Source organism: Dreissena polymorpha, chromosome 15, assembly GCF_020536995.1.
Source record: "Dreissena polymorpha isolate Duluth1 chromosome 15, UMN_Dpol_1.0, whole genome shotgun sequence".
In the NCBI taxonomy this organism is placed as follows: Eukaryota; Metazoa; Mollusca; class Bivalvia; order Myida; family Dreissenidae; genus Dreissena; species Dreissena polymorpha.
Genome location: NC_068369.1, coordinates 50,063,849 through 50,135,937, shown reverse-complemented (window position 1 = coordinate 50,135,937; position 72,089 = coordinate 50,063,849). Strand labels below are relative to the sequence as shown.

The 72,089-nt window shown below is 35.1% G+C and overlaps 1 protein-coding gene and 3 long non-coding RNA genes across 4 annotated transcripts in view; 2 read left to right on the top strand and 2 right to left on the bottom strand.

The window, feature by feature from the left end:
• Positions 1-11,300, top strand: part of LOC127859527 (D-ribitol-5-phosphate cytidylyltransferase-like) — a 23,858-nt gene extending 12,558 nt beyond the window's left edge. The window contains exons 10-13 of the mRNA XM_052397039.1: positions 1-444; positions 590-1,077; positions 1,208-1,405; positions 1,864-11,300. The exon at positions 1-444 is cut by the window's left edge and continues 175 nt beyond it. The gene's annotated coding sequence lies outside the window, so the exon portion shown is untranslated. The remainder of the gene's footprint in view (positions 445-589; positions 1,078-1,207; positions 1,406-1,863) is intronic.
• A 10,336-nt stretch (positions 11,301-21,636) lies between these two features.
• Positions 21,637-23,695, bottom strand: LOC127859538 (uncharacterized). The gene is made up of 3 exons (XR_008039424.1): positions 23,534-23,695; positions 22,804-22,951; positions 21,637-21,870 (listed from the first exon to the last, which is right to left on the bottom strand). It is a non-coding gene; the product is annotated as an uncharacterized LOC127859538 (long non-coding RNA).
• Positions 23,696-24,124: 429 nt separating this feature from the next.
• LOC127859555 (uncharacterized) lies at positions 24,125-34,063 on the bottom strand. Its single transcript, XR_008039447.1, has 3 exons — positions 33,898-34,063; positions 25,422-25,588; positions 24,125-25,199 (listed from the first exon to the last, which is right to left on the bottom strand). It is a non-coding gene; the product is annotated as an uncharacterized LOC127859555 (long non-coding RNA).
• Positions 34,064-34,801: 738 nt separating this feature from the next.
• On the top strand, positions 34,802-68,784 carry LOC127859553 (uncharacterized). Its single transcript, XR_008039445.1, has 2 exons — positions 34,802-34,868; positions 65,765-68,784. It is a non-coding gene; the product is annotated as an uncharacterized LOC127859553 (long non-coding RNA).
• The last annotated feature ends 3,305 nt before the right edge of the window (positions 68,785-72,089 follow it).

The window sequence follows — 72,089 nt, the reverse complement described above, 5'->3', positions numbered from 1 at the left end:
CGTGTGAAATCGAAAGTTAAGAACATGGGTATTGTTTTCTTATGGATCTTGCAACACATTGAGCCTCTATCTGGAAAATCTGGGATTAATGCATGTTTGTGAAGTGTCGTCCCAGATAAGCCTGTGCATGCAGTCAGCACAGTTTGATCAGTGACAACTATGACTATTTTTATGCCCCCCTTCGAAGATGAGGGGGTATATTGTTTTGCACATGTCCGTCGGTCGGTCTGTCGGTCCACCAGATGGTTTCCGGATGATAACTCAAGAACGCTTAGGCCTAGGATCATGAAACCTTATAGGTACATTGATCATGACTGGCAGATGACCCTTATTGATTTTCAGGTCACTAGGTCAAAGGTCAAGGTCACAGTGACTGGAAATAGTAAAATGGTTTCCGGATGATAACTCAAGAATGCTTAGGCCTAGGATCATGAAACTTCATAGGTACATTGATCATGACTTGCAGATGACCCTTATTGATTTTCAGGTCACTAGGTCAAAGGTCAAGGTCACAGTGACTGGAAATAGTAAAATGGTTTCCGGATGATAACTAAAGAATGCTTAGGCCTAGGATCATGAAACTTCATAGGTACATTGATCATGACTGGCAGATGACCCTTACTGATTTTCAGGTCACTAGTTTTTTAAGTTTTCACAGTACAGAGGTATCCTCCTCCAGTTAATCCTAAAAAAAGTAATTCGGAAGATACAACAAAAATGGTTTCAATTATTGAACTAACATACAGTTACCAAAGGTATGGGGGCCTTGTAAGTATTAATCTATGAAAATTATGATACTTTGACTTTAAATTTGTTTAATGATGTTTATTGAGACAAGTCAATGGATGACAATCTATTCCAGCAACTAGATGGAAAAAAGTTTCAGAGGCTATCTGCAGCAAACCAGTAGGTGTTCAATTTAAATCAGTTTTTGTTCAGGCTCGTCGTTGGCAATCTTTTCTGGGATGAGATGGAACTAAATTCTGAGGCTGTCTTCAATCAACCAGTAGGTGTTCCATTGACCACTGGGTCTTACTGCTTGTCTAAGGTGTAAGGTAGAGTAAAAAGATATGTAAGGTAGAGTAAATAGATATGTAGGTAGAGTAAATAGATATGTAAATAAGAGTAATAGATATGCAAGGTAGAGTAAGTAGATATGTAAGGTAGAGTAAATAGATATGTAAGGTAGAGTAAATTGATATGTAAGGTAGAGTAAATAGATATGTAAGGTAGAGTAAATAGATATGTAAGGTAGAGTAAGTAGATATGTAAGGTAGATTGAGTAGATATGTAAGGTAGAGTAAATAGATATGTAAGGTAGAGTAAGTAGATATGTAAGGTAGAGTAAGTAGATATGTAAGGTAGACTATGTAGATATGTAAGGTAGAGTAAGTAGATATGTAAGGTAGAATAAGTAGCTATGTAAGGTAGAGTAAGTAGCTATATAAGGTAGTAAGTAGATATGTCCGGTAGAGTAAGTCGATATGTAAGGTAGAGTAAGTAGCTCTGTAAGTAGATTAAGTAGATATGTCCGGTAGAGTAAGTAGATATGTAAGGTAGACTAAGTCGATCTGTAAGGTAGCGTAAGTTGCTCTGTAAGGTCGCGTAAATCGCTCTGTCCGGTCGCGTAGTCGCTCTGTAAGGTCGCGTCCGTCGCTCTGTAAGGTCGAGTAAGTCGCTATGTCCGGTAGCGTCCGTCGCTCTGTCCGGTCGAGTCCCTCGCTCTGTAAGTTAGCGTCCGTCGCTCTGTAAGGTAGAGTCCGTAGCTCTGTCCGGTAGCCTCCGTCGCTCTGTAAGGTAGCGTCCGTTGCTCTGTCCGGTAGAGTCCGTCGCTCTATAAGGTAGAGTAAGTAGATATGTAAGGTAGAGTAAGTAGATATATAAGGTAGAGTAAGTAGATATGTAAGGTAGAGTTAGTGTTTTTTCCAGGCCGTTTTAGCGTGGCGAATCGCCATGCCCCTTTTTTGTAGCGCCACGCTGCCCCTTTCAAAGCCATTTAGCGCCACGCTGCCCTTTCCAAAGACCGCCGCCATGCCCTTTCATGAGTACCCGCTGTTTTCTGTCCATATTGATAACCTCTTGACTTAAGTTCTAAGCCGACTAGTATCAGATTATGGCCTCCGAGGCAGCGCATTTGTGAATAAGTCATGCGTGAATAACCCCATGTCAGTATCAATTGATATGTTATACCACTAATCGGTCGGTAATGTGTATTCCTCCACGATAAAATCATGGACTGTTACTTCGGAGACTTTTGATGAAAAGCTCGATGTTATCCTCGTGGCATTTCATACATAATTCAGTTATATCAAAACATATATTTTTCGGCGTAAGCTGCATAAGCCAGCTTGTCACCTTAGCCTGACCTTTGAAAGTGTCCAATAAAATTCCAATAAAATTTCCCGCGGCTAGGTACGAATGAATACACTTCATTTATTCCATTGGCTGATTTGAGTATACCACCAGAACATTGGAAACATATCCGCGTCTTTGTAACACTGTTTTACTGTATGAAACAATTTTATCTCGAATGAAAAGGCTTAATAGATAGAACAGTTTTACACTCAATTCTCGACATCAATACAGTTTGTGCGTACACCTTTTATTTTCAGAGTATTACCAGCGCAAGAGCGTTTATACTTAAAAGGCTATGTTCTCATATTTAGTACTTACTTCCTTATTCCTGTCAACATGTTAACATGTAAAAGTATAAAGAGCAATGGAAGCGAGGCCTCACTTTAAAGCATTGCATTTCAACCCGCGAGGTATATTGGGTCAATTCGCGGACATTCAGAGTTTATATACAGGTCATCACCGGAGTTGGCGGCCAGTAAAATAATCGTTATATAATAAAGACGCTATCCGTGAACTAGGTGACCTGGAATTTTCTTTAGACCACAAAATTTGTTAAATGAAGATATTCAGCAATATAATTATGGTATGTAAATAATAGATTCTTAATGTGTTTTCAACAATACAATGATAAATATTATTGTTGATAAATTTAACAATAATTATTCGTCCATATTGCCTAATGTACTAAAGTGATATTATGAGCATGTAACAGTTTATAGGTGTCTATCGCAACCGTTGATTATTTTTGATGTTTCTACTTCATATACACTTATATTAATTAATGCAGCATCATCATACTAAAACAATATACCAGAAAGAGAAAAATAATGCATTTGAATATCAACCGTACTTTCGTTTGACAACTGATCATGCGTTTACGAGTTGAACCTAAATTTAGTTTTAGTGCAGATTTGTTAATACGACACAAAGACACGAAATTGTTTTACGGATCATTTCAGCTTACAGGACTGGGTGGGTCACGTAAGAATATCGAATATAAAATATATTTTTATAAACAACTGGTAGCAAGGTGAGTTGCAGATAATTAATCAGTAACCACATTTTAACTAACTATTTTGACCTGTTAATTCTTTTCAGCTCAATTCAACAGTGCAAAATGCCCATAATATCACTTTAAGCATTAGCACGATGATAATTGATACTGTTAATAATCGAATCAAATAGCAATGCCCGACAAACCACTAAAACAGGTTTGTTCGAAGAACGCGCCTATAAATACGGATACTTCTCGTGTGGCCGGTTGACTCATATGTTTAAATTTCACTTCCATTCTTCTTTTGGTTTTCTGTTTTGTATCAATAGGTTTATGACCAGCAATATGTTATAATGTAAAATAAGCCGCGAAAACTCCCCGTAACATCCCGTACTGCGTGTGATGCAGCTAAGAACTGCACAGAAAAAGACATTCGCTATACTTGATCTCATTCATTAAACTATTTACGCCGTATATCTTTTTTAAAGATATTTCTTGTTACCCATAATTACATTTAAAAACACAAACAAATTAATTATTTATCGATATCGTCTTAAAGATAATTAATTATTGAATTAATTACTGAGACGTATACTAATTAAACAAAGTGAGAATCGCGTATTAGGCGGACGTATTAGACGATTTTACGTTGCTATGCGCACCTGTCGCTTACATCATTTGACATTTTGACAACATGGCGGACATACAGAATTAAATTGTGACTCGGCAAACATGGCAAATAACGTCGTAAACGATCGAATTAACGATGGAGATTATACATTCAGAAGGAATTTCTGTGATAATCAACGATGCATAAACATGTTTTGATAGCAACAACATACTTATTTGTAATCTACTCAGATTACATGGGCCCACATGGGCCACGCCCACCTAAAATTGCCTTTTACTATAATTTCTTCATTTCTACACCGATTCACTTCAAATTGATACTGAACCTCTCTTATGACAATACAGTTAATCTCAACTATGCATGGCCCCATTACCAACCCTGGGGCGCCCCGCCCACATAGGCCACGCCCACCCAAAATTGCCTTTTACTATAATTTCTTCATTTCTACACCGATTCACTTCAAATTGATACTGAACCTCTTTTATGACAATACAGTCAATCTCAACTATACATGGCCTCATATCCAACCCTGGGTCGTCCTGGCCACTTAGGCCACGCCCACCCAAAATTGCCTTTTACTATAATTTCTTCATTTCTACACCGATTTACTTCAAAGTGATACTGAACATCTCTTATGACAATACGGTCAATCTCAACTATGTATAGCCCCATTACCAACCCTGGGGCGCCCCGCCCATAATAGGCCACACCCACCCAAAATTGTCTTTCTCCCCACGCTTTTTGAAATGCGTGGGGATATTGTGGTTATCTCCGTCTGTCCGTCCGTCCTGGCCACTATCTCGTCCTACACTATTAGCACTAGAACCTTGAAACTTACACACATGGCAGCTGTGAGCATAAGAGCGACCCTGCACTTTTTGGAATTTTGATCTTACCCATCAGGGGTGGCGAAATCTCAAAAAACTATACTGGTCCACGGACAACAATTTATGAAATTTAACTTGTCCGTTGCTGAACTACTGTTGCCGTTAAATTATAAACGCATTTATTGTTATACCTACACATGTACCATTCTAATCAGATAAAATAGTGGCCAGTTTCTTAGAAAACTGATGATGGCAACGGTGTAATCCTCGTGGAAATTGTGCATTTCATGCGTAATATTGTCAAAACATTTTTTCATCACGTTAAGCGTTTTAACAAAGACTCGTTGAATTAATTACACACAACTGTAAACGTTTTGTTTTATTCTCAAATGAGCATAAGTAAATGTGTAATCCGACAAACACTTCTGAATATAATGACAGCCATTTCCATATGCAACGGAACTATCCGGCAATGCTCGAATTTGTATGAAATAACATGAGAAAAAAATGATGCTAGAATTTAGCCAACATTTGGTATGGGAAGGTATAAAACCCGGAAATGTCCGGAAAACCCTGAATTCGTTTAGGTAAAACCCAGAAAAGGTAAAAATGGTTATAAATGCATTATTATATGTATTATAATGGTACTGTTGGAAAGAAGAGCCTCCAAAGCTTCTAACGATGTAAACATATTGTATGGCAGGGTCGGGGTCGGTCTGTAAATTGCGGTCAAAGTCCGTCTACTTTTAGTGTTTTTTTTTCGCACACAAAAAATGCCTAATGGAAAACCCGGAAAAGGTAAAAGTGATTTAGAGTAAACAGTTTTATTTATTCGATATTAATTATAATGGTACCTTTGTAAAGAGGATCCTGATAAGTGCCTACGAATGATTTTGATATATATCTTATATTGAGGGTAAATAGTATATATGATGGCATTTGTTGTCGTGAGAGCAATAAGGAAAAGACAGCGGGAGGTTTGACTATTTTCCCTCATGATCTTATTTCTGGAGTTAACTTATTATTTTATTAAAAACATGCGACGTTGTTTTTGTTTCATTTCATTGTGCCTTAGAAAGTTACAGTTATGTTGCTCTGGTGAACATACAACCATTGCGTAGCTGAATAGTTTAATCAAATTAAGCGTATTCTCTTTTATTGTAGTTTGATTGAAATTGTCATGCAATTAGCTTAATTAGTGTTTTGCTTTTGAAGTTTTGTTTTTCTTTTGGCAAAGTGTAATGTTTCGGCGCCCTTAAACCGGGTCTAAACCTCAGGCTATCCGTTGCTTTGCATTGGCCATGTTAATGCGGTGACCCCAGTGTGTGTCGTGTTTTTTGTCATGTGTCTAATTAAATTGCAATTGGCCACATGCCTCAAATGACCGGCCTTGTTTTGACGATACAATAATTTCCTGCAGATGCAACTTGATATTAACGTTATTTATAATTGATATTGGACTCGAATCTGTTAGTTCATCCATAATACACAATTATTAAACAGCGTACATTCATCAACATAATTCGCTAAACGTGATATGAAGCGATGTATCTTATTAGAATTTTCAAAACCCTATTGTGAGTGTTTCCAAAATAATCGTACATTATGATAGTATGACGACATTTTGTACAATCGTGACAGACGCGTTAACCAATTATATTTGCGTAAATTTCTTGTATTGCCCTCTTTTTGTTATTATTGATGAAAACACGAAGCTTCATATCACGTTCGGTTATCTCTAGCGCCACCTCTGTTTGGAGTTGTATTATTTATTGAGTCAACTATACTTCCAAGATGGTACTTGTAACCGAAAGTAAAAATGAAGATAAGTATGTTTATATGTCTTCGACGATATCACAAGTCCCCTAAATGTAACATGTGGAAAACAGCAATTAAGATTAAAGAAACCTCAGCTAATGTAGGTTACGTCATGCACAACACGTGTAAAACATTGCCCAATTACCGGGGTCTTTGTGCCGATGTCGTTTGAACCGATAACGAACACAACAACCTGTAATGATGGTTTAATGTACAATGAACATGATTTGATGTGAATAAAAGATAATATATCCCTTTTCCGTATATACAAGAGAAATTGAGAAAAATAAGTTTCAGTCTCGTGAAAATGTGACATTTTATGTCGTGGGGACAAAGCAGGATGAAGATCCTTATCGCGCATGCATACCACCGCTTTAGTTTTACATGAAATTGGTGGGGTTATCAAAGGGGAGGGGCGGAGACGGGCACAAATCTTGACCAAAGCGTGACCAAACGATCGTTATATGGGCATTCATAACGTTGAATATAAGTGACACGAGTGTGGTGCTTTATACAAATTTCGGTTTGGGGGGCTCATAAAATGTATTTGAAAATCTTAACAAGTATTATCAAAGTACAGAATCCGGATAGTGCCATTAATAATCTCGTCCTCCTTTCATTACGGGCGATAGAACAAGTAATATCAAGAAACATGATGGTTATAATGACGTTTCTATGGTGCTTTTTTTCAATAACAAATATGTGTCACTATGAGTTGTGTATTGGCTGCAGCGAATCTACCGTGTATCTCATTTCTGGAGAAGACCCTATCAGCAGCTAGGCCAGTGTTGACCAATTCACAATGAATTAACTAATAAGGATCTTGTGTATTCATTTTTGATACAGTGTATTCATGGCTCAAATCTCATTATTACTGGTATGACACACCGTAAATTGTACGACTAAACAATGCAAATGAAAATAAATCCAGAAACAGAAACTTAAGTGAAATGGCGAGTTGATACGGATTAAACTGTATATAGTTCAATATAAGTATTTACAAATATACACAATCGATCTTTAAAAAATAACAGAATTGAGTTTTACACTCAATTCTCGACATCAATACAGTTTGTGCGTACACCTTTTATTTTCAGAGTATTACCAGCGCAAGAGCGTTTATACTTAAAAGGCTATGTTCTCATATTTAGTACTTACTTCCTTATTCCTGTCAACATGTTAACATGTAAAAGTATAAAGAGCAATGGAAGCGAGGCCTCACTTTAAAGCATTGCATTTCAACCCGCGAGGTATATTGGGTCAATTCGCGGACATTCAGAGTTTATATACAGGTCATCACCGGAGTTGGCGGCCAGTAAAATAATCGTTATATAATAAAGACGCTATCCGTGAACTAGGTGACCTGGAATTTTCTTTAGACCACAAAATTTGTTAAATGAAGATATTCAGCAATATAATTATGGTATGTAAATAATAGATTCTTAATGTGTTTTCAACAATACAATGATAAATATTATTGTTGATAAATTTAACAATAATTATTCGTCCATATTGCCTAATGTACTAAAGTGATATTATGAGCATGTAACAGTTTATAGGTGTCTATCGCAACCGTTGATTATTTTTGATGTTTCTACTTCATATACACTTATATTAATTAATGCAGCATCATCATACTAAAACAATATACCAGAAAGAGAAAAATAATGCATTTGAATATCAACCGTACTTTCGTTTGACAACTGATCATGCGTTTACGAGTTGAACCTAAATTTAGTTTTAGTGCAGATTTGTTAATACGACACAAAGACACGAAATTGTTTTACGGATCATTTCAGCTTACAGGACTGGGTGGGTCACGTAAGAATATCGAATATAAAATATATTTTTATAAACAACTGGTAGCAAGGTGAGTTGCAGATAATTAATCAGTAACCACATTTTAACTAACTATTTTGACCTGTTAATTCTTTTCAGCTCAATTCAACAGTGCAAAATGCCCATAATATCACTTTAAGCATTAGCACGATGATAATTGATACTGTTAATAATCGAATCAAATAGCAATGCCCGACAAACCACTAAAACAGGTTTGTTCGAAGAACGCGCCTATAAATACGGATACTTCTCGTGTGGCCGGTTGACTCATATGTTTAAATTTCACTTCCATTCTTCTTTTGGTTTTCTGTTTTGTATCAATAGGTTTATGACCAGCAATATGTTATAATGTAAAATAAGCCGCGAAAACTCCCCGTAACATCCCGTACTGCGTGTGATGCAGCTAAGAACTGCACAGAAAAAGACATTCGCTATACTTGATCTCATTCATTAAACTATTTACGCCGTATATCTTTTTTAAAGATATTTCTTGTTACCCATAATTACATTTAAAAACACAAACAAATTAATTATTTATCGATATCGTCTTAAAGATAATTAATTATTGAATTAATTACTGAGACGTATACTAATTAAACAAAGTGAGAATCGCGTATTAGGCGGACGTATTAGACGATTTTACGTTGCTATGCGCACCTGTCGCTTACATCATTTGACATTTTGACAACATGGCGGACATACAGAATTAAATTGTGACTCGGCAAACATGGCAAATAACGTCGTAAACGATCGAATTAACGATGGAGATTATACATTCAGAAGGAATTTCTGTGATAATCAACGATGCATAAACATGTTTTGATAGCAACAACATACTTATTTGTAATCTACTCAGATTACATGGGCCCACATGGGCCACGCCCACCTAAAATTGCCTTTTACTATAATTTCTTCATTTCTACACCGATTCACTTCAAATTGATACTGAACCTCTCTTATGACAATACAGTTAATCTCAACTATGCATGGCCCCATTACCAACCCTGGGGCGCCCCGCCCACATAGGCCACGCCCACCCAAAATTGCCTTTTACTATAATTTCTTCATTTCTACACCGATTCACTTCAAATTGATACTGAACCTCTTTTATGACAATACAGTCAATCTCAACTATACATGGCCTCATATCCAACCCTGGGTCGTCCTGGCCACTTAGGCCACGCCCACCCAAAATTGCCTTTTACTATAATTTCTTCATTTCTACACCGATTTACTTCAAAGTGATACTGAACATCTCTTATGACAATACGGTCAATCTCAACTATGTATAGCCCCATTACCAACCCTGGGGCGCCCCGCCCATAATAGGCCACACCCACCCAAAATTGTCTTTCTCCCCACGCTTTTTGAAATGCGTGGGGATATTGTGGTTATCTCCGTCTGTCCGTCCGTCCTGGCCACTATCTCGTCCTACACTATTAGCACTAGAACCTTGAAACTTACACACATGGCAGCTGTGAGCATAAGAGCGACCCTGCACTTTTTGGAATTTTGATCTTACCCATCAGGGGTGGCGAAATCTCAAAAAACTATACTGGTCCACGGACAACAATTTATGAAATTTAACTTGTCCGTTGCTGAACTACTGTTGCCGTTAAATTATAAACGCATTTATTGTTATACCTACACATGTACCATTCTAATCAGATAAAATAGTGGCCAGTTTCTTAGAAAACTGATGATGGCAACGGTGTAATCCTCGTGGAAATTGTGCATTTCATGCGTAATATTGTCAAAACATTTTTTCATCACGTTAAGCGTTTTAACAAAGACTCGTTGAATTAATTACACACAACTGTAAACGTTTTGTTTTATTCTCAAATGAGCATAAGTAAATGTGTAATCCGACAAACACTTCTGAATATAATGACAGCCATTTCCATATGCAACGGAACTATCCGGCAATGCTCGAATTTGTATGAAATAACATGAGAAAAAAATGATGCTAGAATTTAGCCAACATTTGGTATGGGAAGGTATAAAACCCGGAAATGTCCGGAAAACCCTGAATTCGTTTAGGTAAAACCCAGAAAAGGTAAAAATGGTTATAAATGCATTATTATATGTATTATAATGGTACTGTTGGAAAGAAGAGCCTCCAAAGCTTCTAACGATGTAAACATATTGTATGGCAGGGTCGGGGTCGGTCTGTAAATTGCGGTCAAAGTCCGTCTACTTTTAGTGTTTTTTTTCGCACACAAAAAATGCCTAATGGAAAACCCGGAAAAGGTAAAAGTGATTTAGAGTAAACAGTTTTATTTATTCGATATTAATTATAATGGTACCTTTGTAAAGAGGATCCTGATAAGTGCCTACGAATGATTTTGATATATATCTTATATTGAGGGTAAATAGTATATATGATGGCATTTGTTGTCGTGAGAGCAATAAGGAAAAGACAGCGGGAGGTTTGACTATTTTCCCTCATGATCTTATTTCTGGAGTTAACTTATTATTTTATTAAAAACATGCGACGTTGTTTTTGTTTCATTTCATTGTGCCTTAGAAAGTTACAGTTATGTTGCTCTGGTGAACATACAACCATTGCGTAGCTGAATAGTTTAATCAAATTAAGCGTATTCTCTTTTATTGTAGTTTGATTGAAATTGTCATGCAATTAGCTTAATTAGTGTTTTGCTTTTGAAGTTTTGTTTTTCTTTTGGCAAAGTGTAATGTTTCGGCGCCCTTAAACCGGGTCTAAACCTCAGGCTATCCGTTGCTTTGCATTGGCCATGTTAATGCGGTGACCCCAGTGTGTGTCGTGTTTTTTGTCATGTGTCTAATTAAATTGCAATTGGCCACATGCCTCAAATGACCGGCCTTGTTTTGACGATACAATAATTTCCTGCAGATGCAACTTGATATTAACGTTATTTATAATTGATATTGGACTCGAATCTGTTAGTTCATCCATAATACACAATTATTAAACAGCGTACATTCATCAACATAATTCGCTAAACGTGATATGAAGCGATGTATCTTATTAGAATTTTCAAAACCCTATTGTGAGTGTTTCCAAAATAATCGTACATTATGATAGTATGACGACATTTTGTACAATCGTGACAGACGCGTTAACCAATTATATTTGCGTAAATTTCTTGTATTGCCCTCTTTTTGTTATTATTGATGAAAACACGAAGCTTCATATCACGTTCGGTTATCTCTAGCGCCACCTCTGTTTGGAGTTGTATTATTTATTGAGTCAACTATACTTCCAAGATGGTACTTGTAACCGAAAGTAAAAATGAAGATAAGTATGTTTATATGTCTTCGACGATATCACAAGTCCCCTAAATGTAACATGTGGAAAACAGCAATTAAGATTAAAGAAACCTCAGCTAATGTAGGTTACGTCATGCACAACACGTGTAAAACATTGCCCAATTACCGGGGTCTTTGTGCCGATGTCGTTTGAACCGATAACGAACACAACAACCTGTAATGATGGTTTAATGTACAATGAACATGATTTGATGTGAATAAAAGATAATATATCCCTTTTCCGTATATACAAGAGAAATTGAGAAAAATAAGTTTCAGTCTCGTGAAAATGTGACATTTTATGTCGTGGGGACAAAGCAGGATGAAGATCCTTATCGCGCATGCATACCACCGCTTTAGTTTTACATGAAATTGGTGGGGTTATCAAAGGGGAGGGGCGGAGACGGGCACAAATCTTGACCAAAGCGTGACCAAACGATCGTTATATGGGCATTCATAACGTTGAATATAAGTGACACGAGTGTGGTGCTTTATACAAATTTCGGTTTGGGGGGCTCATAAAATGTATTTGAAAATCTTAACAAGTATTATCAAAGTACAGAATCCGGATAGTGCCATTAATAATCTCGTCCTCCTTTCATTACGGGCGATAGAACAAGTAATATCAAGAAACATGATGGTTATAATGACGTTTCTATGGTGCTTTTTTTCAATAACAAATATGTGTCACTATGAGTTGTGTATTGGCTGCAGCGAATCTACCGTGTATCTCATTTCTGGAGAAGACCCTATCAGCAGCTAGGCCAGTGTTGACCAATTCACAATGAATTAACTAATAAGGATCTTGTGTATTCATTTTTGATACAGTGTATTCATGGCTCAAATCTCATTATTACTGGTATGACACACCGTAAATTGTACGACTAAACAATGCAAATGAAAATAAATCCAGAAACAGAAACTTAAGTGAAATGGCGAGTTGATACGGATTAAACTGTATATAGTTCAATATAAGTATTTACAAATATACACAATCGATCTTTAAAAAATAACATGTTTTTTTAAATTCCGTAGTATTGTTCTGATATTCTAGATGTGTTTAGAAGATCATCATATTTGCCAAACATTTACAGGGATATTTTTATGATAATAACATTATCACTTACAAGCCTCTCAACCTTATTCAACATATAAATTATTGTGTTCTTTATTAATTAGGAAACATACATGCATTCCGAAATGAAAACTTTATTTTTAATATACATTCTGTTTTTGACGGTAATAGCCGTTTTACTGCGACAGTGAATTGTTTGCATGAATTAGCTTTACACATAAGTATATATCCTCTGTATGGGGGAATTAGGTAGAGTCCGACATATTCTTGTACAACTGAGGTTAATAGAGGCAAATATTACAAGGGCCAGAACTTCCTAAATAATAGGCAATATATAACGTCCGGCATTAACGTACAACTGCAAGTCGCCCTGAAGAATGTCCATGAGTATAAATGAAAATCCATTGAAATAATAAGAGGAGATGCGTTCACAAGAAATTATTCTTATACTAAGTATATTGAAAAAATAATCCAAGGGTCATTATTTCAGTTTAACGGTAAGCGATATTTAAATTTCCGAATAAAAGACGGGAGAGCTTATGTCCGCCCCTATGAAATTGACGGGAGGGTTTTTATCCGGATGCCTTATATCCCTATTATATGCATGTAAAGTGATAATGTCGAAAGAAAAGCGTGTTGCACGAAAATCGACTTGAAATACTCAAAACTAAATTTTAGGGTCGGCAAGAAAAGAAAACGTAGGGTCGGGTTACCGGAAACAATTTTACGCTTTAAAACTGTATCTTTAAAACAGAAAATGTCATAATTTGGTAGGGAAATCAAACAACTTATACCAACCTACAGCGCACATCTGATATTGAAAAAATACTTTTGCATATTTTAGGAACGTCATAACTTTTCCTTCACAACGATATTATTTTAATTCAAGTCGGTAGAAAATATTGCTTTTATAATTACTTTTATCTTTTCCGAATTTTACGCAAAACATAATTAGGCATTAGAAATCATAAAACTTTACCAACTTTGGACGCTAAAAAGAGTGCTAATTTGATATTGTAAAACATTATTGTTGCATGTTTTACAAACCTTAGAGGGCCTCTCTACTAGGTTACCATTATAATTAATATGGAAAAAAATAATATAGCTTTTATAATCACTTAAACATAGGTTTTCCTTAAATGTCGGTATCTCTGTTTTTGTATTATATATTGTGAAATGCGCATTTTTCAGCTGATTCGTTTGATAAAATTATCATGACGCTATGTTCTGGATGGACGGACTTTTTGACGTTACGTCATAGCATATTTTGATAATAACATAAATATAATATTGACACATCATTTAAATGTCATTAACTTATACAATTACAACTATTAATGTAACACTTGATCAATATCAAATTTCGTATTTTGCATGATTTGTTTTTTAATACACGTTTAAAAACAACAAATAAAATAAGTTGTAAATAAAATTAGTTTAACACAAGACAAACACATACCATATCGCCAGGTTAATTTCAAAACTGTGTTGACTGCCATTACTACGAAAGTACAAGTTTTTAAATGAAATAACGAAATAAATCCTGAACTACTTCCATTTAGCTTTTGTTTTGACATTTTTATTATCTTATACTAGTATTTATTCAAACCAAGTTATACATGAACAGCACATTCGTCTGTAAATACTACTTGTATGTATACGCTGCCCTGTATCTTTTTGAGCAACAGTATTTAAAAGTATTTTATTAAAATAATAGACTTGCAAAACCAGCATAGTTGTTGATAACCTGTCATCAGGCTAACGGAGTTCACATTTTGCAAATGCATTTTGTGCTTTGACCTTTTTGGTCAGTCATCCTGGTTATTCACAATATCATGAGGCGTTTATGTCACAAAGGTTGCATTATATCAAATCATTCAGAACAGTAGTATTATGTTATAACGTATTGGGTTGTTGGTTACATGGTTAACACGTACTACAGTATTTTTAAAATGGTATCAACGCCATTGATAAGAAATGAAGCATTAGGAAGACTAGCAACAAAGTATAAAAATGAAGTGTATTGAAACATTACACGTGTACACAACCGGATTTATAAGCGGGATAGTGTGAGTAAAACGCCGAAATATATTGCTGACATAATTATTTTGTTTACCAAATATCTCCGCTCAATATTTACGCCATTGCTTTCGGATTGGCCAAACGCGTCCAATTGTGTCGTATCATATGATCAATTGTTCAAGTTATCTTCTTTGTGAGGGAAAACTATTGTTTTCCTGTTTACGTGTTATTTGGTGTTTTATCTCAACAAAATCTTCCGGTCTTTACATCCATGTCAGTTGGATTTGATTGAAGTTTCTTCCTGTCCAATTGTGTCGTATCATATGATCAATTGTTCAAGTTTTCTTCTTTGTCAGGGAAAACTTTTTTCCTGTTTACGTGTTATTTGGTGTTTTATCTCGACATAATATTCCGGTCTTTACATCCATGTCAGTTGAATTTGAATGAATTTTCTTCCTGTCTTTTTTAGTTTCGGGTTTGAATTATAAAATTGGAAAACCAATCAAGCACACGCGAGTAATTTGTACTTCAGGAAGTAGTGTGATTTTGCTTTAAATGTATAATATTGCTTCATAAGCTCACCTGAAAATACGTCATGATGTTATAAGTCAGTCGTAATTGTATGTAGTGAGTTCTACCATTCAACTCGGTTAAAACCACAGCGGTGTTTTAAAACAGTATTTCAATATATAACTTTCATTTTTGCAGATGAAATAAGCCAGGAAATGTAATGTTCAAATTATAAATTATATATATGTTTTTTTTTATACATAATGACTATTTTACCGTCTTTGTTCAACTTTAATATAAATTGTAGTTGATTCAAACGGAACACTTCACCCAATCAACGGACCTGTACGTAATCCAACTCGGCTTTCGGCTTATCACGTCCCAACGTCCCGACGTTTGTGAGTCTAGAAATTTAGTTAGGTAGGAGCGATGTGACACACTCTGGGGTTTCCGAACATTTCCGGGTTTTATACATCCCCTTTTTTTGGTATTAATAATGCATTTTAAAATTTAAGACCAACGTTCAACATTTAGGTACGGAATGAACGAGCAAACCAGTCTGTACACTGCCTATTAAACAGACGGGCCGAATGTTGAAATTGCGGCATGCTAGCCTCCTGGTCTCTTATCATGCTTATAGAATAAGCGAGACCACTGTGCAGGAGAGTGCCCATATTTTAGCTGGATTGCTCCGCAAATAGCACTGACGATGTTATCGGGTGCCAACATCCGCTTTTGTAAAACTTAATAACGGCTTAAATACAATATATTTTTTTGTATTTCTCAACCCGGCTGGTTGTCCACGGACAACTTAATTGAACAAAACCAGCTGCCCAGACAAACAAATGTACGACTCGGGCAACTCGGACATTTGATTTCGCCACCCCTGTCCCTGGGTCAAAAGTTATGGGGGTTGGGGTGGGGCCGTGTCAGAGATTTGTACTCATTTTTTAAGGTTATTTTACTTTAATTTCTTCATTTCTACACCGATTGTCTTCAAATTGATACTGAGCTCTCTTATGACAATATGGTCAATCTCAACTATGCATGGCCCCATTAACAACCCTGGGGTAACCCGCCCACATAGGCCACGCCCACCCAAAATTGCTTTTTACTATAATTTCTTCATTTCTACACCGATTCACTTCAAATTGTTACTGAACCTCTCTAATGACAATATGGTCAATCTCAGCTATGCATGGCCCCATTACCAACCCTGAGGCGCTCCGCCCACATAGGCCACGCCCACCCAAAATTGCCTTTTACTATAAGTTCTTCATTTCTACACCGATTCACTTCAAATTGATACTGAACCTCTCTTATGACAATACGGTTAATCTAAACTATGCATGGCCCCATTACACACCCGTGGGCGCCCCGCTCACATAGGCCACGCCAACTCAAAATTGCATTTTACTATAATTTCCTTATTACTACACCGATTCACTTCAAATTGATACTGAACCTCTCTTATTACAATACAGTCAATCTCAATTATGCATGGCCCCATTACCAACCCTGGGGCGCTCCGCCCACATAGGCCACGCCCACCCAAAATTGCCTTTTACTATAAGTTCTTCATTTCTACACCGATTCACTTCAAATTGATACTGAACCTCTCTTATGACAATACGGTTAATCTAAACTATGCATGGCCCCATTACACACCCGTGGGCGCCCCGCTCACATAGGCCACGCCAACTCAAAATTGCATTTTACTATAATTTCCTTATTACTACACCGATTCACTTCAAATTGATACTGAACCTCTCTTATTACAATACAGTCAATCTCAATTATGCATGGCCCCATTACCAACCCTGGGGCGCTCCGCCCACATAGGCCACGCCCACCCAAAATTGCCTTTTACTATAATTTCTTCATTTCTACACCGATTTACTTCTAATTGATACTGAACTTCTCTTATGACAATACGGTCAATCTCAACTATGCATGGCCCCATTACCAACCCTGGGGCGCCCCTGGGTCAAACATGTGGCGTGGGGATACGCGTCGGCCTCTGACGCGCCATTTCTAGTAATTTCTTTGTTTTCCAGTGTAGTTATACTTATATAAAACTGGTAAAATTCTGCAGTTTTATAAGTTTATTACTTAAACGACATTGTTCGCAAATGCACAAATCTCTGAACAAATCTCTTTAGGCAAATTACGCAATTTGCAGATTTGCTATACAGTATACCTCACACCTGTTAAATAAATTAATTAGGGTTCTTGTAATTTAATTGACAACAATAATAACATTGTACGCGAACACAATTATTGCCTTAATCAAATTACAAATTTTATTAACACAAAGTGTTTGTATTACAACACATTTAAAAACGCGTATGGTACTCATTGTGTTGAATATATGCATATGCTTTTAGAAACCGTCACCAACTGTTTCAATGTGTAATATTTTGAAAACATGATTTTTATCTGGGTTTTTTTTGCGGATTTTAGAAATTTGATTGTTATAAATTCATTAAAAGCAATATAAGTGCACATAACATATTATTTATTAATTAACTTTGGTAAAAGAATATACAAATACGACATGTGAGCAGATATTGCTGATCTCTACGAGATATTGCTGATCTCTACGGTAATCATGATAGTTTCCCGATATCACATACATATATCTAGATATGAATTCTGGAAGCTGTTAAGATCCTTTCTTGTAAAACGGCTTCAGCTCAATTACTCAGTTGAATGAAGCAAAAAGAGCTAATTTATTAAAAAGTGATCATAGAATGTGAAACTTTATATCATGGTTTATAAATTATAATGACTTGATAATGGTTTGATGGCTGGATTCAAGGTCTATATAATAAGTGTAATGAATAATACACAACTGGTTTTGGCCCAATAAATTGAGATTTATTTATGCTATTATAATGGCACTTTGCATTGCACATGGTGTTTGTTTTGCAATTCAAAATAACTGCAGTTAAAATATTGTTTCCGCTCAATAGCTTAACACATGAAATTATATTGTCTATCTTAACTGTCAATGCATTATTGGTTCAAAATATTATCTATTGTTTAAGAAGTATAGCTTTACATATTCATTGAAGGTACCGGTTTGTCACTTTAAATGACTTTGTAGTTTGAAATTCAAATTAAAAAGAAATTTCAGCATACAAAAGGCAGCCATAAGCGTATAAGCACATTGTTCTTCAATAGGTTTATCATAAAAACAATCAGTGTTTCTTTGTTCCTGTCATTGATAAAACAAAGAAATGAACTTGGTGAGGGTTGATACGCCTCAAATAGACTAAGCATGATATCCCACCCCAGTGAATTCCGTTCAGCTTAATCGTCATGCAAGCTCAAAAGAAGATATGTTATACCTATTGAAATGTTACTAAAATAGAAATAACTTAAATGTTACATATCATTTTGTTTAGTTTAAAATTAAAAATTTATTCTGTGTACGTATGCTAACCATGATATCTATTTTCTGCACTACTGTTAACTGGTATTGCAATAGGTTTTGAAAACAATGAATACATTTTGATAAAAAACAACATGAAAAACTAGAACACTTAAAGTTCTTGAGCATATACAAGTTGTTTTCCACCCGCCCCTTTTTAGTAATGCATTATTTGTCGTAAAAACTGAATTGCTACATGTATTCTTGTAAAATTGCAAATTTTAAGGTAGCGCACCCAAAATGATTTCCCGCGATTCTTCGAAGATTGAAGAGACAGTGTAAAGTTACCGTGGCCGAATAATTAAGGCGATAGACTTGAAATCTTTTGGGATTTTCCCGCGCATGTTCGAAGCCTGCCGACAACGCATACTTTTTGCGATGCGTTTTATTTATTTTCTAACGTTATTTGATTTAATATAGCATATAAGCTATGTTTATTATCCCCACGTTTTTCGGAGAAAAAGTGGGGATATTGTGGTATGTGCGTCTGTCCGTCCGTCCGTCCGTCCTGACCACCTGCTCCTCCTACACTATTAGCACTAGAACCTTGAAACTTACATACATGGTAGCTATGAGCATATGTGCGACGGTGACAGTGACGTAATTTTTATCTGACCCTTGGGTCAAAAGTTATGGGGGTTGGGGCGGGGCCGGGTCAGAGATTTTCACTCATTTTTTATGTTATTTTACAATAACTTCTTCATTTCTATTCAAATTGATACTGAGCCTCTCTTATGACAATACGGTCAATCTCAATTATGCATGGCCCCATTACCAACCCTGGGGCGCCCCGGTCTCATAGGCCACGCCCACCCAAATTTTCCTTTTACTATAATTTCTTCGTTTCTACACCGATTCACTTGTAATTGATACTGAACTTCTCTTATGACAATACGGTCAATCTCAACTATGCATGGCCCCATTACCAACCCTGGGGCGCCCCTGGGTCAAACATGCGGTGTGGGGATACGCGTCGGCCTCTGCCGCGCCATTTCTAGTTATGTTTGTCGTGCTGTACAGTGTACTGAAACAGCTTGGAACTTAAATGTACATTGCAAGGTAAATATTACTGAACATCTCTCAAGACACTACGATCAATCTCAACTATGTATAGCCCCATTACCAACCATGGGGGGCCCCGCCCATAATAGTCCACACCCACCCAAAGTTGCCTTTTTCCCCACGCTTTTTGAAATGCGTGTGGATATTGTGGTTATCTCCGCCGTCCGTCCGTCTGTCCGTTCGTCCTGGCCACTATCTCCACCTACACTATTAGCACTAGAACCTTGAAACTTACACACATGGAAGCTATGAGCATATGAGCGACCCTGCACTATTTGGAATTTTGATCTGACCCTGGGGTCAAAAGTTATGGGGGTTGGAGTGGGGCCGGGTCAGAGATTTTTACTCATTTTTTAAGGTTATTTTACTATAATTTCTTCATTTCTACACCGATTGTCTTCAAATTGATACTGAACCTCTCTTATGACAATGCGGTCAATCTCAACTATGCATGGCCCCATTACCAACCCTGGGGCGCCCCGCCCACATAGGCCACGCTCACCCAAAATTGCCTTTTACTATCATTTCTTCATTTCTACACCGATTCACTTCAATTTGATACTGAACCTCTCTTATTACAATACAGTCAATCTCAACTATGCATTACCAACCCTAGGGCGCCCCGCCCACATAGGCCACGCCCACCCAAAGTTGCCTTTTACTATACTTTCTTCATTTCTACACCGATTCACTTCTAATTGATACTGAACTTCTCTTATGACAATACGGTCAATCTCAACTATGCATGGCCCCATTACCAACCCTGGGGCGCCCCTGGGTCAAACATGCGGTGTGGGGATACGCGTCGGCCTCTGCCGCGCCATTTCTAGTTATGTTTATAGTGCTGTACAGTGTACTGAAACAGCTTGGAACTTAAATGTACATTGCAAGGTAAATATATTAATATTAATCATAGTAGGTTAAATACATCAATTACTATATACTATTAAATGTGCTTGTTCATATTTAATGTTTTTCCACAACTGCCTCTGATGCGATTACATGTTTCTCCCTCATTCAGGTATTCACGGAACGTTTTTGCCCTTTTTTGCCTAAACTGCGCGCTAAAATGCCGTTTTTGAAAGTAATGCGCCATGCCCCTTTGCCCTCCTGGGAAAAACACTAGGTAGAGTAAGTAGATATGTAAGGTAGAGTAAGTAGATATGTAAGGTAGATTAGAAAGATTGAATTATATATCAATTTCTATGATTTATCACTGCAATTTACACCTCCATGTATAGGTGTTAAAAGGACATTTACAGTTGTGTTGCAGAGGACTGACTTTATCACCAGAAAATGAGGGAACATTTTCCTGAGATAAACTGTCATAATGTTATTTTATAATGTTATTAAAACTTTATGTATTTCATGTCAAATACATTCTGGTAGTATTATTGTTACAGTATTTAAATGATGTATTAATGCATACATTTACACTTCTTTCTTTACATTTTTCTGCCAAATATATTACAATAATTGCATGCCTACAGGAGAAACATGGTTTAGATAAACTTGTATAGCTATATAATTTATAGAATTCTAATGTAAAATGTATGGAAGGGCACATAATTGTTGCTATTGTTAGGTAAAATCGGTAGGTGTCACTCGACTGCATTTGTTCAATTTATGCCACGTAGTCGAACGAGGCCACAAACCAGGTCCAAAATTATTATACCTCTCGGGGTTCTCATTTGTTTCAAGTCGAGTTTCAATTTCAAACATAATACTACATGTTTAATAATTTCTTAATAAAATGCAGCTTAACAGAACACAACTAGCTTTTTATATGCATATACATTTATTAAAAAACTGATGACAACAACAATACTTTGAAACTAATCTGTTTACATGTTAAATATACATTACACAAATACCATGTCAACTTTGTTATATAAAAACTACTGCATGTTGGTTGTTATCATGATAACAACAAGACAGACTATCACGTGACAAAGTTTTGATGACTCGGTTTCTGTGGATGATAGTTGTCGTCATCGGTTGCTAGGGTAAACCCTGGAAAACAAAAGAGTACTGTGAATTTTTAATATAACATGGCGTCATTGATATACCTATTTATAAAGAAACAATGAAATGTTGAACGACTCATTAACAATGCAACGGGTGCTCCGAAGAGGAGCACAACGTAATTAAAGTGAGATGTCACTTAAATGACGGTAAAAATGATTTTTTTTATTAACATAATCTTTTTAAATACGTTGTAATTAACCTATCTATGCATAGCGTCTAGAAAAAAGGCCTTGGCAAACAGCGTAGACCCAGATGAGACGCCTCATTATGCGGCGTCTCATCATGGTCTACGCTGTTTGCTTAAAGGAATTTCTGTAAGTCATATTCTAAATATAAAAATAAATATACAAGACATCCCTAATTTTGGAAATAAATTGATCCAGTTTAGAAGGATGGGAGAGTCCACTCGGCATAACTCGGCATAAATGGGTTAATGGTTGATGGACTAGAATATTTCGTTAATGCACAGTAGGAAAAGGTTCTCTCCAGGACAGTTTTAGAATGAGCGGAAAATTCAGTGCCTGTAGAAGTTGAACTGCTACACATGAAACATACATACAGTATCGTTCTACGCATGCGCATTATCAGAAAAATTTCTAACGAAATTGGCCCTTTGTTTCAATCCCAGTTGAGTGGCGTATCGACGAAAAACATTCATTTTTGTTTCTTTAAGTTATATTTATAAAGCATTTATATTAGATACATATCTGTGTGTAAGGAGATGACATGCATTTTTATTCATTAATTCTGGAAGAAATACCGTCAATATGCGCTCCTAATTGCAAAGCTATTAATGAAATCATAGAATTTAAGAAATGCGAGTAAATGATAATTCCGGCTTATGTTTACAAAATGGTGAGCAATTTAAAGGCTAACATCCGTTTCACATGCAACGATAAAAAGAAAGTATTTTCGTACCTAGTGTAATCCAGTCTGGCTCCCTAACTCCAACAGACGCCACCGAAGTGACGTAACAGGAAGTGAATAGGAACTCTGCTGGTCCCCTGACCACGCCGCTCTGCCATCGCCGCCGCTACTGCCTTTTCGCCGTTGCACATGTTTAATTCTAAGGTATTATTCAGAAATATTATTAACAAGTTATTATAAATATATCCAAAGCAAAACGTCTGTTAGAAAATAGAAACTAAAAAATTCCCTGTTATAAGAATAATTTTTTAATCGACAACCATCACGTTTCGGGGGCAGGGATTTAATCCGAGCTTTACTCCGAGCCTGTCTATACGCTTCCTTAATCAATAGTTGAACAAATCCAACGTACAAATATCGTTTTACTCCAAATACACACTATTGAATAGACAGTCTTGCGAAAATGCGGTTGAATATTATAGCGTGATAAAATGCGAACGCGCAATGCACCGTCTTTTCTTCCCATGGCAGCAATTAAAGTATTGCACATTTTATTCCAGAAACTTGTCGGAAGGTTCCTTTTTAGAATCTTAAGGATTAAGAAAATCCTTTAACTTGTGCGTGCTCAATTTCGCAGCCTACATCAAAATATAATTCCTGTCATGCACCATTAACCCATTTGAAAGCATTTTCAACGAAATAACGGGGGGGGGGGGGGGACACCTGACAAATGTTACAAACCAGCAAACTAACAAATATAATCAGCAAAGAACGAACTTACCGTCAGTTGCTTTCTGTGTATATGAATATGAATTATCACTATGGATCTGCACGTTTGATGAATAATGTGTACTGAGCTGTTTATATAGCGCTGAAAAAATCTGGCATTACGTCATGGGTTTCCCCAACACGGTTTCCAAAAACCATCACGTAAGATATACTTAAAGGGGCCTTTTCACGTTTTGGTAAAATTGAGAAAATTTTTAAGTTGTTTCAGATTCGAAAATTTTCGTTTTGGTTATGATATTTGTGAGGAAATAGTAACATTAACCATGCTCTTAAATATATTATATGCATTTTTGACCATGCTCTAAAATATATTATATGCATTTTTTGACGATTGGAAACCTTTAAATTATAAAGCGTTGCAACGCGAAACGATCTATTGAATAATATGGAAAGTTCTGTTGTCGTCGTTATATTTTATGATACTGCGAGGATTGCTTATATATAAGTAAAAAAATGCATCTTCTGATAGCATAAGCACGGATGGTCGAGTGATCTAAGCAGGAGAATTTTTATTCCAGGACTCCAGGGGTAAGTGGTTCAAACCCAGTTGAGAGTTACTTTTTTTTCTTTTTTTAATTGTATTCTTGTTGTTGTTTTTTACTGGAGATTTTTAGGTCCAATGTTTAAATTTATCATGTAAAGCATTTAATGACAAGCTTCAATACATGCCAAAATCTGTGAAAAGGCCCCTTTAATATGACAATTTTCAGAAAATGGCACAAATCCCACTGACTACGTGCGTGATCAAGATAAACAGCCACGATCGAACCATGGTCCATATTGAACTGCGATTAGCGCTTTCAAAAAATTGGCATGTGTTATGTGTGTGGGAATGTAGATAAAGTAAATATGTCAAAAGTTCGTTCAGCACGGATTGAATGTTTTAAATATAGAATATCATTACAAAGCACAATATCCTACCGACACGATTTATTGATAAAGTAAACGCTTGTCAGATCAAGTTTATACCAAAACAATGCGTTTATCAGAGTTTGATAGGTGTAGATAATGAAAACTCAATAACGGCCATTGTCAATTGTTTTATTTATTATGAATATATTAACGTCAAGGTTATGTTAGGACACTTACATTTGGTCTCTTTGGGCGGCGTCCAAAAAGACCAAAGTCCCGTGAGGTTTGTACAGACATGTATTTTTGTAGAGTGTGCTATTACATACAAATCCTGTTTTTTTTTAAACAACTATTTATGTTACCTACAAACACCTCTGATATCGCTGTATACGTGTTAAGTGGACTATTACCAGTAGAAGCGCAAATCCATAAAAAAGCATTAGTACTCTTTAATAATGTATGTCACCAAAATAAAAATGCAGTAGAACGAAGGTTGGCAGAGAGACAATTGACAGTTTGCCCTGGGTCCGTTCGCCCTAAATTTTATTATCAAAGCAGGGAAGCAATAAATATAACGAAATTTGTTATCTTTTAAACATGTTAATATATAAATGACAACTTAAGCTACAAACTTGCCAACATGTGTGAAAAATCAAGACGGCGCTCTTTAACGTGTAAGCGTGTTTGTAACAAAGCCGTCAAGGACCAGTAATTTTCTCTAATTGTTTATTATATTAATTAACGAAAACTTTATGTCACACCTTTATTGCCCGGGCATGAGGCTGTTCCTTGATACGCTGTTTGACCTATAACAAAACATAAATACGATAATGCTTTACTGGGAATTATGCATGTGCGTAAAGTGTCGTCCCAGATTAGCCTGTGCAGTTCGCACGGGCTAATCAGGGACTACACTTTCCGCCTTAACTGGAGACATCATTTAAACGAAAAATTTCATAAAAGCTGAAATTGTCGTCCCATGTTTTAATGAATAATTGTAATATGTTAAAACATTACGTTTCCTTTACAATGGTGAAAGACTTCGATCAGAGAGGAAGCTTCGGGTCAGCTGGGTGCACGTGCTCATTGGAGCATAGACGGAAGTCACTGCCTTTCTGTAGGACCGTCGCGTGACAACGCATTTTTTTTTACTTCGCACGCTACACCGCCAGAATGTGGAACTCTTGTTAGCATTCTGGAAATATGTGTATTATCTTACATGGCAATCGAGTATAATATAGTTCAGCACATTTTGTGACATTCATAAAAATTAATGAAGCGTTCTCGTAAATTGATTTGCCCATCGATTGTTGGTCAGTGTTGGTGAGTGCTCTTTCATCTTCATCCGCATCGGTGTCGATGATTTCTGGCCAGTTTCTTTCCTCACACTGTTTGCATATGAAATGCAAACCATCATTCCGTTGGGCCTGATGATAGGTTTCATTGCGGAAGAGAAACCTATCACCGAAGACGTCATTTATCATATATATCGGTCTTTTTGGTTTGCTTATACAATAAATGGTATTTTTAATTGAAAAGGCGGACGAAATCGACTAAGGTTATAATATAAATTGACATTTTATCTCTCCGTTTGGAGACCGTTTACATAATGGGCTTGAAGTTGCGCTACTTACCATTTTAATATTTATATAATTAATAATAATAATCTTATACCTTAATGTATTTATTATAATTGAACATTTTCTTTGAGGCCAATTTCTACACAATTTAAAATATACCGCTCTGTTTCATTTACATAATTTATGTTTATTTACTTAATCATACGCTAATAATCATATTAAAGATAATTTGTAAAAACAATAATAATAACAGTTCTGTTTTATAAACATGATTTATGCATGCATCAATATTTAGTATACTCTTTAGGATAATAGTTTCAACTTAATAATCATATTCTACATAACTAATTTTTATATGATTTAGTAATTGTTCTCAATGTTAACTAAATTAGGTTAAAACGACACTCAATCAATCAATTAACACAGACCATTATCTCTTTAATCTCTTAATTAATCGACAACGATTAATAAAGGCCAGTTGCTACTTCACACAGCGCAATACACGCGAGAATTATTGGAAATTGATCAGTTTAGTAAATTGAATATTGATGATGTTTTTATTGAGATTTAATGATGTTTATAAGAATTTTAAATTTATTTGCCTATGCAGGGATCGACAAGATCACAAGAATATAGATAATCCGACAGACGGTGGTTATATATTGCTGAATGAAAGAACCATAAACAACGCAAGAAGTTACACTCAAACTCTCATAATCTTAATGATTATAATACACATATTAATGTACAAATAATTTATAAATTTAATATATACAGCTTATATATAAAATAATAAATGATGCACTTTATATTGTGTACATTGTGTTCATACCCCGATATGGAAATGATAATATAGGGCGAACGAACCCAGGGCGAACGGACCCAGGGCGAACGTGTAACTAGGGCGAACGGACCCGATACCAATGAACATTAATGGATGTAAACACACCGGTATGTGTTGCTTTTCTTCAAATAACTAATTAATTACAAAAATGTTAAGAATTACAACTGGTGCATAAGTTACAGTTTTTATGCTGCTTATGGCAATGTGTTCAACATCAGAACTACTTTAGTAAAGGAGCTTTTAGTTCTTGGCCTAAAATTAAATGTGTAACGCATTCATATTCACGATAAACTGCACGCAACGTAACATATATGCACCGATTTCAGACGTATTCAGTAATGTATTCTTAAACCTTAAGGTATCTGCATAAAATGAAAGACAACTGTCTTTTATGCACGAAAGATTTTTTTGCAAACGTTTTCAACAACTTGAGATATTTGGTGTGTTTACATTTTGTCAAGCCCGTGTGTAAACATACCCGTAGCCAGGGGGGAAGGTGCGTTGGGTGAGTTTGCACCCAATCTTTTTTGACGAGTAAAAAAAATTGTACTATAAGTTGCACCCAACTTTATTTGACGCAAAAACGGTTATTTATTTTTCCAGGAACCCAGTGAGTCTTCGTATTTAAGCGTTAAAATAGTGTATTAAATATGCAACCGACAGGTCACCATATAATTCATATCTCGATTAAGTCATTTCCTAGATAGCGCATTTTTATTTTCAATTTTTAACCGTACAATTGTTGAAATCAACAGACTCCTCAGATTAACAGTATCCAGATTAAGTTTGCAAATCCAGATTATTTGCAAACTTGTTTTTTTTATTTATTGAACAATTGTTATGAAATTTTGCATATTTGTAGGGGGCATTGAGTACTTACATATAATTGAAAAAAAAGAGTTAAAATGTTTTTGGAAAGTAGAGTTATTTGATGATAAAGTTGCCATCCCCCGTTGGATTCCAACGGGATTTTGGCTCCCCCGTTAAGAATTGCAATTCTCCAATGGGAGTTTTTTCCAGACTGGAGAATTTTACCTATATTTTACAAAAAATGTAATTTTAATATTATGCTTTGTTTTCTGTTTCAATGTTTACAAATAGACATGTTTAAGTTATAATTGTAAGAAATATGTACTTTAATAAGAAAATACAGTGTTTGTAGATTTTCTTCCCCCGTGGGGTTTTGACGGGGGATCCCGTCAATCTCCTATATCCATTAAACTCCAATGGGGTTTTCACGGGGGACCCCGTCAATCCACCATTTAAATTAAACCCCAATGGGAGTTTGACGGGAGATCCCCGTTTAACTCCAATTTATAAAGAACTCCAATGGGAGTTTGACCAGAGAAGGGAGGGGGAGGATCAGACTTCAATAAACAGTTTATACCCATTGCAATATATTCCATTGTATAAAGAGTAAAAGACACCAAACTTTATTAAATAATTGATGTTTTCTTTTTAAGGTGTCAAAATCAATTTATAATTTTTGAATTTTCTTAACTCGGTACGTTACGTTGAATAAAATTCTTTTTGAAAGAGATTAGACCCACATATTGCTATTTCTGGAAAGATGAATTTAAAACGTTCCATAATTTTGAAAGACTGTATAAATAATATAGTGACTTATCTCGAAAATATATTACATTTACCTTTTGATAATCCAAACGTTGCTTTATCCATTTCTGTGATGATAAATACAATCCAGAAAGACAATAACATTGGAAACATACTTATTGTCATTCGGAATTGTATTATTGTGTTGTTTATTCCCGTTTAACAGTTTTTGAAGTTTTTTGCTCGAAATTTTGGGTCCGTCTATAATGCGTATATGACTCATTTTCGCGAATATGAACGAAACGAACGAATATGATCGAATATCTGCAATATTGATGCTTTTTCTGCAATGTTTTTATCAACAAATTACAGTTTAATGTAAAATATAATTAAGACTGTTAACATAAATAGAGCAATTCTCTAGCCATTATCATGTTTCGAACTCTAAAGTCATGTTCGCGAATATGAACATTGTTTTTAGGCTACATACAACCAACAATAACCACGACGACTCCACAATACAAGGTTTACAGTCAACTCGTACCTAAGTCAACTCGCACGGTAGTCAACTCGCACATTGTTTGGTCAACTCGCACGGAAGTCAACTCGTACCTAAAAGTCAACTCGCACGGTAGTGAAACTATTGATGTGTTGATGGGTTCTGAATGAGTTATTTATGCATAAACACAAATGAGAAATACTTTCAGAGTTTAGTTCAATACTTTTTATTGCAATATTTTCACAAAATAACACATTTTTTTATCATGTACACAAGTAGACATTCATCTATATACTTGTATTTTAATATTTATTTCAATATTTACATACAGTATCAAAGCTGTACAATATGTACACAAGTAGACATACATCTATATACTTTTATTTTAATATTTATTTCAATATTTACACACATTATCAAAGATTTACAATATGTACACTAATATTGTAATTTAATGAATAGGACATAAAGACTGATAGAACTATGAATTATTAATGAATTATTAAGAATTTAATATTTGTCATAAAGCTATTAATGAAGATCCCGTTACCTATGGAAAACTTATTGCGCACACAATTATAAGTAAAAAACGTATAACAATAATGTTAACGTAAGTACAAATACGTATAGCTTAGTATCATATAAACCGAGTATATATGATTATCATACCTACATGTATTGAAACATTTTTGTACGCAAAGATTATTAATTTTACAATAATAATCAGTCATAATACAATTTTACAGAATCAAATGTGTATTTAATTAATAATTTAATAAATTGCCCAGCATTATTAAAATTTGAACATGAGTTACAGTTCTACATTAATTAATTAAATATTAAATTGTAAAGCATGACAAATTAAAATATTTATTTAAGTATTCCATACTACAGCCTTATTTCTAGGCAACCCCTATCAGTAATAGCCTTATCTACCCCTCGATTATCAGTACCCTCATCAGCTCTGAATGACTGACAGATTATCTGTTTATTGTAATTTTAGGGGTGGGAAATAGGATATGGTGTTTTCAGGTATTGTTACTTTCTTGACTGATTAGGTGACATATGGTTTATTATTACAATTCCAAAATAACAATTAAAGTGATATTATGGGCATGTTTCACTGTTGAATTGAGCTGAACATAATTAACAGGTCAAAAGAGTTTGTTTAAATGTGGTTACTGACGAATTATCTGCAACTCATCTTGCTGCCAGTTGTTTATTCACGATTTCGACATTGTTAAATCACGCGTAACGAGACTGCCGAGATAACGCGAGATTAAGGGTTCGGGGGGGTTCTGCCAGTATTTGCTCTACACACCTTACGGCTTACCTGTCCGCTATATTGACTTTATAAATTAAATAAAAGCAATAAATTGCCGATGTATAACTAATAAAAACATTCTTTAGTTTTATTATAACGTTCAATGACCATCTGCTCGATAATATTTCATTACCATTGTAAATTACGGCGCCGTAAATTAACTACTGACAAACATAATAAGATCATAACTCTGTACTGTGTGCAGAAACCTTTCAGAAATTTAAACAACCCCAGACTTTTATAATTTTTGAGTGCAAGTTAATTTAAACCCACCCACTTATTAAAAATATACATTTTTTTTATTATATCAGCTCATTTTTGCTAAATTTTCAGAAATACCGGTAATAACCATTTGGTATTTGCACATTTCAGTAAATATAAGACTACTTAATTTATTGTTAAATATGTTTGATTTGTAAATTGTATAATAATCTATATATTTTTATAAGTTCTATTGCAAGCCTAACAAGCCTAAAATACATAATAAAAGCCTAAAATACATAAAATAATATTGTTGACAACTATAATATTATTTAAGATCATTATTAAGCAAAAGTAAGTCCCCAATTCCAAGCTTACCCCGGCCAGCTAAACCGGTATAGAGTGCTGATCTCTGACTCACTCATGGGTTGGTAAGTTAAAGCCTCAACTCGGGTTCATCTTCTAGAAATAATTACACCTTAGGCTACCCTGTCTGTAACCCAAATTGCTGTTGAGGGTCGCCGGCATACATGTATCAAAACAATGTATATGCTTATGCTAACATTTCCTGAAGATTCAACCACTGAGCAGGATAATTAAGTTAACCCCATTTTATTAATGAAATAAAAATTAAATATACTATTAGATGTTTCAAAAAGACAAACCAACCAGTACCTACTAGTACTATCATAAGGAACATCATCCTATACTTCCAGGTCTTTTGGCTCTGCTACATCAACAGGAATTAGCGTTCGGTTTATGTTTTCTGTGTTAATCATAGGTATTACAATTTTTAGCTCATCTATTTTTTGAAAAAAAATTATGAGCTATTGTCATCACCTTGGCGTCGGCGTCGGCGTCGGCGTCGGCGTCGGCGTTGGCGTTGGCGTCGGCGTCCGGTTAAGTTTTGCGTTTAGGTCCACTTTTCTCAGAAAGTATCAATGCTATTGCATTCAAACTTGGTACACTTACTTACTATCATGAGGGGACTAGGCAGGCAAAGTTAGATAACTCTGGCGTGCATTTTGACAGAATTATGTGCCCTTTTTATACTTAAAAAATTGAAAATTTTGGTTAAGTTTTGCGTTTAGTTCCACTTTTCTCAGTAAGTATCAATGCTATTGCATTCAAACTTGGTACACTTACTTACTATCATGAGGGGACTGGGCAGGCAAAGTTAGATAACTCTGGCATGCATTTTGACAGAATTATGTGCCCTTTTTATACTTAGAAAATTGACAATTTTGGTTAAGTTTTGTGTTTAGGTCCATTTTATTCCTTAAGCATCAAAGCTATTGCTTTCATACTTGCAACACTTACTAACTATCATAAGGGGACTGTGCAGGCAAAGTAATGTAACTCTGACTGGCATTTTGACAGAATTATGTGCCCTTTTTATACTTAGAAAATTGAAAATTTGATTAAGTTTTGTGTTTAGGTCCACTTTATTCCTACAGTATCAAAGCTATTGCTTTCATACTTGCAAGATTTATGAACTATCATAAGGGGACGGTGCAGGCAAAGTTATGTAACTCTGACTGGCATTTGGACGGAATTATGGGCCCTTTATACTTAGAAAATTGAAAATTTGGTTAAGATTTATGTTTTGGTCACTTTACCCCTAAAGTATCATAGATATTGCTTTCATACTTGGAACACTCACAAACTATCATAAGGGTACAGTAAAAGGACAAGTTGCATAACTCTGGTTGTCATTGTTACGGAATTATGGCCCTTTTTTGACTTAGTAACTTTTAATATATGGTTAAATTTTGTGTTTCGATCCACTCGAAGTATCAAGGCTATTGCTTTCAAACTTCAAATACTTACATGCTATCATGAGGTTACTGTACCTGGCAACTTGAATTTTACTTTGACCTTTGAATGACCTTGACTCTCAAGGTCAAATTATTAAATTTTGCTAAAATTGCCATAACTTCTTTATTTATGATTAGATTTGATTGATACTTTGATGAAACTACTCTTACCTGACATACCACAATAGACTTCACCCAAACCATCCCCCGTGCCCTCCCCCCCCTCCCCCCCCCTCCCCCCCCCCCCTAATTTTTTTTTTTTTTTTTTTTTTTTTTTTATAAGATCATCTCACAAATGACCACCACACCCTCACACTATACCCCCACCCCACCCCCCCCACCCCCCCCCCCCAAATTTTTTTTTTGATTTTTTTTTTTTTTTTTTTTTTTTTTTTTAAGATCATCTCACAAATTATCACCACACCCTCACACTATACCCCCCCCCCCCCGATTTTTTTTTTTTTTTTTTTTTTTTTCGCTTTTTTGGAAGATAATGTAATAAATGTCCACAACCCCACACTATACACCCCTCTTCACTCCACTCCTCCCTCCTTTGTGATTGAAAATGAGAGTCCCTTCACCTTTAAAAAGAAAATAGATGAGCGGTCTGCACCCGCAAGGCGGTGCTCTTGTTAATATTTGATCCCAACAACAAAATCTTTACAATGATAATATTCATTTTACAGTCAGGTTTTACTTCCATTAGATTAAAAACTAAATAGTGAATCAGTTTTTTAAATGAACTTTTACCAAACACACACACAAGCTCCTGCACATACACACACTTTAATGAGCAAGTATTTGGACTGTCACAGTTATTGCTTGTTGGAATGTCTCAGACTAACCAGCATATACAATCAGTATTCACTTTAGCATTTTTGAACAACTAGCCCGAATCTTTATGCATTAATAGAACATATTAAAATACCCACTAGCCAAAGCTAGATTATATGAATCTGGAAATGTTAATAGCCCAAATTTATCACAAGCCCCGGGCTGCCGGGCTAGGGGTAAGCGTCAAGACTGGAAAAGCAATAACAATTCTTCAAATATTGATACTTGTCTTGATTTGAACAAATCTGCCATAACGGGTAGTTAACGGGGATAGCCCAACACACAACCAATTAAGGATGACTGTGATGCAGGTGAAAGTTTCACCCATATGGATATTTAGCCAATGGACATTTGACCAGGGACACTTATTTTAATTCCAAGTAAATGTTTTCTTAGCAGTGTTAATAGTCATGTCAACACATCACATGTTAATTTAAATGATTACATGACAACATTGGATGTGTAGCAACTTAAACCACCATCCATTTTATTATCTTTCTGAATGTGTTTGATATTTTTTAATGTAAGGGTATGAAGTAGACACACATCGGAAGTATCTTTATTTTATTTTTTAAAGAACATAGAGTTAATAAAATTCCAGGTAATCAAAGATAATAAGCTAATAACAAATTAAATACAAAATCATACCATATAAGTTATATCTGCAAATTATTGGGAAATTATAATTGCATCAATACAGAACTGTATGCAGACGCACTGCAGTAGATGATCGAGTACCACCCCCCCCCCCCCCCGACCTCACTAAATCCACCCAGAGTTGTCTCCCTTAAAATAATGTCGAAAAGGTCAATAAAAAGTATATATTATAATCGATATTTTACATGACTCACCCAGTCCTCTAAGCCGAAAAGATCCGTAAAACAAACTAGTGTATTTGTGTCGTACGAACGAATCTGCACTAAAACTAGATTTAGATTCACTTCGTAAATCGAATCTTGTGTGTCGTCAGTTGTCAAAACGAAACTACGGTTGATATTCAAATGCATTATTTTTCTCTTTCCGGGATATTGTTGTAGTATGTTGATGCTGCATTAACAAATATAAGTGTATATGAAGTGAAAACACCAAAAATAAACAACGGTTGCGATAGACACCTATAAACTGTAATATTCCTATAATATCACTTTAACATACTTACGTATGAACATTTCAAAATCTGTCATAGCTTATTAAAAAAGTAAAACATATCAGCTTATATAAAATTAATAACAATTAAATAGAAATTAGAATACAAATAATTAACAAAAACAAAACATGGACGCTGAAAAAGAGCTCTACAAAGACTACATAGACATTTCAAAAATGTCACGAAAAACCACTTAAATGTTCACTCGATCTTAACAGAATAAATACATCAGGAAGAATTATATTCATAGAAGAATTTCCATATCAAAAATGTTAGAAAACCATTTTAAAACAGCCGATATCTGTTGATATTCGCCCCTTTCGCGAATATAGTAATATACGCTCTTTAGTCGTACCGAGCACATATCAGTGAAAGGGGGAAAAATTACATATCTTTAGGGTATGGGTAACCTATGGTCTTTAAAAATCGATTAGGAATTTATAAAAGGTATTTCTTGTGTTAGGTTTAAGAAAGAATGTCTCAAAATATTGTAAAAAAAACATTGAAACTAGCGACAGCTCCCTTGCAAGGATATTTTGGAGTGGGGCGAGTCGTAATGGGGCGAGTCGTTAAGGGGGCGAGTCGTTACATTACCTATTTTGGATCTCCAAAAAGGAGGTTTTTGCGAAAGTCAATATTTCACGCTGCAGACAGAAACAGAACAGAACTTTGAAGGTAAATTGTGAAAAATCTAAAGACTTCTAGGTAAATAAGCACAGCACATGGTTGAAATTAATGAGTAATGTAGCCAAAACTAGAATTGCATTCTGTTTGAATGTACTTTGCATGCCATGAAATGGGTAAAATTTCTCAATTTTTCATTAAAAAGTAGGTGGGTGGGGGAAAGGGTGTCAGACAATTCACCCCCAAGACAATTCATCCCCTGGACAATTCACTCCAGAATTTGATTTCCTTGGACAATACACCCACAAGACAATTCACTGCCATATTTTTTATATGATATTGTATTGTCATTTGCTTTTGTCATATTTTAAAATAAGTTGTGAACAGATGTTTGGGGTTATAATTTTGACTTTGTAGCACAATTTTGATGTGAAGATAATAAATGTAGTATGTAAATGAAAGATGAAATAGTGTTTTTTGTCAAATGCAATCCAACCAATGTTTTTTTTTTATAAACTGTGTTACAACATATAAAATTGAAACAAATTAAGTATTTTGTATTTATAATATTTGTGCATTGGATTTAAATAACAGTCTGCGAAATAAGCGCACGCCTGTTGGCCTGGGCGTGTAAATTATAGCTCGGGCCTATTAAAATTGCCATATTGAACGCCCGTCGCAGGCTTCCTGAAAAGTTCCAAACAGTGCCTGTCAACCGGACAGGCTGATGGAAAAGTAAGCCTGTCCGGACAAAAAATCACCTGACCGAACAGCGTGAGTTTATACACAACGCGACCCGTGATTTTTGCCTTATTCACGGAGTCAAGGCGGACAGTTTGCTTTTTTAGTGGAAAATCACCGCGATTTCACGTTATTCGTCACTTCCTCGTCGCACGAGAGCAAGATAATCTCCGCGCTGGTTCCCCTCAATTTTGCGGTGATTCGCCGTGATCGCAGTGGATATCGGTGAAATTGATGATTCGCCAATTCATGCATATAAACCGAATAGTATCGATAACTGTATACATACATGTACATAACGCTTTTTTAATGTTCACAATTATCAGATAATCCAATATGATTGCATCATCACTTACGAAAAAATAATCTTAAACATTTATGTCGGTAAATATGTTTGAGAATTTCATTAACACGACCATATGACTACACCATTTTTCAGAAGTGGAAAGAGTACAGTGCATTATGTGGAACACAGCTTTCATTAAACGAGCCTATTTAAATTTAGATTGAATGCAATACGATCTTACAAAAAAACGTTTTATTGCGTCATACGCCTTCATGTAAAAAACGTTTTCCTCCTGGAAATTGTGCTATTAATGCATAATATTATCAAAACATTTTTTCGATATCAAAACATTTTTTCGACACGTAAAGCGTTGTAACAAATTAATATACAATACACAACAAATAAACCATAAGTATAAATGTTCCGTTAAATTCCCAAAAGAGAATAATAATTTATAATCGGAGACACATTTCCGATGTTTTAATGTTAACACGATGTTTACAAATGCTTCCAATATAGTCATCATGTATATGTCCCGACAAAAGAGCGCAACAATTATGCGGCAATGTACAAGGTCAAGGTATACGAGTGGGCAAGTCTTGATTTTTAGCTCCACTGGCCAGAGGCCAGCGGGGTTTATGTCATGGTCCTGTGTCCGTCGTGCGTGCGTCCCTGCGTGAGTGCGTTAACTTTTCCTTAAAATATCTTCTCCTAAACTACTGGTCCAATTCTGATGAAATTTCACAGGAGTGTTCCTGAGGTGAACCTCTTTCAAATTTGTTCAAATTATGCCCCATGGGGTCAAATTTGACCCTGCCCTGGGGGTCACAAAAATGAAAATTTGCTTATATAAGGCCTATTTTGTGAAAATTTTCAAAATCTTCTCCTCCATAATCATTGGGCCTAGGGCTATCAAATTTGGTATGTAGAGACATCTAATAGTCCTCTACCGAATTTCTTCAAATTATGCCCCTGGGGTCAAATTTGACCCTGCCCCGGGGGTCACAAAATTGAACATATGCTTATATAAGGCCTATTTTGTGAAAACTTTCAAAATCTTCTCGCCCATAACCATTGGGCCTAGGGCTATCAAATATGTTATGTAGAGACATATTATAGTATTCTACCAAATTTCTTCAAATTATGCCCCTGGGGTCAAACATGACCCTGCCCCTGGGGTCACAAAATTGAACATATGCTTATATAAGGCCTATTTTGTGAAAACTTTCAAAATCTTCTTGTCAATAACCATTGGGCCGAGGTCTATCAAATTTTGTATGTAGAAACATCTAATAATCCTCTACCAACTTTCTTTTAATTATGCCCCTTGGGTCAAATTTGACCCTGCCCCGGGGGTCACAAAATTGAACATATACTTATATAAGGCCTATTTTGTGAAAACTTTCAAAATCATTCGTCCATAACCATTGGGCCTAGGGCTATCAAATTTGGTATGTAGAGACATCTAATAGTCCTCTACCAAATTTATTCAAATTATGCCGCTGGGGTCAAATTTGACCCTGCTCCGTGGGTCACAAAATTGAACATATGCTTCTATAAGGCCTATTTTGTGAAAACTTTCAAAATCTCCTTATCCATAACCATTAGGCCTAGGGCTATCAAATTCATTATGTAGAGACATCTAATAGTCCTCTACCAAATTTTTTCAAATTATGCCCCTAGGGTCAAATTTGACCCTGCCCCGGGGGTCACAAAATTGAACATATGCTTATATAAGGCCTATTTTTTGAAATCTTTCAAAAACTTCTTGTCCATAACCATTGGGCCTAGGGCTATCAAATTTGGTATGTAGAGACATCTAATAGTCCTCTACAAAAAATTTTCAAATTATACCCCTGGGGTCAAATTTGACCATGCCCCAGGGGTCACAAAATTGAACATATGCTTATATAAGGCCTATTTGAGGAAACTTTCAAAATCTTCTCGTCCATAACCATATAGCCTAGGGCTACCAAACTTGGCATGTAGTGACATCTTAAATACCTCTACCAAGTTTTTTTCAAATTATGCCCCTGTGGTCAAGATTGACCCTGCCTCGAGGGTCACAATATTGAACATATGCTTATATAAGGCCTATTTTGTGAAAACTTTTAGAAATCATCTTGTCCATAGTTCTCTTCTTAGTTTGTTCAAATTATGCCCTTGGGTCAATTTTTAAACTGACCCGGGGGTCACAAAATTGAACATATACTTATAAAGGTCTTATTTTTTGAAAACTTTCACAATCTTCTTGTCCATTAACATTGGGGGTAGGGCTACCAAATTTGGTATGTAGTATTATAGACCTCTACCAAGTTTGTTAAAATTATGCTCCTTCGGGTAAATTTGACCCTGCCCTGAGGGTCACAAAATTGAACATATGCTTATATAAGGCCAATTGTGGGAAAACTTGCCAAAATCTTCTAGTTTATAACCGTATGGCATAGGGCTACCAAGTTTGGTATGTAGTGACATGTAATAGTTCTCTTCTTAGTTTGTTCAAATTATGCCCCTGGGGTCAAATTTGAAACTGCCCCGGGGGTCACAAAATTGAATATATGCTTACAAAGGGCTTATTTTGTGAAAACTTTAAAAACTTATTTTCCATAACCATTGGGTCTAGGGCTACCAAATTTGGTATGTAGTGACATCTTATAGTTTTCTACCAAGTTTGTTCAAATTATGCCCCTGGGGTCAAATTTGACCCTGCCCCGAGGGTCACAAAATTGAACATATGCTTATATAAGGCCTATTTTGTGAAAATTTTAGAAATCATCTTGTCCATAAATATTGGGCCAAGGGCTACCAAATTTGGTATGTAGTGAAATCATATAGTTATCTACCAAGATTGTTCAAATTATGCCCCTGGGATCAAATTTGACCCTGCCCCAGGGGATCAAATAATGGAACATATGCTTATATAAGGCCTATTTTGCGAAAACTTCAAAAATCTTTCTGGCCATAACCATCCAGCTTAGGGCTATGAAATTTGGTATGTAGTGACATCTTATAGTCCTCTACCAAATTTGTTCAAATTTTATCCCTGGGGTTAAATTTGAACCTGCCCCGGGGGTCACAAAATTGAACATATGCTTATATATTGCCTATTTTGTGAAAACTTTTAAAATCTTCTTGTCCATAACCATTAGGTCTAGGGCTACACAATTTGGTTTGTTGTGACGTTGTATAGTCCTCCACTTAGTTTGTTCAAATTATGCCCTAGGAGTCAAATTTGACCCTGCCCTGGGGGCCACAAAATCGATTATATGCTTATATAGTGCCTATTTTGTGAAAACTTTAAAAATCTCTTGTCCTTAACCAAAAGGCATTGGGCTACCAAATTTGGTATGTTGTGACATCTAACAGTTTTTACCAAGTTTGTTCAAATAATACCCCTGGGATCAAATTTGACCCTGCCCGGGGGGTCACAAAACTGAACATACGCTAATATGGGGCCTATTTTGTGAAATTTTTTAAAATCTTCTTGTCCATAACCACTGGGCATAGGGCTACCAAATTTGGTATGTAGTGACCTCTAATAAATCTCTACCAAATTTGTTCAAATAATGCCTCTGCGGTCAACTTTGACCCTGCCCTGGGGGTCACAAAATTGAATAAACGCTTATAAAGCGCCTATTTTATGAAATCTTTAAAAATCTTCTTGTTGAAAACCATTCAGACTATGGCTACCAAATTTGGTATGCAGTAACATCTTATAGTCCTCTACCAAGTTTGTTCAAATTATGCCCTTTGGGTCAAATTTGACCCTGACCCGCGGGTCACAAAATTGAACATTAAATACGCTTTTTGTGAAAACTTTTAAAATATTCTTGCCCTTAACTTTAGGACCTAGGGCTACCATAGTGTGTATGTACATGTAGTGAGATATAGTAGTCCTGTACAAAGTTTGCTCAAATTATGCCCCTTGGGTTAAATTTGACCAAGCCCAGGGGGTCACAAAAGTGTACATGTGCTTAAATAGGGCCTATATTTATTTAAGTATTTGCACATGCAGAAAATATATATTGTAGCCTTTTTTCAGCAGTGGAGCGATACAGGGCCATCATGGCCCTCTTGCTTTGTCTAGATACACTGTATTTATGAAGTATCATGGCTATTGCTTTTAACTTTTAATTATTTCTTAATATCATTGTGTACTGTACCTGGCAAGTGAAATTTGACCTTCACCTTTGAACGACATTGACTAGTAAGATCAAATTTTGCTAATTTTGCCATTACTTTTTTTTATTTATTATCAGATTTGATTGACACTATGACAAACCAACACTTACCTGATATACCAAAACGGACTCTACCCAAACAATCCCCCACGCCCCACCTCATAATCCCCCCTCGCAATTTTTCTTCTATTTTTTATTGTTATCTTTCTTTGAAAATCGATTGGAATAGCAAGTCTATACTTAGGGCCTGGTCGCAGTAAATTTCTTAGGTTTTGCATTTCAACAAAATTAAGATCCCCAGTAATAACATGACCGACTCGACTATAATTATATTTTGAACTAGAACAATCACATGATATAAGATGTGTTTTGTCTGGCCATTTGGAGATATTTTAATTGTCTAAATTGAAAATGTGTATCACCAATTATTGACACATTTATTTTAATTTTGTGTTTGCATCCTGCAAGCAATTGTTTTATTATTCATTTAACAATGTATCGCTCAGGCAGTATGAAGTATGTCTTTTGCCAAAAGACCATTTTATGCATTAACAACGACATAAATACTAAATTATTTTTTTTACCAACGATCATTTTACAACAGAAATGTCCACTGATTTATGTGATTGGACACATCCAGGAGCATGCCTACATTTGGTTTGACTGTACACACCATGGGAGCGAAGGGCGCAGTTTTGAAAACATGCGAATAAAACATGTTTAATTGGAACGTAGTAGATGCATGGTTGAGAGAATTAAATTAATAATATATCTAAAATTTATTGTTTAAGACGTACGGCAATACACATGTATGAGTTTTATTACAATTTGTTTGGTTATTTAATGTGCTTCTTTATAAATCAACTGTATTGATGAGTTTGTAACTTTCAATATGAATTGTAATATGGTATATATATATATATATATATATATATATATATATATATATATATATATATATATATATATATATATATATATATATATATATACATGTGAAACAAGACTATAAGAGTGAATGAGTGTTTTCTTCATTCATAGAAAACAATGCTATTAATGAGATACGGGACAAATCAATTACAGGTTTGAAACCATTTTCGTTGGGATCAGATCAAAAACTTCAAACTCTTAAATCAGTCCTCATTCCTCCAAATCAGCTGTTAAGTACTGAATGATTCCATATTTATGATCTTTCTACGTGAGGGAACTAGAGTTTACATTGATGTTGACTATGAAAACAGCAAAACAGATCAACATTTATAATCATCTTCTTAAAAGAAGTTTATGTAAATATTGCCAAGTATATTGTGTTTATTTGTGTCGAGATTTATATGCTCTTGTATGTTTGTTTGGGCTCTGGAGGCCAGTTTATTGATGTTTCAAGTGTCTAAGGCAAACATTTTGGAGATATTTTGAGTGTTTTCAGGATGCCTCAAAGACATTAATGTGTTCACTTATAGCATTGATTTATTGCGTGTGTGTGATGTTATGTGAAACTCCCTTTTATCAGACATGTGGCAGGTTGTAAAAGTTTTATTTTAGTCACATGAAGTGCTTGTAATATATTATTAAATTCAAATGTTCAAGGTTATAATATTCGTGTTTGATAAACTGATGTCTCGAATGCCAATATAATTCTCTTGGCTAGATAATTTAAATGTACCCAACGATAAACGGATGTAGTAATTTAACGAAACAATCTCCTGCATTACTCTTCATTAAACGTGACTTATAGTGTCACATGTTCTTGATTATATTTTGTGAAAATCCTTAATTAAGCAGACCAAAGATTAACAACAAATCCCTATTTTGCGTGATTTCTGATGGAAGATTGCTTTTTTCAGTATTAGGAAAATATTAAAGTTTAAAGTTGATGAAGAATTGTTGTAAAAGCAATTGTTAGGCAAGTAAATATTTATGTTATTTTCCAACTTAAAATGTATTAAACCAGTATATATCTCCCGAGATTGAAGAACAAAGTCCTATATAACGTTAAAGTCTGACGTGCCTAATCAAGTCCTACAGCAATACGTCGGACGTTCCCAATCTATGTTTTCCAATGTGGCATAGCATTCAAATGAATAATAGATGTCAGACTTCACCAAAGGAACTGTTTCCAGGCACAGCTTCACAACACCGCGAAAGGGGGTTCGTGCTAAAGGTGATAACCCTTTTGTGAGTTGAACAAAACAACCGTCTGCATGATCTTTATCAACGTCTGCTCTACTTCAGAGTATTAAACCACATTCATTTTTGGCTCCACTGGCCAAATGCCAGCGGGGCTTATGTCATGGTCCTGTGTCTATCGTGTGTGTGTCAGTGCGTCCGTCCGTCCGTGCGTTACCTTTTTCTTTAAACATCTTCTTCTCCTAAACTACTGGTCAAATTCTGATGAAATTTCTCAGGAATGTTCATGTGGTGAACCTCTTTCAAATTTGTTCAAATTATGCCCCTGGGGCAAATTTGACCCTGCCCCGGGGTAAAAAAAATGAAAATTTGCTTATATAAGGCCTATTTTGTGCAAACTTTATAAATCTTCTTGTCCATAACCATTGGGCATAGGGCTACCAAATTTAGTATGTAGTGACATCTTATAGTCCTCTACAAAGTGTATTCAAATTATGCCCCTGGGGTTAAATTTGACCCTGCCCCGGGAAGTCAAAACATTGAACATTTGCTTATATATGGCCTATTTTGTGCAAACTTTAAAAATCTTCTTGTCCATAACCAATAAGTCTTGGGCTACCGTCTTTGCTATGTAGTGACATCTTATAGTCCTCTACCACGTTTGTTCAAATTACGCCCCTGAGGTCAAATTTGACCCTGCCCCGTGGGGTTAAAAAATTGAAAATTTGCTTATATAAGGCCTATTTTGTGCATACTTTAAAAATCTTCTTGTCCATAACCATTGGGCCTAGGGCTACCAAATTTGCTATGTAGTGACATCTTATAGACCTCTACCAAGGTTGTTCAAATTATGCCTCTGGAGTCAAATTTGACCAATGCTCCGTGGGGTTAAAAAAATGAAAATTTGCTTATATAAGGCCTATTTTGTGCAAACTTTAAAAATCTTCTAGTCCATAACCATTCGACCTAGGGCTACCATATTTGCTTTGTAGTGACATCTAATAGTCCTCTACCACGTTTGTTCAAATTATGCCCCTGGGGTCAAATTTGAAACTGCCCCGGGGGGTTAAAAAATTGCTAATATAAGGCCTATTTTGTGCATACTTTAAAAATATTCTTATCCATAACCATTGGGCCTAAGGCTACGAAATTCGCTATGTAGTGACATCTTATAGACCTCTACCAAGTTTATTCAAATAATGCCCCTGGGGTCAAATTTGACACTGCCCCGGGGGGTTAAAAAATGAAAATTTACTTAGAAAAGGCCCATTTTGTGCAAACTTTAAATATCTTCTTGTCCATAACCATTGGGCCTAGGGCTAACAATTAGCTATATAGTGATTTCTTAAAGTCCTCTTCCAACTTTGTTCAAATTATGCCCCTGGGGTCAAATTTGCCCCTGTCCCGGGGGTAAAAAATTGAACATTTGCTTATATAAGGCCTATTTTGTGAAAACTTTAAAAATCTAACTGTCCATAACCATTGGGCTAAGGGCTACCAAATTTGGTATGTAGTGACATCTTATAGTCCTCTACCAAGTTTGTACAAATTATGCCCCTTGGGTCAAATGTGACCCTGCATCGGGGGTCAAAAAATTGAAAATTTGCTTATATAATGCCTATTTGTGAAAACTTTAAAAATGTTTACGTCCATAACAATTGAGCCTTGGGCTACCAAATTTGGTATGTAGTGACATCTTATAATCCTCTACCAAGTTTGTTCAAATTATTTCCCTCGGGTCAAATTTGACCCTGCAATGGGGGGTCAAAAAATCAAAAATTTGCTTATATAAAGCCTATTTTGTGCAAATTTAAAAATCTTCTGGTCCATAACCGTATGTCATAGAGCTACCAAATTTGGTATGTAATGACATCTTTAGTCTTCTACCAAGTATGTTCAAATTAAGCTCCTAGGATCAAATTTGACCGTTCCCCAGGGGTCACAATATTGAACATATGCTTATATTGGGCCCATTTTGTGCAAACTATGAAAATCTTCTTGTCCATAACCATTGGGCCTATTTCTACCAAATTCGGTAGGTAGTGACATATAATAGTTCTCTACTTAGTTTGTTCAAATTATGCCCCTGGGAACAAATTTGACCTTGCCCCAGGGGTCACAAAATTGAACATATGCTTAAATAAGGCCTATTGCGTGCAAACTTTATAAATCTTCTTGTTCTTAATTATAGAGCCTGGGGCTACTCAATTTGGTATGTAGTGATATCTAATAGTCCTCTACCTAATTTGTTCAAATTATTCCCTGGGCTCAAATTTGACCCGGCCCCGGGGGTCACAAAACTGAACATATGACGTTCACCAGTGGAGATTACTGCGGCCGTTTGGCTGTGACCAACAACAACACCAACATCTTGTAAACATGATATAAAACCCTGTCATTTAGTGCCATTTTAGGTCAGATGGTGACTGCTTACAAAGGCATTGAAGTAAGAACATTTGTTATGAATGGTTTTCTTACAAACTGAAGAAAGTCAGGTTTTATTTAAATATGTCGAAAGTGACCATATATCCGGATGAAAATATTTTGGATGACATGTTAATTTCATGTTTTTTTTGTAGTGTTTAAACCAGTTAAATAATATATTATTGACTTTAAAAACACAACTTTCATGAACATAATTATTTAAAGAAAAGTCAATATATGATACTGCATGGTAAACTCAAACTTTATATCCAAGAGAAGGTGTTGAAATTAATGAAGTGCAATGTTCTTAACTATCGTATATGCTGCTTTTTAATAACTAATGATTCATTGTTCCATGTGTGAATCGTGACTCATGAATTGTGAATATGATTGTCAATTGCTCAACAATCCATATATATTTCTGACCATTTTATAATTTTCTTAATATAAATTATGAATTGATCTTAGAAGTCAAATGTATTACTTAATTAAATACATTTATAAAAAAAGAAATAATATTTACATTATCATAATATTATCAGGCCTGTTGGTCTTAGGGATGTGTGGGTTGATGAGCAATTTCTCCTTTTATCACAATTATTTCTACCCTACCTGATCATTTCCTTCATATTCCATTTTAATTTAATTGACGTCTGCATCCTCTTTCAAATTGGGAAAGTCCAAAATGTGTCGTTTGGTAAAGGGTTAAGGCATTTTGATTCCTATGGGTCTTGTGAATTTGTTTTATATCAAATGCGTAGATTTGATCTTCAGCATCTTAAAATATGTGAAATAGAAAAAACGACAATATCTTTTGGAGAGATAAATGAACCTACGTTATAAGCAAAGGACCTGTGCAACAATCCCCGGTCTTTTAAGTCTGTTCAGTTAACACCGTAGTAACTTTTTCCATATATAAAAATGCTCACCCTTCCAACTTTAAACCCCCAGTCGGACGAGGGATAGAAAGAAAAAGTCACATGCTTGAGTACATTTCAACCCATGCGCATTGCACGTTTTTTTCGCAAAGAAAAAACAGTGGAGTGATACAGGGCCATCATGGCCCTCTTGTTTATACAAACTGTGTAGCGCAGGGAACATTGAATTCTGTTGATACGGTTAAATATTTCTTTGGTATTTCAAAAACAGTTATATCGCCAACAATTTGATATTTCTTTTAAAGTCATTTCAAATCAAACACGCCGTATCCGTATCGTTACTGATAGAAGTAAAACATAATACCTTGACTTGTATAGTTTTTTTTGTTGTGAGAGACCATCTGAGTAAACGCCGAAAAATATATACAAACTTTTTTTTGTCAATGCCCTTTGATCCACTACCGCACTTAATTGGCAGCGCCATCCTGATGTTTCTGTGATTGTCACATCTTTTCACAGTTTGAACACGTACAAAGAGTGCCACTTAGACACTAGATAAAACACTATCACCCGCTGGACAATACACAATAAATAATCATATGTTGAGGTTTTGAGCTCCACTGGCCAGAGGCCAGCGGGACTTATGTCATGGTCCTATGTCCGTCGTGCGTGCGTTCGTGCGTGCGTGCGTTAACTTTTCCTAACAACATCTTCTCCTAACCTACTGGTCCAATTCTGATGAAATTTCTCAGTAATTTTCCTGGGCTGAACCTCTTTCAAATGTGTTCAAATTATGCCCCTGGGGTCAAATTTGACCGTGCCTCTGGGGACACAAAAATAAAATTTTGCTTATATAAGGCCTACTTCGTGAAAATAAAAAAAAATCTTCTCGTCCGTAACCATTGGGCCTAGGGCTATCAAATTTGGTATGTAGAGACATCTAATAGTCCTCTACTATATTTGTTCAAATTATGCCCCTGGGGTCAAATTTGACCCTGCCCCAGGGGTCAAAAAAAGGAAAATTTGCCTTAATAAGGCCTATTTTGTTAAAACTTTCAAAACTTCTCGTCCATAACCATTAGGCCTAGGGCTATCAAATTTGGTATGTAAAGACATCTAAGAGTACTCTACCAAATTTCTTCAAATTATGCCCCTGGGGTCAAATTTGATCCTGCCCCGGGGGTCACAAAATTGAACAAATGCTTATATAAGGCCTATTTTCTGAAAACTTTCAAAATCTCCCGGTCATAACCATTGGGCCTAGGGCTATCAAATTTGGTATGTAGAGACGTCTAATAGTTCGCTTCCAAATTTCTTCAAATTATGCCCCTGGGGTCAAATTTGACCCTGCCCCGGGGGTCACAAAATTGAACATATGCTTATATAAGGCCTATTTTGTGAAAATTTTTAATATTTTCTCGTCCATAACCATTTGGCTTTGTCTATCAAATTTGGTATGTAGAGATATCTAATAGTCATCTACCACATTTCTTCAAATTATGCACCTGGGGTCAAATTTGACCCTGCTCCGGGGCTCACACAATTGAACATATGCTTATATAAGGCCTATTTTGTGAAAACTTTCAAAATCATTCGTCCATAACCATTGGGCCTAGGGCTATCAAATTTGGTATGTCGAGACATCTAAGAGTCATCTACCAAATTTCTTCAAATTGTGCCCTTGGGGTCGAATTTGACCCTGCCCCGAGGGTCACAAAATTGAACAAATGCTTATATAAGGCCTATTTTTTTTAAACTTTCAAAATCATTCGTCCATAACCAAGGGGCCTAGGGCTATCAAAATTGGTATGTAGAGACATCTTATAGTCCTCTACAAAATTTCTTCAAATTATGACTCTGGGGTCAAATTTGACCCTGCCCGTTGGTCACAAAATTGTACATATGCTTATATAAGGCCTATTTTGTGAAAACTTTCAAAATCTTTTCGTCCAATACCATTGGGCCTAGGGCTAATAAATTTGGTATGTAGAGACATCTAATAGTCCTGTACCAAATTTTTTCAACTTATGCCCCTGGGGTCAAATTTGATCCTGCCCCGGTGGTCACAAAATTGAACATATGCTTTTAAAGGGTCTATTTTGTGAAAACTTTACAAATTCTTGTCCATAACCATTGGGCCTAGGGCTACCAAATTTGTCCCTGCCCCGAGGGTCACAACATTGAACATATGCTTATATAAGGCCTATTGTGGGAAAACTTAAAAAAATCTTTTTCTCCATAATGGTATGGCATAGGGCTATCAAATTAGGTATGTAGTGACATGTAATATTTCTCTTCTTAGTTTGTTCAAATTATGCCCCTGGGGTCAAATTTGAAACTGCCCCGGGGGTCACAATATTGAATACATGCTTATAAAGGGCTTATTTTGTGAAAACTTTAAAATCTACTTGTCCATAACCATTGGGTCTAGGGCTACCAAATTTGGTATGTCGCGACATCTTATAGTCCTCTAACAAGTTTGTTCAAATTATGCCCCTGGGGTCAAATTTGACCCTGCCCTTGGGGTCACAAAGTTGAACATACGCTCATATAAGGCCTATTTTGTAAAGGTTTTAAAATCTCTTGTCCATAAACATTGGGCCTAGGGCTATCAAATTTGGTATGTAGTGAAATCTTATAGTTCTCTACTTTGTTCGTTCAATTATGCTCCTGGGGTCAAATTTGACCCTGCCCCGAGGATCACAAAAGTGAACATATGCTTATATAAGGCCTGTTTTGTGAAAACTTTAAAAATATTTTGTCCATAACCATTGGGCCTAGGGCTATCAAATTTGGTATGTAGTGACATCTTATAGTCCTCTACCAAATTTGTTCACATTTTATCCCTGGGGTCAAATTTGAACCTGTCCCGGGGGTCACAAAATTGAACATATGCTTAGATAATGCCTATTTTGTGAAAACTTTAAAGAATTTCTTGTCCATAACCATTGGGCCTAGGGCTACACAATTTGGTTCAAATAATGCCCCGGGATTCAAATTTGACCCTGTCCTGGGGGCCACAAAATCAAGTATATGCTTGTATAGTGTCTATTTTGTAAAAACTTTAAAGATCTTTCTGTCCTAACCATAAGGCATTGGACTACCAAATTTGGTATGTAGTGACATCTAATAGTTCTCAACCAAGTTTGTTCAAATTAGGACTCTGCCCGGGGGTCACAAAACTGAACATACCCTTATATGGGGCCTATTTTGTGAAAACTTTAAAAATTTCTTGTCCATAACCATTGGGCCTAGGGCTACCAAATTTGGTATGTAGTGACATCTTAGAAACCTCTACTATATTTGTTCAAATAATGCCTCTTTGACCCTGCCCTGGGGGTCACAAAATTGAATAAACGCTTATAAAGCGCCTATTTTGTGAAATCTTTACAAATCTTCTTGTCAAAAAACATTCAGACAATGGCTACCCAATTTGGTATGCAGTAACATCTTATAGTCCTCTACCAATTTTGTTCAAATTATGCCCTTTGGGTCAAATTTGACCCTGATCTGCGGGTCACAAAATTGAACATTATATACGCTTTTATCTTGCTTATTTGTGAAAACTTAAAAAATATTCTTGTCCTTAACTCTAGGACCTAGGGCTTGCATATTTTGAATGTACATGGTGTGAGATATAGTAGTTCTCTACAAAGTTTGCTCAAATTATGCCCCTGGGGTTATATTTGACCAAGCCCAGGGGGTCACAATAGTGTACATGTGCTTAAATAGGGCCTATAATTATTTAAGTATTTGCACATGCAGATAATATTTGTTTCAGCCTTTTTTCAGCAGTGGAGCGATACAAGGCCATCATGGCCCTCTTGTTTTTGTTTTGGGCGTGAAAACCCAGAGAAATACATGTACATTATACATCATCATCAAATTTATTGAACTCTGCGAACACTAAGTTCTACATTAATATACTCGTGTTTTTTTCAGCAAAACAAATACAATGTTTAATTGCTTTAATATATAGGCAATGATGTAATAACAACATATTATATAACACGATGTCATAATAATATGTACTTTAAAATAGAACAGTAATGTATTTCCGATTTCCGGCTTATCAAGCATTGTGAATGTATGTATAACGCTCAGATAGTAACGTGAGTAACACGAGTTATCCGCATTAAAGCCTGAAACAGAAAGTATAGCATAATTTAGTCCAAATAATTAGACGTAATCTACCGATTACATTTAACTAGAGCTGCAACGATTCGATCCGATTCATCGAAAATCGATTCGAAATGCTGCGATTCGATTATGATACCAAACCTACCAAATTCGATTCGATTCTTTAACATATATACATATAATATATATATATATATATATATATATATATATATATATATATATATATATATATATATATATATATATATATATATATATATATATATATATATATATATATACATAGATACGTAAAGCACGCTGTATTCCGACTATTGATACGGGAAGGTGAAGGTTTTATCTTTACCTGTAATTACGACGCGCACGATTGGTTGCTTATTACTTTAGTCATCCAATCAATAAGCGCGTTACGGTCTACTTTTGGAAATGCGTCAAAATGGCTGAACAAGTTGTTGCCGACAAATTGAAATTATCAGATGCGCCTAAGAAGCTAAAATCAAAAGTGTGGCAGTATTTTGGGTTTCGGGATGGTAGCCCTACCGATAAAGCAAAGTGCAAACTGTGCTTCACGGATGTGGCGTACGCTGAGTCCGGCTCAACCACTAATCTAATGCAACATGTCAAACCCAAACATAACGTTGATTTAGCAAGACTAAGAGGTCGCACAAGTGCAACTACTGAAGTCGCGAGCCAGAAAAGTAATTCTATTTCTGTTTGAATTTTGTTAAGTTTATTAGAGAATGTGATTTGTCCTACAGGTAAAAGGTGATGCTGTCATGGCACAATGGTAGACATGCTTGTAGCGGTTTTGGGTAAAAGTATAATAGTGATAGTACTACCATTCCACTGATTCCAGATACGTTCTTATGATTATTTTTTACTTTTTATATTATTGTGTTATCAACACAATCTTCTAGTGAGAAGTTTTTATATTAAAATTCCTAATTTGCTATTATTTTTTATGTGTTTTATTGAAATCACATTTGAACAGAAATGTTAATTTTGAGGCATAAGAGTGAATATATGATAAAACTAGGTTTTAAGATCAATCGAATCGAAAAAATCGGTATCGGAATGTCTGAAATCGAAATCGAATCAAGCTGTTGGTGAATCGTTGCAGCTCTTCATTTAACCTTTAAATGAAAGTGTTACTCAAACACTTTTCTGTGTCTTAAGGCGCGAATATTTTGCTAAACACTGTTAACAAAAGGGCTACACGTTATAATTTTTAATGAAATGCAAAAAAAAGTATTAACATAATTAATAACGTCAATAAACACACACGGTAAGATCAAAGTTTAAATGGAAAACATATTTCTCGTAAATTACCAAATTATTAGTTTTGTCTAAATCTAATACCGTGTATAGAGAAACAAGGTATTTATAACCGACCAATGACGAAACACTATGCAACTTTCAATTTACACAGTGCTACGCTACATGTATATGGCAACAATATGGAATTTGAACAGTGGTAGTGTATTCGGGCCTGCGATATAATTGATTGTAAGTTTTAATAAACATTCTGCTAATGCAATTAGTTAAATAAAGTTTACATGTTATGTTCAATAATTATTGCATGATCATTCTGCGCTGTTATATATTAATTTGGAGTCGTTAAAGCTTCCGACATTACTTCATCAAGTTCATGTCGGAACGGGAGTATTTTAGCTAATATGCCCATTGTATACAACAACAACAAAAGCTTTATTATTGCAATGTACAATGTAAATGTATACATATATGTTAATGCAATGTAGTGTAACCCTCAATGTAAATCGCTTAAAAAGGTGAACCACGGCGGTTCGCGGTGATTCGCGCTGATTGAGTAACTGCGAGATACATCGCGCGACGGTCACCACGGAGTCGCCCAGACATCACCCAAATTTTCTTGTCGCTCGGAATCACCGTGATTTGTCACGTTGCATCGATTGCGGTGATGTGAGAATGGCGGCAAAAATCACGGGTCGCGTAGTGTAACTGAAGAATTTAGTAAAGTTTAACTTATATTTATTGCAATGTGCAGCCTGTGTATAAGTATTTGACAACTATAAGTAATTGATTTTGGAACATATAACATCAAATCATTATGTTTTCTTATGCAAATGTAACACACTGTAATTTTAAAAAATGGGATTCATTCAATATAAAATGTAATTATGTAGTCAACTTGTACAAAATATACTCTTATATATTCTCCGTACAATATCATTCTTTTACAAAACTATCTGTTTTATATTATCAAAAATAAAATGATAATGACATTATGCGATATTACACTGATATAAGCACATTTCCGTGTTATTTCATGCGTTCCGACGATACATAAAGCAAAACATTGCTTATATATGATGATGACAACTTCAAATTTGACAATATCGATCATTTGTATAAGCATTTTTTCATTTGTAGTTTTTAGTTACATCCTTTGTAATTGGATAGATGGTTATATGTCGGAACAATGAAAATTTACGTTTTCGAAAAAACAACAACAATGGGAGAGTACTCTTAAGAACTCGTAACACGTTAGTGTTCTTAATGACAAATAGGCTCGAAATTCACGAAAAGAGTGATTCGAATTGGGTGTAATCGTTCTTTTGGCAAGTATTAGGCTTTTCGGTATTTAGTCATATTTTGTTTGGCCTGTCACAAGGACCAGCAGTGCCCCAGATAAGCTGCGTATCTGCGTCTTTCACCCTATTAAAATGTTTTAAAACGCAAAGAAACTCAAGATGATGCGTATTGAAAACGCAACCAATTTGATTTTTACGCAAGTATGTCAAATTTGATGCGTACGACACAATAGCTTCGATCGAAAATGCTTTGCTCATTTTCGGTATTTTCTCTTTGGAATTATTATCGTAACACGGTGACGCTTTTATACAGCAAGCTCCTGGATGACGGAGCAGGAAAACAGTGAAAGTTATTCAAACGCTCTGCGGACTAGATTTCATAGTTAAATAAAGCGTCTGACAAAATTATTTACCACGACATATATGCGTTTTCAATCTGACTTATTCCGTCGCTCATTGTGCAGGTATTTTTAAAGCGTCTGTACTTTCAGTTTCTATTACGATGAGAAATAAAAATTGCTAAGAGAGGTCGAAAGACGTCCGTTATTGTTGCGCCAAAATATCAGTCGATCGCAAACTTTTTCAAACCAAGAGAGCAAGAACCAATAAGTGCCGAATCATTCGTGTTATCGATTATTTTTTAAGTTTATATTATGGACAGTTTCAAGGATTAAAGAGGTTATGAAACATCAGTTTATTAAAATTAATTATGATAGTTTACAGTTTTATTTTTAAAAAAATGAATCAATACAAGTGTGCATCTTCAACAGAAGTAAAGCAGCAATGATTTTAAGGTATGCATTTTTATAACTCATTCACCCTATTTCAAGAATGAAATCACCCTATTTTTCAAAATCAATGGGTGAAAACCCTATTTCCCAAATAATTATCTGGGGCACTGAGGACCGGCAATATTAGAAACTTCACCGGACCGTAAAGAATTTTGCCGGACAAGACCGGCGGTCCGGCCTTTTCAGGAAGCCTGCTGTCGGGCCAGTAGAAATTCCGTGTATCAATATTGTTTCATTTTTAAGTGTGATAAAAGTCATTATTTTGTGAGTACTTCGCGAAGATTTCCGACAGAACTTTGTTCAACTTCGCCTAAAATACGAGATTTAAACGCGTTCCGATTGGTCCATACATTCAACGGTCATTTTCGAGTCGTAACACAGGCCACGTGGTGAACAATTTAGACTGGTTATTTACTATTGGCACACGTCATGCTGATGTGTTTTCTGCTGAAGTAAACTTATCGACGTACGCGGCTTGCATTTCCGGAATAAACATCATTTTACTTTGTAACCTTGTTTGTGTGTTTATTTCCAAAGTTGTAAGTCCCTACGCGCATAAGGCTGCATAATGCTTAAATACGTAGCTGGAGCGAAGCCTGGCAAGAAACTGCCCACTTCTGACCGTAAGTCAACAAATGACTATGAAAAATCACGGAAACGTGAATTTCAAGAAAAGTGGTAAAAAATCAGTGATGAAGGAGAAGCTACTTCTGTATGACAGAGTTTAATAAGCTACGCTTTAAAACACAGCATAATAAAAAAGTCAACATGTATGATAAAAGTATGCCATCTATGCCTTCACTTGTCAAGTAAACTTCTGGAAAATAACTATCAGGTTGCTTGTTTTACAGGATATGGTTTCTGACTAAGAGGATCTCCAGGATTGCAGTGATGATTAGATGAACGAAGAAGTTGTTTATCACATGTTAAATACTTATAATAAATAAAGGACATAATTACATTGACTTGTTATATTGTGTTGCAATTGTTTTTGCAATAGGCTTTACAGTTAACATACCCTGGATACAATTTTACTTTTAATAGATTAACTGCTATTGAAAGATGAAACCCTTTAACAGGGTGTATATTTTAACAAATTTACTTTGGGCTAGTAATTTTGCTGCTGGGCTACTTGTCTTTACCATTCAAGTAGCCCGAATGGCTAGTGGATAAAATGAACTATCATGAAGACTGAAATAATATTATTAGGTTAACTGCTATTTTATTATTTGAGAACTTTGTCAAATATTGAAGTTAATTAATTAGTTTCATTTAATTCTTAGAATTTTACATTATGACAATTACTTATTTATTCATGTTAGATGGGATAATTAATTTAATAAAATATTATGGTTTAATTGATAAGAAAACCTTAATTAAAGAAAGGAAATTTAATCTGGTTGGAAGCGTGCTATTAATGGGTATTACAATCAAGCATTCACACACCTGACAAGGCTTTATCAAAGTGTCAACACGGATAAACAAAGACTTCAGTTACACACATTGACAAATAATTATGTTGGGCTGGGCAATTCTAAGACCTGGTATTGTATTAAAAAATTCCATTGTTGTTCACCTGATATTTTGATTATTATTTTTATTTAACTGCCTATAAACAAAAGTGTTTCATTAAAAAAAATATTATTTTTATTCTTATTATCCATTAAGTTGTTGGATTTTCTCTCATCGAAGGATTAGTGATAGAAGTTGTGTTTTGTAATGTTGTGTATTGAAACATATTTTAGTCTGCAATTATCAGTATTCATTTCAAAGCCAGTATCAAATTCACACCATTTTATGTTACAATTTTTTTAAATGCTACTTATACACGAATACCTCATGATTTATTAAATCTACTATAATACCGCTAGTATGCTCCTCTTAAAAATGTTTTGAAATGTAATGTACTTTTTACAAAAATTGTACTCAATTCAAGTCCACTTCAATCACACAGTATGTTAACTCATTCCATACTACAGCCTTATCTCTAGCAACCCCAATCAGTAATAGCCTTATCTACCATTAGATAATCAGTACCCTCATCGCGTTGAGTGTCTTGTACATTAGTAATGTGCGGGACACTCGGCGGGATCCGCTCCTCATCACCACCTTTAGGTAGATAGCACATTAAGGTCTCATTGGCCAACGTGCAATGAACTCTTTTAAAAATGAAAGTATTTGGCGAATACCCGGGAAACCGGGGTAAATTTGACCTACTTTGACTCTAAAATTAATCTTTTTCCCCTGAGAGGTCACAGGGGCAGGTCGGGCTACCGTAACCTTGTGAAGAGGCCAGTAGGACCTGTAAATAAACTCTGAAACACACACGCTCTAAATGCCTGACAGATTATCTGTTTATTGATACCTTTATGGGTGTGAAAAAGGTTGTTTTTTAGGTGTTGTTACTTTGTTGACTGATTATGTGACAAATATTTTATTATTATATTTCCCATTTAAAAATAAATATAGTAATTTTATAAAAATTTCGAAATCTTGCATAACTTATCAATAAAACAATTAGATTATTTCCAAATAATGTATCCAATACCATTATTATTTATTTATACACTTTTTACAAATATAAACTGTTTTAATGAATAAAATCAATCTTAAATAAAACATAAACACATAATAAATTATTTAATGACATAAAAACAATAATAAGATATTGTTAATAATAAGATATTGTTAATAACAAAATCAAACATCAATAGATAAAAAGCACAGTTATGTTTCAATTGCAAGTAATTTTATGAAAAAAAGAAAGAAATTCTGAGAACATCTTAATATGCTTTTATTAGAACTTCATAAAAATAAAAAAGAATACAAATAACTATCCTTAGAAAACAGATATTTGTAATTACTAAATCCTAAACAAACAGCAAAAGATTAAAAAAAATTGTCCAGGGAGCAGGGGTGAATTGTCTCCTCGGGGTGAATTGTCTTGGGGGTGAATTGTCTTGCTGCCGGGGGGAAGATCAAGGGCAATAGTTTCACAAGTGAAGAAGCTGGCCTTGTCTTTGGTTTTATTTTCAATGCATGTTGCCTTTGCGCTATGTTATGACACTGACACAAATAGGCGTTCTTGTGTCACTTTCTGTTTTGATGAAATGGATTTGACTGTTTGCTGCCTTTCGGAACTTGAAATTTGGGCAAAAATATATCCCCTGCCCCCTTAACCCTTTGCATGCTGGGAAATTTGTCGTCTGCTAAAATGTTGTCTGCTGAATTTCTAAAATTAGCATTTTCTTTGATTTTTTTCAAAGAATACTATCAGAATAGCAAACAGTTTGGATCCTGATGAGACGCCACGTTTTGCATAGGCCTTTAAAATTCGGTTCCTGCACTGAAAGGGTTAATGAATGTTATCCACTTTTATAATTGATTTTTTTGTTGTTGGTATTGAATATATTTACTACAACAAAAATTTTGTTGGTCAAATGTTGAAAAAAATCCATTAATTGAACAATGATGAAATTATTCACATACTTAAGTGCAATTCAGTGTCGTTACAGTACTGTAGATTTCATCTGTGTGGTTAATCAAGTGTATCTACTGTAGATTATTTTTAATTTATTGAACATCTTTTTTTCACACCTGAGGATGTTTACGTCTGCTGCATCTTTTAGGCTTGAAGCCACAGGTTGTGAACAAATGTGTGCATGTGTGCATATATTTTATTTCTTAGTTCCTTCCTCACCTGAATAATTACATGACAGTGTGTGATGATGAATATGTATTATCATGCTTATGACAATGTGTTGACCTGGAGCTCCTGCAGTTAAGACTCAAAATGTGGAAAGAATTTTCAATATTAAGAGCTTAATTCTATGCATTAATCTCTGACTCACTGAAAAACATATTTTAAAGTTGACATGGTCATGTGCCATGTGGATCAACCAGAGTACCTAATTTAAGCTCCACCTATATTGTATTGTCACCACCGAAACAGTTTACATGGACCTTGGTCCCAGAATGGAAATCGAATACTGGTTGCTGGTGTGACTGCACCAAATTGGCCTTTATTATCAGGCGATCAATTACTTGTAAATGAAAATCTACGGTGGAAACTTTTTCGCATTATAATTATTATTAATATTTATTATTGTTACAGTTACATGTAAGTTGTGTCAACCAAATGCATTGATGGTGTGTACATCACAATTTCAGCAAGAAAAGATTTTTCAGATACCAAATAGACAATTTTATGTGTTAAGTTTCTTTTTGATAAATTAATGCAGTTGTTTTTTACTAACAATATAATATCACCACTATTGAATGCCCATAATCTATGAGCTGTTAGTTTGTTAGTTTCCATTTTTATTTAATGTCATTTATTAATATAAAAAATCTAAATAGTGCCTTATGCCCTCTTAAATACATTCATCCAGTCTTATCTTATTTTGTCACCTTAGACCCCTAGAGAGCACAGTCACCCACGGTTTATTAGATTACAATCAGTAACACAGTAACTGATAAGCTGAAGGACACACTCCACACATTGAATATCTTATTATCTCCAGGTCAAACAATCTTGAGATTTTAGTTTTTTTTATTAATTTTAAATGAATACGAAATAAGTTGTTTTTTTATTGAGGAAAACAAGTATTATAATAATTGTTTTAAACAATGTGTTGGCATGGTAAATCTATCAGTTGTGTTTGATTTAATTATTGAGAACAATGGGCTAATGAATCTGCAGATTAATTTCACAAAGACAATATTATCAGTTTTAAATACATAGTTTTATTTGTTTGTAATACTACTGGCAATCTTCTTAGTTTTTTACTACAAATCCTTACTTTTTGTTTATCCCTTTACCCCTTAGATACGTATTTTGACGCATTCGTAGTCACTTAGAAAGTTATATTTAATTCAAGAACTTTCTTACTAGATCCAAGTTTTAAAGGCTTCATTTCCAACCCTTAGATACTGATGAGCAGCAAACAGCATAAAACCTGAACAGCCTGCGTTTTATTCACAGGCTGTTCTGAAGTTATGCTGTTTGCACAAAGCCACTTCCACTTTGCTTTTGTGTGGGAAAGGGTTAAACAAGTGTTATATTTTTATGCTTCCCGAAATAAAATGTTGGCGGAGCATATAGTGGCCAGTTTGTCCTTCCTTCCTTCCTTACTTCTTTCCGTCACACTTTTGTTACGGTTTCTCATAGCGCCTTCAACACTTTACCGATCTCTTTCATATTTGGCATGTAGGTACCTTGCATGGACCTCTACCTTTTGATGAGGTTTGAGGTCACTGGGTTCAAGGTCAAGGTCACCGAGGCTAATAATAGATTTTCTGTCACGCTTTTGTTACAGTTTCTCATAGGGCCTTCACTACTTTACGGATCTCTTTCATATTTGGCATGTCTAAGGTACCTTGCATGGACCTCTACCTTTTGATGAGGTTTGAGGTCACTGGGTTCAAGGTCAAGGTCACAGAGGCCTAATAATAGATTTTCTGTCACGCTTTTGTTACAGTTTCTTATAGGGCCTTCACTACTTTACTGATCTCTTTCATATTTGGCATGTAGGTACCTTGCATGGACCTCTACCTTTTGATGAGGTTTGAGGTCACTGGGTTCAAGGTCAAGGTCACCGAGGCTAATAATAGATTTTCCGTCACGCTTTTGTTACAGTTTCTCATAGGGCCATCCGCCTTCACTACTTTACCGATCTCTTTCATATTTGGCATGTAGGTACCTTGCATGGACCTCTACCTTTTGATGAGTTTTTAGGTCACTGGGTTAAAGGTCAAGGTCACCGAGGCTAATTATATATTTTTCCGTCACACTTTTGTTACAGTTTTTCATAGCGCCTTCAATATTTTACTGATCTCTTACATATTTGGCATGTAGGTACCTTACATATATAGACCTCTACCTTTTGATGACGCTTGATGTCATTTGGGGTCAAGGTCACTGAGGCTAATAATAGATTTTTCTTAGGTGGTTATTAACACATAGATTGACAAAGGGCATCATCGGGAGCATCCATCGTTTTCAACGATACTTGTTGTTAGGAGTTTCAGACTAAGGAGTTATAATGCTAGGGTTAAAAATGATTGAAAAAGTACCAAACAAATATTTGTGCAAATGGGGTGTCACTGGGCCAATTGTTGTACTGCTCATTTGACACTTTACAGTAAAACTTGTTGTTCAATGTCATAAGTTGGCAGTCATTTAGTCCAGCCCAAAAAAGGGACCTTTTACACAATTCAATATTCAGTCTCATAATTTAAGATTCAATGTGACAGACTTTCAATTGATTTAAGGGCTTCTAAATGCTCACACCTCACATCAAAGATGATAAACAGTCTCTGGAAAAACCACAATGGGATTTCAATCAGGCAACATTCATTTTAATTTGTTCCCAGCATTTCATAAGCACTTTTTATATTGATCATTAAATTGTTCATCATAATCCATAAATAAACATTTAAAATGTATTTACAATTTCTTTTGAACATTCTCTCCAAATGCTTTGTGACACTATTTCCAATATTCTATCAGAAATTGTGTTTTTGTTTTGTCTCTTTTTAATTCACCCTAGGGTGTGATGAAGATACAAAAAAGTATGCCAAGGGAAGCTCTGATTTTCTCATTAATTATTTCAAGATAAAAGAGTTGTACATTTCATGCAAATTAAATATGCTTCAAAACATTAAGGGTATTGCACGTGCTTGATAATAGTTTCTTTGTGTCTCACATCACTGAAGCACAAGCTGCTATCTACTGTTGTGCAAATGTCAAATTTTAAATCTAACTTTCATTTTTACCTGAAGTATTTAGTACAAATACCATTTCATAATTATTTGATGAGTTGATAAAACTTGTTACCTGAGAAATGGGGTTATATTTTCAATAAGTTGCCAGTAGCAGACATGGGGTAATCATAATTGTTAATCTGTTATCATCATGATTATTAATTGAATACTTTTTTCATTAATCATGGATTGATCATTAATTATAGCTTTTGTATTACTTAAATAATAATTTTATAGATTACCTCTACAAGAGGTCATTACTCATTATTATTTTATGATTATTTTTTACCAAAAAGCAGATTCAATTTCAATTCATGAAGACAAATGACACATTAACAACATCAGATACTTGCCAACTTATCATGTAGTTAATTACTCAAAAGGTGTAGATCTCTGATAGCTCTCGGTCCGAGGGGTATTTCAAGGGATTAAGTCTGAACAATAGTTCTTATTTGGAACTTGCCTACAACTGGTTTTTCCGCTAATTTACATGAGGTACAAATAAAATTGACCTAGATCCACGGGAATGCGTATTGTTATTCCCCCTACAGGTGAAAATGGAGGGGACTTATGGTTTTTGCTCTGTCTGTCAGTCAGTCACACTTTTCTGGATCCTGTGATAACTTTAAAAGTTCTTCATATTTTTTCATGAAACTTGAAAATATGGATAGATGGCAATATGGAGATTATGCACGTCATTTCATTTTGTTCCTACGTCAAGAATTCTGGTTGCTATGGCAACAAATAGATTAGCAATATTGCTGAAAATAGTGGATCCTGCGATAGTTTTAAAAGTTCTACATATTTTTTCATGAAACTTGAAACATGGATAGAAGGCAACATGGAGATAATGCATGTCAATTCATTGTGTTCCAATGTCAATAATTCTGATTGGTATGGCAACAAATAGACTAGAAATATTGCTGAAAATGGTGGAGTTTCATCGGTATTGGACTCATATTGCTTGGAAATAGTCTTGTTCAAACTAAGTAAGTACGGTACCAGAATATTCATGTGACACTAGGGTCATAATGGTAAAAAGTTTATTGTACCTAACGATTAGTGGAGTTCCGAATACAGTCTATTGCATTGATGATCTGCATTTATGCAAAAAATAAGTGTTGGAGCTTAATTCGGTGTGGGAACAGTTAAGTAATCAGTCAAATAATTGATTTCATGAGAATTTTAGTGAACCATGTTAACCCATGTATACAAGTTACATTTTGAAAAAGCAATTCATGCAACTTCTGCACCAGTGGAGAGACTCTGGCATTTTCTTTCCTTTCTCATAGAAGTTGAATGAGTGACCGCACTTTTCAAATGCCCATGAACATTAAATGCAATAATCGTGCAGTACCATGCAACCTTTTTTTTTGTGCAAGTTAATAGGATAAGAATTAAGGGTGTCACGGTACTCTGTGGGACGGTATATCGTAATAGTCTCCTCTCAGTACGGTGCATGATACGCCTTCGAGTGCGTATGGTACGGTACAGCATTTTTCATATGCGCCAACGCGCCAAGTAAACTTTTAATGTTTGGATGTTGTAACAATACGCGGCAAGAAAGATTCCATTGGCGCAATCAATAAAATATGTGGCACAGTAATTGGATCAATGTTAACGGAAATTCTCCCAATATCATCTCATATCACATTTTTAAATGACAAATTTTGTAATCATGAATATGAATTTAAAATAAAATTACATTTTTTACAAATTAAAGAAATTAATGTATGTAGAGGTCTTTAAATAAAATTGAAAAAATGGTTTAAAATGGTTTGTATGTTGTTTCCATCTGACAATACGTATCCCGGTACGTACACACTGTACCGCGATACGTATAGTAATGAAGGGGAGCGTATCGTGACACCCTTAATAAGAATAGGATTTTTTTTTATAGATGAACAGTGGTTGATAAAGGGTCTAGAAGCCCAAATATTATTAAATGCATGAATTAATACATTTGTAATCAATTTGATCACTTTGGTTGAGATTACCAATTAATAATATATCAATGAAAAAAAACATTAATCATGTTAAAAAATAAGTTAAAATCATTAATTTCATTGATTTTTTTTCGAGTAATTGACCACATGTCTGCCCAGTTGCAACTGAGAGTAACATTCTTTTGTGACATAGACATTTTGCTTCACTTCATTATAAGAGCCATCACACTGCAGTTTATAAAGTAACTGATAAGATAAGCTATTGGGGGACATCACTGACCCCAGTAGACAGATTATCTCCAGAGCCAATTAAATATGCAGGTTTTGTTGTTTGCTATAATTAGCACATGCTTAACAGTTACATGTATATGTTTCAATTGTACTTTCTCGTGGAAGCTGTCTAAGCCAGCTTTTCACCTAACCTGACCTTTGTAAGACAGACTGTCCAATAAAATTTCCTGCGGCTAGACACAAATAAAGACACTTCATTTATTCCATTGGCTGATTTGAGCGATATATATATATATGGTATGTCAATAAAAGATTCTTATTGTGTTTTCAACAATATCATGAAAATATTATTTTTGATTATTTCACCATATTGACGTTGCCAAATGTGTGGGGAATGATTGCAAAAAAATAATGATGTTATAATATATTATACATTTTGGGAAGTAATTTAAGTATTTCTTTGCATCAATAGAAAATAACATAAAATAATGACCACTTAAACATTAAAATTATTGTAATCCGAACAAGATGTAGCCCCCCCTCCCTAGCAATTGCTGTGAGGGGTAACAAACACCTGGACATTAAACCCGGGGGGTGGGGTGTTCCGCTGAGACTTGCGAAATGTGACCCATTTTTATACTGGAACTCTGATAAAGTAGACCCATTTTGATACAAGATTTTTTTTTAAAGCATACCCATTTGTATACGATACCATTGAGAATGTGGACCCATTTCAATACAAGAAGTTTTATAAACTGGACCCATTTAAATACTAGAATTTGATAAAGTGGACACATTTCATACTTGAATTTTAATTTCTGTCATATCAATACAGTTTTCTTATTGAATTTGCTATTATATCTTTAACGCTACTGAAATTTACTTTTTGACCCATTTATATGGTGTGCCGTAAAAATGCCAGAGGTAAAAATGCCATAGGTAAAAATGCCAGAGGTAAAAATGCCAGCGGTAAAAATGCCAGCGGTAAAAATGCCAGAGGTAAAGTGGTAAAAATGCCATAGGTAAAAATGCAAGACGTTATATAGTAAAACAGATTTTTGAGCAATATTTTTTAAGGATATTGAGTATTGTACTGAAACATTTTTTTTTAATTGAACATGTTGTTAATGGTTGGGAATTTGTGTTTCTTTGATGAATCGGTCATTAAAGAAAACTTGTTAAATTCATTGTAAAAGGATATTGAGTATTGTACGGATACATTTTTTTAATTAAACATGTTGTTTGAGAATAATGTGTCAGTAATACATGTTATTTTATATTGTATTCTAAAGATTCACATGCTTTTTTTAAGAAATGAAAGATTCAAATGTGTCTTATTCATATTGTTTCTGTGTCTTAAATGTGTTTTATTTATATGTGACTACGTGCTTATTTTTTGAAGAAATGAAAGATTCATATGTGTCATATTTGTATTTTATCCATGTCTTAAATGTGTCTTATTTAAGACTACATGCTATACCGCCAGTGCGATGCAATAGATCTTATTTCTTAATCTCCACTTTACACTTAGCGCTGTCTTTAATAAGGCTACCGCTATTTCAAGGACAGATTACTGAAAACTAAATAAAAAGTACAACTGTGATGTTGATCCATGTTGATGTTGATTCTAGCTAGATCATATTTAAGTAAATTATATTAGTTCGGAATTATACAATTGCGTATGCTATGCTTAGAATATATAGACATTTATTAACATTTATTAACTGTACTGATATCCACATCAAATAATGATTTTACCTGTATTATTTGCCATTGAACGCTTATTTAAAATAATAATGGTAAATAAAACGGACGCTTGCAATAATTGTCATTAACTTTTTCAAACGGTATAAATATAAGACAATGGTAGAGCGTTTACTATTTATTGAAGTTTTTTTAAGGTACACAACAATTTAGCAATAAATGAAATCAGTTATTTTGGCAGTAAATCTAATTTTTCCAGTACAGTAGCCAGGTGCCTGTGTATTGAGCTAATAAGATAGTGATCAACACAGCAGGTTGTTAATACACAGTGTAGACTTCCCCTGACTTTGATTCGAGCACAATAAATCCCAATATTATAAAATTAACAGAACAGAACAGCGAGTTTATTTGCGACATAAGCATATACAGCTAAACATCAAACTACCATAATAATAAATACACAATACACATGCATCAAAATAACACCAAAAATATGTTTATGCATTTTGTACAAATATATGACTTGTGAGAATGTATGATGTAAGAGAAAGCTCTTTCTGTTTTAACAAAGTTAAGTGAATTTTTAAAATCCGCAATTGATAAAGAAAAAAATACAGTTAGATGTTATGTACAAAATTTTAGTTGTGGGGGGAAAATTTACTCTCTAAAAAATCTTTATATTATCTGCTCTAAGTTTAAATGCTGTAATTAGCAAGACGTATCAATACATTATAAAGAAGTGAAACTCCAGCTGCTGGATGCCTCATTTAATAATCAATCTATTATATATAATGCATTTATATATAAGCAAATTTCTGATTTCAATAGTTTTATGGTTTCCCATATTTATGCCCCCTTCAAAGAAGAGGGGGTAGATTTTTTGTACATGTCGGTCAGTCCGTCCGTCCACCGAATGGTGATGTATATCATTTGATGTATATCAAAGTTATAATGGCAGACACAGTATTGTGCCAGATAAGAGATTAGCCCTCCCCAATTAAATCAACTTTTTATAATAATTTAAACATTTATAATTTTACTTCATTCTCATTCACAATCTTACTTTGTGTAAATTAGTATAAATAATGGTTTGTTTATTTTGTGTAGTTAAAATCATCGAAGAATGTGCTTAATTAAAAAAGTGCTTCAGTTTTATAAGTTAAGGAAAGTTTTAATAAATTGATCATTTAATATATGATTTAATTTATAAATTTAGTTTTGAAACAAGAGTCATTTAATAATTAAGATAAGAATTTAATTAATAATTTAATTTTAATCCATTGATCAAGGAATATTAAATCAAATTTAATTTAAAACAGGTGCTTGTTGATCAATTTATAATATAGGAAGATAATTTAATAAGGTGTCTTAGCTCAGGTAATATTAAATACCACACAATACCTGGAAATAAGACAGCATTTTGTCTTATTACCAGTTATTGTGTGGTGTAAATGGTGGATTGGTTGTTTATTGTCTTTCTGTGTTCATTTGCTGAAATATGACAATGAATTTATAAAAATGAAGCTCATTCTATTACAAGAAAAGGAATTTTGTATAATGGAAGAGTTTTTAAGTTACAATATTCATGTAACACACATAAATCCTATTTTAAAGGTAACTGGCCGTCAACTGCAGTAGTCTGTTATATCTTATGGAGAAATTGCCATTATTACATTATGCAGTAACAAGTCAACTAAACAGCCTGAATGTTGTTGGGTTAAAATGGTTAAAATGCTGATAGAAAGAAAAAGAATTCACATATGAAACATTATAAATTGCATGCTTATGTGCCTTCTTTATAAATTCCATGAGGCCTTTATAGTTTATGCCCCCGGTAGGGTGGCATATAGCTGTTGAACTGTCAGTATGTCAGTCTGTCCGTCCGTCCGAAAAAAATTAACGTTGGCCATAACTTTTGCAATATTGAAGATAGCAACTTGATATTTGGCATGCATGTGTATCTCATGAATCCGCACATTTTGAGTGGTGGAAGTTCAAGGTCAAGGTCATTCTTCAAGGTCAAAGGTCAAATTGCGGCGCAGTAGGGGGCATTGTGTTTCTGATGAACACATCTCTTGTTTTATCTAAATTTAGAATAGCATATAATACATTTCATATTATTTGGTGTTCATCTGATATGCTCATTTGTATTTTCAGTTTGGCCATGCCCAGGAGGGAGTGACTGAGTTATGGGGTGCAGAAGAAGCACAAGCCATCTCGACATGATGAATCATCCCCAACAGCGCTTGAGGATGGTTTCCTGCTCGATGAGGATGAATCCATAACTGAGAACTGAGGATGATACTTCTCTCAACACTGCATTGTATGAAGACAAAGCAACTCAGTGTGGTTAGTCATCGTCAACAACAGAACCAGACTCAGCTGCCGTTGGAGTCTGCCAAGTTGAGATCACTGTGCCTATCAGGGTTGAGTGTTACATACTGAACGAAGTGATCCAAAGCAATTTATTGTCAATACGCACGCTAGAGACCTGGACATTCGCTTTTTACATTCAGATCAAAGCATGGCAAAACATATTTAAGGATGAAAGTATGTGTTAATGAAGCAGGACACACTACTGAATATGTTCATGGTTAGGAAGTTGCCCAGAACCATTTTTTGTGGGAACAAATTTCTAGTGATTATCTTTTTGCCCTTTAGCTCACCTGAGCACAATGTGCTAATGGTGAGCTTTTTTGATCGCCTTTTGGCAGTCGTGGAGTGCGTGTTGTGTGGCGTCAACATTTGCCTTGTAAACAATCTTGAGGACACATTAATTGTCGAAACTTCATGAAATTTGGTCAGAACATTTTTCCAAATGAAATCTTGGACAAGTTAAAAAATTGTTCCGGCTTATTGTCCGTCATCATGAAACTTGGTCACAGGATTTGTCAAAATGATATCTTGGGCAAGTTCAAAAATGGTTCCGGTTGGTTCAAAAACATGGGCACCAGGGGGTGGGGCATTTTTCCTTATATGTCTATATATAGCTATAGAAAAACCTGGTATCCGGACAATCGCTCCTACAGACAATCGCTCCTACGCTAAATTTGACAGGGCGGATGGTCGCTCCTACGATGTTTTGACAGGGCGGACAGTCGCTCCTACGATGTTTTGACAGGGCGGACAGTCGCTCCTACGATGTTTTGACAGGGCGGACAGTCGCTCCTACATTATTTTGCCAACCCGGACAATCGCTCCTACATTATTTTGTCAACCCGGACAGTCGCTCCTACATTATTTGGACTCCACGGCAAAATGTAGTGTACGCCGATCAAAGGCTAACACCTATGATTAACCGACAATTAAAATTGCCAACTTGTGTCGAAAAATGCGAAATAAGCCAGATATTTAAATTTGAAATCGATAATGTCTGTACATTTGAATTTGCCAGCATGTTGCATTTCATGAATTTTGTATTCAATGTATAATTGTTCTTGTCTATTTTGTGTTATTGTAACATATACATATAACATTTTATCAATATATTACAATTCAACACATACAAAAATTGTTCAGTATCACTTTAACACACTATTTTAATAATCATAGAAATGCCGATTAAGAAATTGTTCAGTGTCATATCAATCAATGGGTCAAATGTGAAAACAATGACCTAGCCAATTGTTTACTAACCTTAATTCACTTTAAAGGGATCTTTTGACGGTTTGGTAAATTGACAAAATTGAGAAAAGTTGTTTCAGATTCGCAAATTTTCGGTTTAGTTATGATATTTGTGAGGAAACAGTATTACTGAACATTTGCCATGGTCTAATATAGCCATTATATGCATCTTTTGACGATTTAAAAACCTAAAAATTATAAAGCGTTGCAACGCGAAGCGATTGAATAATTTGGAAAGTTCTAGTGATGTCGTTTAAATTTGTGAAACTACGATGATATAAGGTATAAAATACGCATCTTATGTATCCTTGGCAGGATAGCTCAGTTGGCTAATGCGTTTTTTACTTCGAGTCCTGCTGCGGGCTTCTTTTGTTTTCCTTTTTTAAATTTTATTTTTTATTTTTTACTGGAGCTTTTAAAATTTTATGTTTACATTTATCAATATAAAGCATTTAATAGCAAACTTCAAAACATGCCAAAATCTGTGAAAAGGCCCCTTTAATGTGACGCCATTCTGTAATCTTTATGCACGGTTCGCACATCATAGGTGTCAAAGTGGTCATTATCGATTGATACTACCATTGTTGTTATAGCAATTATTGATTTAATGCGGTTTTTATGTTTATTCCATTCGCAAAATGGCACTTATTCCAATAAATGTAATATAGGAACGAATGTCCCTGATAGGAATAATGTAGGAACCATTGTCCAAAGTGCCCTTATAACTACCTTATATTTACAGAATCGACAAACTGTAACATAGTTTGTCAGTAAGTAAATTAATTAATTAAAATCAAATTGATCGCCTCATGTTAAATTGGCTTTCTGTTAACAGGTTGGCAATTTTAATTGTTGGTTAATTATAGGTGTAAGCCTTTGATCAGCGAATAATATGTTTTGCCGTGGAGTCAAAAATAATGTAGGAGCGATTGTCCGGGTTGACAAAATAATGTAGGAGTGATTGTCCGGGTTGGCAAAATAATGTAGGACCGACTGTCCGCCCTGTCAAAACATCGTAGGAGCGACTTTTCGCCCTGTCAAAACATTGTAGGAGCGACTATCCGCCCTGTCAAAACATCGTAGGAGCGACTGTCCGCCTTGTCAAATTAAGCGTAGGAGTGATTGTCCGTAGGAGCGATTGTCCGGGATTCGAAAAACCTTTTTAACACTCTATAGAGTGTCCCAATGATATCATGAAAAACATGGCCACCAAGGGGCGGGGCTTTTTCCTTACATGACTATTGGTAAAAACATGTTAACACTCTCAGTCGCATTTATAGTCCAATCTCCATGATGAAAAATTCTTATGTGATTATGAATTTTCTTCAGCAACATTAATACCCTGCCCCATACGATAATGGCTCTTATGCTTACAAGTTTGTTGCCTGCATCACTTCAGAATATTAGCTGTTTTCTCCTGATATGTTATTAATTTTGTAATATCAACAACTTGCTTAATACGTGTAATAAATTGCTTATTTTTTTATGCCAGTTGTATTGATATGTGTTGAATGATGAAGTTTTGATGAAATATCATTAAATTGTAAAAACTATGTTCATGCATTCTTTTATTGCACAGACTAAAATTGTTACTACAGTCTCAGGTTTACTTAGAGACTGTATCACATAAATGGTTGCATAAGCTCCTCTGTAGAAGCCGGAACACATTGTTCAGAGCTTTATTCAAATTATACTACAGGTAAATGGCATTCGGATTATTCAAATTTGATAAATGCAATTAAAATGAAAAACAAAAATCTAATTAAAACAACCTATTATTAGTTGTTTGTCGTAAGATTCTTATTGCTCCTTTATCTCATTACAAAGGCCATCTTTATATACCGGTAAGAATTGTGTTTTTTTTTCAAACTGGAGCCAGATAAAATCGCTTAATAAAACAATGCGGCATGTGATTTATTTTAATTGACACATTACCGTTGAGTGATAATACCGCATACATTCTCATTTTAATAATACATAACCTATTTGTTTCAAATTGCAAAAACTGGAATGTGAAAGCGAGTTTTAGAAATGTTGATAAGCGTGTTTACTACCGTTGCAACCGTCAAACAGTTGCGCGTTTAAACCTATCTCGCCAAAACCACTGGATGCGCGAGAGTTTGCCGATATTTGGCGAGCTGCCTATCTCTGTTATCTATGTCTCTGATAAAACTAATTACTGCTGTGTTGTTTTTTTCATCCTTTCCATTTGTCTCTTTTATATGTCTGTCAAATACAGGGCATATTAAGGCTCGATTGGTCATTGTCTGCTCAGGTACTACTTACATGTACACCGGGTACTCTTAAGTATACTTACATGTACCCCGGGTACGGTAAATATACTAAAACGTACCCGGGAAATTTAAAGCTTAATCGGTCGTTGTCGGCTATTTTTATGTCCCCCACTATAGTAGTGGGGGACATATTGTTTTTGCCCTGTCTGTTGGTCTGTCTGTTTGCGCCAACTTTAACATTTTGCAATAACTTTTGCTATATTGAAGATAGCAACTTCATATTTGGCATGCTTGTGTATCTCATGAAGCTGCACATTTTAAGTGGTGAAAGGTCAAGGTCATCCTTTAAGGTCAGAGGTCAAATATATGTGGCCAAAATCGCTCATTTTATGAATACTTTTGCGTTATTGAAGATAGCAACTTGATATTTGGCATGCATGTGTATCTCATGGAGCTGCACATTTTTAGTGGTGAAAGGTCAAGGTCATCCTTCAAGGTCAGAGGTCAAATATATGAGGCCCAAATCGCTTATTTTATAAATACTTTTGCAATATTGAAGATAGCAATTTGATATTTGGCATGCATGTGTATCTCATGGAGCTGCACATTTTGAGTGGTGAAAGGTCAAGGTCATCCTTCAAGGTCAGAGGTCAAATATATGTTGCCCAAATCGCTCATTTTATGAATACTTTTGCAATATTGAAGATAGCAACTTGATATTTGGCATGCATGTGTATCTCATGGAGCTGCACATTTTGAGTGGTGAAAGGTCAAGGTCATCCTTCACAAGGTCAAGGTCAACCTTCAAGGTCAAACGTCATATAGGGGGACATTGTGTTTCACGAAGATAGCAACTTGATATTTGGCATGCATGTGTATCTCATGGAGCTGCACATTTTGAGTGGTGAAAGGTCAAGGTCATCCTTCACAAGGTCAAGGTCATCCTTCAAGGTCAAACGTCATATAGGGGGACATTGTGTTTCACAAACACATCTTGTTTTTAATTAAATATATTCACATTTATGTCAATTTTCTGTAAAATGGCCTCTATATTATCGAAACTCTTACGCACAAAGCATGTTGAGGCAGTTTTTTTTTAAATAGAAGTTTGTTTAAGATAATCGGTAGCGCGTTTTACGACATAGGATTTTAGGCGGGAATACAACTCGAGTACAGTCTAATATCGACCGGGTACGATTTAGTATATTTACCGTACCCGGGGTACATGTAAGTATACTTAAGAGTACCCGGGGTACACATAAGTAGTACCGGAGTCGACAATGACCAATGGAGTCCATATTAAGGGATTAATTATGTCATGCCTGGGGTCGGTCAGCTTCCAGTTCTTTGTCCGGAGTATTAGTCTTTAACTATATCACCTATTCACATGAAACTTCATATATGCATATATGGATAGATCTCACTGATTAGAAGTTCAGTGCACAAGAACTATAGCTATAGCCCCTTCATTACTTTATTTATCTCACTTTTTTATTGTCCGGGTCATAACGTAATTACAATAAGACCCATTTACATCAAACTTCGAACAAAGGTAGGTTGTGGTGTATAGAAGTGCAGCGTTCAACAATCATAAGTCGAGAACTCTGGCTTGCATATTTCACAATTCTATGCCTTTGTTGGTTTCACATTTTTTCTTGGTTTCCTGTTTTCCTGAAACTACTAGTTCATGATTGAAAATTAAGTTTTTATTACATTTAGAAAGGAAATCATACTGCTTATATGGGTTATATCAAATATTTCAGTTGTGTGTGGTATATTGTATTTTATACACAATAATGAAAAGTGATATAAGTCCTTGGTGTTATATGTCTGTTTGCTTAGAGGGAAAAAGACAGCACAGGAACTAACGTCTGGGATATCATATCCTTATCAGAAAACAAAACAGTTAATAACTGAAACTGCAAATATAACTCAAATGTATTTAAACATCATCGATTCTATTGGAGAAGTGGTGTGTCCCATAATTGAAACTAGCCAGTACAGTATGTTTCAAGAAGACTGCCGCATGTCTCTGCTAATAACGCTACCAGTGCACGGTGTTGTTAAAGATAAAAAACAAACAACTACAATAACAAAACAATGAACCTAACATACTGCCCTATTCAGGCATTTTGTGTAAAAAAAAAAAAAAACTTGTGGAATGTAACCGGTACACTAAGGTACGACATTGCACCGAAAATGTTTGCAAGCTAAATTTCTAGGAAAAAAACCTCCAAAACTGTTACACGGGAATAAACAGCAAAAGAAATACAATTCCGAATGACAATAATTATGCTTCCGAAGTTATTGTCTTTCTGGATTGTATTTATCATCACAGAAATGGATAAAAGCAACGTTAGGATTATCAAAAGGTAAATGTAATATATTTTCGAGATAAGTCACTATATTATTTATACAGTCTTTCAAAATTATGGAACGTTTTAAATTCATCTTTCCAGAAATAGCAATATGTGGGGTTAATCTCTTTCAAAAAGACATTTTATTCAACGTAACATACCGAGTTAAGAAAATTCAAAAATTATAAATTGATTTTGAAACCTTTAAAAGAAAACATCAATTATTTAATAAAGTTTGGTGTATTTTACTCTTTATACAATGGAAAA